The following is a 72,089-nucleotide window of genomic DNA, read 5'->3' on the forward strand; positions in this document are numbered from 1 at the left end:
AGCGTGTGACCTATTTTTTAATGTTTTCCAGTTATTGGAAATAATTTCTCACCTTTATCACATGTTTATAGTAATTTTATAATTTAATATGCGTTCCAGGCATTTCAGATAATTGTTGCCCTTTTAAAGATTGGAAATATTTTTACATGTTTTTTAGAATTTTTATGTTATCGGGATTTAATATAATTTTTTATTTTATTCTAGGGATCCTAACTGACTTCGAAGAAAGTAAAATTGTCTAAAACAACCTCTTGGTCCTTCGAGCCGGAGTCATGCGTATTCATTGTTGGACAATAAATCATTTTGTTTGTAGTAGACTGTATGCCTAATTAAATTATAAAGATCTCTTAATTTCTAGATAAAACAATATTCTGGATTGGAAAATATTGCATCTTATATTTATAGATATTATGTATTTTCAATAAAGATATTAAGTAGATTAGTTTCTGATATTGTAATACTGTCCCTTTGAAGAAGTTAGCACCCTTTATACATACCCTTTATACCTAATTAAATTATAAAAAACTCTTAATTTCTAGATAAAACAATATTCGGGATTGGAAAATATTGTATCTCATATTTATAGATATTATGTATTTTTAATAAAGATATTAAGTAGATTAGTTTCTGATATTGTAATACTGTCCCTTTGAAGAAGTTAGCTCCCTTTATACAGGATGTCCGGAAGCTAGATGCAATCCTTTAAGGGGGTGATAGCTGACTTGTAGCTGTGTAGGTCGAAATTTGTTTATAAATTTTTTATGGCAATTTTTGCATTTTTCTCAAGAAATACCAAATTTTCACACTTAAACGGTAATAGAGCGCAAGTTACCGTTAGTATCGGAGTATCAAAGTTTATTTTGTTTTGTCTAATGTGTATTAATAAAAATACGATCAATTCCAAGCTTCTGTGTAAACTTATAGAAAAAATAGAGATATTGAAACGCCCTTTATTTATGGCCCCCGAATTATGGCCTCTTTTGTGCGGCAGGTCATGTAAACAAAAATTATTAGACTGAGACCTCTCATAAGCCTACTAAGCATTAGAGCCCCGACTGTGGGGTTATTTTAGGTTTTAATGTTAAATAAAACACAATTTTGTTTAAACTATTTATTGTTCATGTTCAAAATGCAATCCATTATTTCTAATATAGGCACGAGCCCTTTTTGTTCCTTCGGTGGTGGTTAGTCTTATGGTCATATCTTCTTTCATCCTGTCAAATGCTTCATTTATTTTGCGAATCAACTCTTCTCTTGTTTTTATTTCGGTGGTGTATACAAGCTCCTTTGCCCGGCCCCATATGAAAAAATCCAACGGAGTTAGGTCAGGCGATCGAGGAGGCCAAGGAAAGGTTCCGCCTCTACCGATCCAACCCTCCGGAAAACAGTCGTCTAAGTAATTCCTGACAGCCAGGGCCAATGCGCTGGACAACCATCTTGCTTTTTCGTTCCAATAATCCAGCTTCGTCTAGAAGAACAGGGATATCATTTTGTACAAAATCTAAATAGTTGGCACCATTTAAATTCTCTGGTAGAAAATGTGGCCCAATAATAGTCCTGCCTATTACTCCGGCCCACACATTGACCGAAAATCTGTTCTGAAATGATTATTGTTTTTTCCAGTGCGGATTTGCATCTTTGGAGAATAACGGGTCCTCGATGTCCATGTTCAATAAAAAGCGGCAGAACTGAATTCGTCTTGCAGGGTCTTCTTCTTGTAAGCCCTGCACCTCCGTAGCATGAAAGGGATACTGTCCATCTTTCTTCATGGTCGTCTACACCTTCCATCTAGAAAGGCCAAGGTCTTCAGCTACTTTTCTGACGCTTGCAGTAGGGTCTGCGGTAAAAGCTTCCAGCATTTGCTCCTCAATCTCTACATTATTATGGCCAGGGTTGACTCCACGTGCCGGATTATTCCCAATGCCAACTTCAGTAAGACGACAAAAGGTGTTTTGAAACACCCTGAAGTTTGGGTCAAAGGTCCATTACCGTTAGCGCGTCCATATGTGAAGACAATGTCAGCGTACTCTTGCTTGGTAAATTCCATTTTACAATACTGTTTAATAAAACGGGCAGAAACTCGATTTAAAAAACAGTGGATGCAGTCAGTACGAAGTTGATAACCTTACAAAATTAGAGGCGAGAGTGAAACTAAACAACAAGAGGCTAAAATCACACGTTTTTATTTATTAAGCGAGTACCTAACTTGTAACCCCCACCCCAAAGTACCTACTAGGTACCCCTTACCTTACAGTATCTACTATTAGGTACTTCTGCTTAATTTTGTTTTTATTACTTTTTATTTACCTAAATATTTACCTGAACTGTCCCATAATAGAAAACCAATCCAGTAAGTTTTGTTTACATGACCTGCCGCACAAAAGAGGCCATAATTCTGAGAATTGGCCAGGCATCGGCATGAGTGATATCTTAAAATAAAGGGCAGAAGCTAGGCATATTTTTAGAGAGGTTTGAACGACGAAAGCATTTTCATAACAATTATTTAAACATAAAACAAAGCATTTTTATTTTAACTCCATATTTATTTTCAATATCTCTATTTTTTCTAATAAGTTTACACAAAAGCTTGAAATTGATCGTATTTTTATTAATACACATTAGACAAAACAAAATAAACTTTGATACTCCGATACTAACGGTAACTTGCGCTCTATTACCGTTTAAGTGTGAAAATTTGGTATTTCTTGAGAAAAATGCAAAAATTGCCATAAAAAATTTATAAACAAATTTCGACCTACACATATTTAGCTTAAAATGTTTGAAATTAAGTCAGCTATCACCCCCTTAAAGGATTGCATCTAGCTTCCGGACACCCTGTATATTATCTGATGTGATATAAAATAAGTGATGCAAAACTGATATTTGTTTAATAGAATAAAATTATGCAATATGTTAAATATTTGTATCTTAAAACATGAAATATTAAGAAGTCTATAAAACATTAGGAAGTGCCTTTACTCTAATGAAGCGTGTTAAAAAAAAACACATAAAATGGTTCAAGAACGGTTATATCACTTATATTTAAAGCATACTCTCTTATTTATAAATATTTATCATAGAAATAATTTTTAACGACGTCACTGGTAATGATTTCTTCTGTTTGTGGCATCAACACATTATGTACATTCAGTTACCGTTAAATATCGACTTCTCGTCTCTTATCACAGTTTATTTAAGAAAATGTTTATTATTTTATTAGGACGGAACAGTAGTATTGTTTTGTGTCTGTCAAATTAAGTGACAAATTTTTATGATATTATAAAGTGTTTTCTTTGCAAATTCTACAATATAGCATCAGAGATGTTGCAAGCAAACAAACTGTCCATAGTTTCACGGCATGCTACTTCTAGCCTTTCAATGTTCTAAGGTCAGAATATTTTATTTTGAGGTAGTTCCTTTAGGTCTTCCAAGCACTTACCAGAGTTTTTAATATCTTTAATAATGTCAGTTTGATTTTATCCATTTATTTAATTATTTCATTTACAACCAAATTTTTCAATAATTCCTAGGAATCGTAAATAACTTTTAAGCTTTTTCAGACACAGAGGAAATATTTTGCTTTTGAAGTTCGGTATTTCAGGTTAATTCCTAAATTATTTTTTTGTTTTATTCCAGGCTTTTAATAGTGCTTTAAAAAAAACAGTTTTATTTCGTCTTTTTTCTTCAGGTGATTCGGACTCATTTTTGATGCAGTTGACGTAATTTTTTTTAAATTTATTTGGCATTTTTCACGTAATCAATGACTTAAAACTTCATTACTACGATATCCGAAAGAATTTTTATAAAAAAAGTAAAAAAAAAAACTCGTTCCAGACAGATCTGCTAAAAAAGTGTCCTCATCATTTTACTTTAATGAAAGCAAGATGTTCACAAAAATTTATCCTAGATAGAGTTACCATGGTAAGACCTAGATTAAAGAATATTTTAATATAGTTCCATCTTTATCTGGCTCTTGGACTATAATAAGAGAGACCGTGATAGCTTGGCCGCGCGGCCGCGACTTTAACCCAGGTCAGTAACTGCAACGTTGATTCTTCTTGATATAAAAGCTTGATCGGTTGTTTTGCTGGGTCACCCACGCCGTATTTCTGGTTTGATACTATATGCTTAGCGTCAGGTCCGGACTAGAACATTTAACATCCTAACATCACTCTTACGTAAACCTCTTTTACATATAAATCATACATTAAAATTATTTAATCCGGCAAAAAAGGTTCTACTGAACAAACATAATAACACGATTCCGCACACACACACACATACATACAGATGCACATCAGAAATAGAGTGAACGAGCAAATAAAACAGACAGTTTAATTAAAGATAAAAATCACGTTATATTATGGTTATTCAAATAGACGCATTTTAATGGAAAAACAATGTTCAAATACGAACGGGAACAGTTATATTTAATTAAAACTTCTTAGCGCGTAATAAAAAAGCTTCATTGTACTAAAGAGGGGTATTCGTTGAAAAGTATTGGAAATTCTAGAAAATGGTGCTTTGATTTATTTTTTGCCCTAGGGCATCATTGTTCAATCAACCCTCATTCGTAAAATATTAATCAAAGGAGTCATCCAATCAAGCCCAATATCATGCAAAATTTTTAATATTTTCAGACTTTCGACTACTCACATGCATACATAAGTCATTACTCAAAGGGAATTATTATTAAAATAAGTCAAACCTGGATTAGACTATTTTCCTTTTTTTGGTGATTATCTAAAGATGTAAAATCTGGATAAATTAGAGGTCTTGAAACCTCGCTTATGTACTTACTTCTTCTTTTTTTATCATGCCAATGATTTAAAAATTAAATTTAACAATTATATTGGTCTGTATAAGAGTAGCCTTACTTATTGACTTAAAGTAGCGTAGATGGAGTTCGCAGGTTTAGGACTAAGAAATCAAAAACTTCATTTTTTTTCAAGGTGCTGAAGTTTTGACGTTCATTTACGTCTTTCTTAAGGCTGTAATTAAGAAACAATTAAAAAACTTTTTTTTTTTAACTGAATATTTATTTTGAAACATCAAAATTATCAACATATTTTTTTTTAATATTATTTTTTAGGCGCTTTAAAAAATCTACAGGTGATGTTATTTCAAAGAAATTTTTTTTGATTTCTACAACTCTAGTATTTCGAGAGATATTGGCTGTACACTTCTAGGGCGACACTCCTAGCTCTAACAGACGCTAACCAAGTTTTGAATGATTATAACTCCTGCACTCCTAACTCTTTCAAAGATGTTTTGATATGCTTGGGTAGCAAATTATTTGGCCTATAACTTTTGTTAATAAACAATCTTCGTAAAGTAAATATTAAGAAAGGTACAAGGGATTTTCATATAAGATCGGGTCACTTAAAAGGTTCACGGCATCCAGGTGAGATATCTCAACTATTATTACGTTTAAAGAATTAAACATATGTACAGAAACTGTAGCGAAAGTAATTTTATTTAAAAAAAATTTGTTTGATAATCACAGCTTTAGAAGAGCAAGGGATATCGGCCGTAGACTCTCATGGCGACGCTCCTAGCTCCAACTGACGTCAATCAAACTTTAAATCGTTATATCTCTGGAACTCTCAATTCTTTAAAAAATGTTTCAATATGCTTGGGTAGCAGATCATTTGATCTACAACTTTTGTTAATAAAAAATCTTCGTAAAGTAGTTATTAAGAAAGATACAAAGGATTTTCGTAAAAGATCGGGTCACTAAAAAGGACCACGTTTTTAAAGTCAGATATCGGAATTAGTATTAACTTAGGAGATTCAAAGATATCTACAAGGACTATAGAGCAAGTTATTTTTCATCAAATGAGCCTCATTTGGTTATTATAGCTTTAGTAGATTAAGAAATATTGGCTGTATACTGCCAAGACGACGCTCCTAACTCCAACTGACGTCAACCAAATTTTGAATGATTATAACTGCTAAATTTTAAACTTTTTAGACAATGTTTTAATATGCTTGGGAAGCAGATCATTTGACCTACAACTCTTGTCAATAAACAAACTTCGTAAAGTAACTATTTAGAAAGATTCAAAGGACTTTCGTATAAAATCGAGTCACCTAAAATGTCCATGTCTTCAAGGTCAGATAATTCAATCATTTTTAGGTTTAAGTACCTCAAGATGTCTATAGAAACTGTAGACCAAGAGATTTAATTTCAAAAAAACTTTATACGATTACGACAGCTTGAATAGATCAAGAGATGTTGGTTGTAGACTCCCAGGGCGATGCTCCTAGCATCAATCAAACTTTCGATGGTGATAACTCGTCAACACTGTATTCTTTTAAAGTATTTTGATATTTTTCAGCATCAGATCATTTGATCTGTAACTTTTTTTTTAAATATGTTCTTCGTAAAGTAAATATTAAGAGAGATATCAAGAATGAATTGCTAAAAATAGTATTTATATTTTCCTTTTCTTAATTTTTTTTCCTTTACCAATTCTCGATTTCTGACCCAAAATATAATTTTTTTTAAATCCGAGATTTGCTAAAAAGATCTTTAAGAGGTTATTTTCTATTTAGTTACTATATTATACTCTATATAAGACAGACTGAAATAGTGATATTTAATAAAGTTAATCGATACTTTCATGTAGGTATATCTTCTTTGATAACTTTGCTTCTACGGTTAATAGTCAGAAGATTACTGCTAAGAAAAATATCAGAGATTTTTGTGGAATATCTTCTATCAGGGGTTCAGAGCCTCTGGATTTAGACTTTTAGTAAATATTTAATATACATTTGAAAAGGTCATTGATAGAGCAGATTAAATTATTCCAAGTAAAGTTAATTTAATAAGAACCCCACCAAATGAACAGATATTTACTATAGACACTGAATTCAGTCTTCCAAGATTAATGTGACATTAGCCAAAACATAAATAGTGACATCTAATCAACGGATGATTTGATCAAAAAAAAATTTAATACCTTTGTGGACTTATAACGTTTCTCAATAATTCAACTTCATAAATAAAAGTGAAAAAATTATTACTGAGGAAGATATAGGAGATTTTTGTCATTAGGGAAGTTCAGAGCTTCCAGATCTAATATCTCATTAAATATTTATATATGCAGATATCACTATTAAGATCACAAGTTTCCATGTTTATTTGACGAGAATAGCTTTAGATAAATAATAGTCTATTAGTATACTATATAGACTTTTAGGTCAATTATCCAATGTATCATTAATCAACGTTTTATCCCAACCCAACCAAACTTCACGTCTATGATCACTAAAAAAAAAGGAGATTCTTCTGGCAATATGTTGGCAAAAATTTGTCATGAAGGAGGTCCACAGTTTCTGCTCTATTCTATTAATATGAGGTTTACAGTACACAATTTTCCACTTGACACTTGTATCCTAAAATCCTGATGCCATTACTTTGGAGAATGACCCAGTAGATCTCTCACAGGCTTCAATTTGCGCTGTATGACTATTAATTTAAATATGAAAATTTGTAATGCACAATGGTCTGTTGTTCGGGAGTGCATTTTGCATTCATTTTGTTCTCCCATGCGTACGAATTACGGATTTTTTTTATTTGCTGAAATGTAGGCGTAAATTAACAGTAGCATGCCATGTGATAATGCACTTTTCCGTGTGTACTTGATACGGTTATTAAAACCAAAATGGCTTTTCATTCCTCCCTCCCCTCCCCCGGCGTTGAGGATCTTAATGTACTTTATAAAAGTAAACTTACACAAGCTTTATTGGTTGTTTAGATTAAAACATTTTCTATACCGCGTTACATTGATTTCCTCGTAATTTAATCAGTTATCATGAAATATTTGTTTAAAAAAAAAAATGGGTCAAGTTTGCGTAAGCCGAAAGGATTTACTGTGCATTAATTGCAGCAAAAGCTTTTTTTAAACAAGGCTGTGCCGGTTTTAAAAATTATCACTTTTTATGCAATAAAATTTATGATTGCCGGCCTATGTCTGCAACGTGGTGCGTCTGCGACAATATTTGCGAAAGCAACGGTTTGTTTCTGGGTTAGTTTTACGGAAGGTTAGACGTTGCAAATAAGTTAAATGCGTCTCAATAAATTGCAAGCAAGATTTTTAAGAAACAATGTAAATGAGTCCTTCAAGGTACTCTTAAAGAAGTTTGTTTTTATCATTACATTCCAAAGAATAACGCATGAATATATGCCTTTAGTGTATCTTTAACATTAAAAAATTTGCACTTAGCATTAACTGCTATATTTTATATATTTGATGTTCTAGTCTAAGCTGATTAAATTTTCCTTAAGATAATCTCAATGAGAGAAGCTCCTTTGCCATCCTGACCACTAACGTTCTTTCCAATTATAGGAGTTTTGTTCTTTAACCTGTTAGAGAGCAATAGAAATGTTCGATAATAATACTTGTCTCTAGAATAGTCTTTGGAAATAATATAACTTGAAGAAGAAGTCACATGTAAGATACCTTCATATTTAATTGAATATTATAGGTTTTATTATAGTTACAATAATTAACATTTTAAATGTAGTATGTTAGCGGTATACTTTTAAGTCATATTTAATTATAACATGGTTATTATTTATGACTTTATTTACAAGAGGGTTCCAAGTAGGATAAACTGCGGGTGTAAGCACTTAACGTGAGAAAGGCGAATGAATGTGTGTTTATTTTAGGTAAAGATTTTGAAGAAGGTTGATTTTTATGAGAAGGGAAATGGTATAAAGTTTAGTTTTAGTCTGGCTTTCGAAGCAAATAAATGTTAAAAATATAGACAGAGTTTTCTTACAAATCAGAAGTGGGATAACGCGCCTACATAAAGGTTTTCTTTGTTTGTCGGTTGTTGTTTGTCATATTCTATTCGGCCGGTTCTTTTGAGATTCTGATTAGTTAACGGTTGTGAAGTTGGCATCAAATCGCCTAAGAGGGATGGCTCGAAAATGGTTTGATGCCCAGGATGTTGCATGTGTGAAGTGGAAAGTGCTGAAAAAACAGTTTAAATTAAAAAACCATTACCGTTTGGTAAATTGTTAAAAAAGGCTGCGAACTTTGAGGCTAAAATAGGACCATTGTGAATATGCTTTCGACCACAACTTCTAAAAATGGTACTAGAGGTTGGGATACTCACTTAAAGAAAATTCAAAGTGCCCTTAATACATCATTTAATAAGGGGATAGCTACTACCCCAGCAAAAGCTTTGTTGGGTTATCAGCCGAGAACCATGGCAAAGGGTATATTGCGAAATTCGATTGGTAGTGAGGTGGAGAAATTAGACATTAAAGATTTAAGAACGAAAATAAAGCATCACATCCAAGATGACCAGAAGAGGCAAAAGGAGCGTTTTGATCGATTGCGCAAGGAGGCAAGGAAATTTGCAGTGTCGGATTTGGTGTTGGTGATGATTACAAGTGAACCTAGCTCTGGTGTGAGTAAAAAGTTTAATCCGAAGTTCAAGGGACTGTTTAAGGTATCCAAGGTACTACCAAATGACAGATATGAAGTTGAAGATCTCAGAGAAGGCAGCAAATGCTACAAAAGTGTTGTAGCAGTGGACAAGATGAAGCCTTGGATCGCTGTAACAAGACCAGATAATGAGTAGTAATGGGTTGCCGCCCTTCTACTGTTTAGGTTGTCGCCTAATGATGGTGGGTTGTAGCCCATTAGCTGTGGGTTGTTGCCCATGTATTAGAGGTTGTCGCCCAACATTAGGGTTGTTGCCCAAAATGAAAGGTTTGTTGCCCGAACAAAGGGGCTGTTATCCAGTATTTTATTATGTAATAATTAAAGATCATTTATTAAAATATATGTGTTCATGTTAGTTGTAAGTTTATTTTGGTTTATGTAGTTTTTTTTAGTCGAGTTTGTTAAGAAGATATTTAAATTAATTGAGGACATCCAGTTGTGCAGGATGACCGAATGTAAGATACCTTTATATTTAATTGAATATTATAGGTTTTATTATAATTACAATAATTAACATTTTAAATGTAGTATGTTAGCGGTATACTTTTAAGTCATATTTAATTATAACATGGTTATTATTTATGACTTTATTTACAAGAGGGTTCCAAGTAGGATAAACTGAGGGTGTAAGCACTTAACGTGAGAAAGGCGAATGAATGTGTGTTTGTTTTAAAAAAAGTGTTTAGGTAAAGATTTTGAAGAAGGTTGATTTTTATGAGAAGGTAAATGGTATAAAGTTTAGTTTTAGTCTGGCTTTCCAAGCAAATAAATGTTAAAAATATAGACCGAGTTTTCTTAGAAATCAGAAGTGGGATAACGCGCCTACATAGAGGTTTTCTTTGTTTGTCGGTTGTTGTTTGTCATATTCTATTCGGCTGGTTGTTTTGAGATTTTGATTAGTTAATGGTTGTGAAGTTGGCATCAAATCGCTTAAGAGGGATGGCTCGAAAATGGTTTGATGCCCAGGATGTTACATGTGTGAAGTGGAAAGTGCTGAAAAAACAGTTTAAATTAAAAAACCATTACCGTTTGGTAAATTGTTAAAAAAGGCTGCGAACTTTGAGGCTAAAATAGGACCATTGTGAATATGCTTTCGACCACAACTTCTGAAAATGGTACTAGAGGTTGGGATACTCACTTAAAGATAATTCAAAGTGCCCTTAATACATGATTTAATAAGGGGATAGCTACTACCCCAGCAAAAGCTTTGTTGGGTTATCAGCCGAGAACCATGGCAAAAGGTATATTGCGAAATTCGATTGGTAGTGAGGTGGAGAAATTAGACATTAAAGATTTAAGAACGAAAATAAAGCATCACATCCAAGATGACCAGAAGAGGCAAAAGGAGCGTTTTGATCGATTGCGCAAGGAGGCAAGGAAATTTGCAGTGTCGGATTTGGTGTTGGTGATGATTACAAGTGAACCTAGCTCTGGTGTGAGTAAAAAGTTTAATCCGAAGTTCAAGGGACCGTTTAGGGTATCCAAGGTACTACCAAATGACAGATATGAAGTTGAAGATCTCAAAGAAGGCAGCAAATGCTACAAAAGTGTTGTAGCAGTGGACAAGATGAAGCCTTGGAAGCAAATAAATGTTAAAAATATAGACCGAGTTTTCTTACGCCTAGATCAGGAAGACTAGATATGAACTCTATCGTAGTCATACCCTATTAACTCAATCTCTATCGTGAACCTCGCCGAGATAAGAAGAACTTATTATGCCTAGAAGCTCATACAGTTAATTTATCGTTCAAAATAATAAAGCTTCCTACAGAGGAACTGAAATAAAACCACAAAAAAAAATTAGGGCAGCAACGATTCAGTCTCTGATATATTTCATAATACCGGGTCCGTAATACTCAAAGCATAAAAAAAATAAGTAGATTTCACTTAAATTGCCAAAACTACTCAGGAGAAAAGTGGAAACTATACAAAAGGCGACCATAAATCTTAGTTCCGTTAAAGCATAAACGACAGCCCGCCGAAAGTGTATTTTATTTTTGTAGCTCAATAGAAACTGGTCATCTTAATAGCTACTTTATTTCCGGAGAATTTTTATGGCGCTTTAAGTGACCTTTAAATTCACAGAGACTAAGAATTACCGATAAATTTTAGACGGCTATTATTTTACGAAGGTTCGAGTGGCAGTTGTAGTGTACCGGCTTTTAGTTTTAACCGGTTTTTATTGTTACAGTTTCTATAAACCGTCTATTATTAAGATGGTCTTAAACATTTTTAAGTCGTACATGGTTTTAGGTAAAAAATAAACAGTTCGTTTATTTGCTCTCTGGATAATATTTCTAATGGGCTACTTTAGCGAAGTGATCACTCAGTATCTTCTTTTTCCTTTTCTTTCTTGTAATAAACATGGAATTCTTTCGTATTTGAATTAAAAATTTGAACTTTATCATTGGTTATTTTAAAGCATGTATTTGAGAACTGAATTAAAAAAAAGCTTTATTTAAAGAAGAAGGAAAAAGGAGTTAAGGACAAGAAAAGAAAAAGACGACGACGCCTTCATATAGTTGCTTGATTTTTAACCCTATAATCTGTTGAAAAATGGTCTTAAAAGAGAGACACATTGACATTTTTGAGAAAAAAAAGAGGGCAATCACAGTTTCAGAAATATCACCTATACAATTTAAATGTAAACCGCATTGACCTTTTGGAATAAATATAGATAATTTTTAATTAGGAATTCGAAAATCAGATTACTGACGACATACTAACTGATAATGAAGGAGATGTAATTTATCACGCACAAAGGCAGATGCTGATTAATTATTCTCTTGTGAAAAGTGTGATTGTAGGTTCATAAACGTTTAATATTTCAAGTTCTGTTTATATTTTTTAATGAATTTTAACAAATTTTCCTTTTTTCTTAAGACAGATGAAAGAATATAGCAAGATTAAAAGATGTACAAAAAATTCTAATTAATTTTCTTTGAGATGCCTTATGGAGGATAACCTAAGCTATTTACGATTAATAAAGCAATACACATAAACTTCTTAAGAGATAGATTTTTAAGGCACTAGAGTAGCACTGTACAAAGTATTTTAGTTTATACAGAGTATTGCTACACCTGACTAAATTTAAAAACTCGGCTTATTTTCAGTTGGTTTGTTTGTACATTCCAATCCTCAGAACATTATATTGACTATTTAGTACACAAACGTAGGTTATATTTATTTTACTTCATTATTAAATTATATCCGTTTAAAACAAAAAATTCCACCTTTCAAATACGCATTTTACATGCAATTGCTATATAGACGTGATCGAAAGCTTTTCTAAACCCACCTTCAATAAAATTTAAAATAATTTATTTAAAAAGGCGAAGGAGCCGGGCATATTTTAACTCAAAAAAATCCAAGAAACTTTAATATCTTTATAGTATTGGTTGAAAGTCAATATAAAAATAAAGTACTTAATGACTGTGTCAACTTAAGAGCAATTTTAATTTTATTTTATCAATTTATTTATTTTTGGATAGTTCTTCTACTTTTATTTTATTTATATTGCTATTATTGTAGAATGTATAATTTATTTTTTTAAGTATTTGTATTGTTAAGTCAAGTGGGTCATGCGCTAGGTAGGTCTAAATTTTTGTTTGTTTTTTTGTATATTAAGTTAGTTAAATATTTTCTGTATGTTTTATTTGCTTTTTTAAAAGTAGTTATAATAATATTGTACTCGGTTAAGTTAACAGCATTCGCTGCCCTTCGCCGAGCATAAAATAAAGGCATAATTTATTTATTTATATTTATTTATTAATTTAAAATAAATATTATAAATTGGCGAACGCGCCGGGCATATTTCAAATCTGCTTATTTGCATATTTCAACGTACGTCATTAGTTCGAGTATTGTCAGTGTGACTGTATAAGTTTAAGAAATGTGCCCTAAAATAAATACATATTACTAAAAATTTTCGAGACAAAAATCTCAGTTCAATGTGCCACTAAAAATTCTAGATAAATTAAATGTCTGCTTTCTTTTTTAAATATTTTTGAGCTCTTTAATAAACATATAGAAATTTTTCTTCATAGAGTATTTTAGTTTACATTACTACAGCCCATTAGGTTTAAAAACACACTCGAATTTCCCAAAAAAAAAGACAGTTAAAACTAGAATTTTCCACTGAATTATAAGTTAAACCTTTAAGTACATAATTTTCCCATTTCTGCGAAATTCCCGTTAAAACTCCCGAAAATCCTCCAATTATTTAATAGGCATTTATCATCGAAATTATAACAGTGTGACTAACATTAGCAAAATGCAACGCAGTTTTTGATTTAATAGTTGGATTAGGCTGTAGCATTAGTCAAATTATCAAATATTTTTAAACAATCGTTAAAATAATTGAACGGGGGCCAATTTCGCCATTAAATAAATATATGTATATAACGTTATATATATTTGTTTTATGGCTTTAAATCCCACAATTTAACTAATGTGAAAAATAAAATGCGACTTTAACCGACTCTATCTCCTAAAGCGGGGCGCATGCATTCAAAATAATTGGATACAATAAAAGGCCAATTTAAACACATCTAAATGCATTCTCTATCCGGCCAAACATAAATATATCCCTAAACAATTAAATCCCGAATAAAATAAGAATTAAATAATCCTCCCCCGAATATCCCTCCGTATTCTCCCCGTGCAACCCTTTTTGTTTCAGACAGAACAATATCCCGAAAATTTCTAGAGACCCAGGCCACATGTATTATTAAAAGGCTTTTAGAAGGCAGTTTGTAGTCGATTTGGCAAAGTAGATATGAAGCTATAAAATCTAAAATGGGAAAGATAAAAAGAAACGGAGCCCGTTATACGGTTTAAAACAGTTCCAGGGTAAAATCGAAACAGTTTGCCCGGTCCGGACCGTTCTTTTTGGCTAATGAGGCCGTAAAGATGCATTAGAGCTATTTTTGTAAATTTTTAGGGCACTTCGGTTACCGTAAAAAGTCTCTGGAAAACAAGGCAGTTGTAAAAACCGACAGACCGCTCCAGGAGAGAGAAAGAGAGCAAGAGAAAGAGCATGGTCGAAGGGTTTTAAAAATACAATACTCGCTCCCGCTCTTCGTTTATGCCCTTAGTGGCAAATGGGATTTATTGGTGGGCACTTTGATGCTTTTCCGAGCGGGTGCTAAGTAAGGTTGGCCGTTTTTGTGGCTACAGGGATGTTTTATTTTTGATGAGATTTTTATTTTATATGAGCTTAGGTGAGCACTTGAAACTTTAGGGTAGAAATTCATTCGAAGAAAATGTTTTATTCAAAAAACTATTATGAAAAAACTAGACTAGAGCTATAAGACTTTGTTGCAAAGAATGTTAGAAAACGATTTCAGCGTGAAAGAAAATACAGAGATGCTTTTTTGTATTGGGTTGAAGTAGTCAAGAGACTTTAAGTTAGGAACCAACCTGTAGAGGAAACTATTTTCGCTTTCTGAGGTACTTTTAGGCTACATTATATTTCTGTGTGAATATTATGTACCTATTTAAGGTGTATTTTAAAAACCATTTATTACAGGAATATTTTCAATATATCAAATATCTTGGATCTGAAGATAGTGAGGTTAAACTGTGAAACTTGATTCATACAAGTCGTTCCAATTACACAACTGGTTACATCATCTGGAATTTCCACTGGCGTATCTAACAACTTAAGTATGCCACATTATAGGTTAACTGAAAGCATTAAAAATAGTTTAAATATTAATCTTTATAATAAATTGCCTAATGAGAAAATACTAATAAAAAACCGTATCTTTAAAATTATTATTAAACGAATTTTAACTGCTAACTCATTTTATTCAACTGAGGAATTAATAGTTTTCAATAAGCCTATCAATATATTTATTGTGTCATCTGTTTGAATATTGTTTGTCATAATATAATGTTTTATAATTGTTTAAATGTTTTTTTTTTGTTGTTTACTTATTTTGTTATTTTTGACTTGCTACTTTAAATACCGTCGTTGAATAAAAAAACCTAAACCGATAAATTTAAGAAATAAATTCAAAAATTAATTGCCTAGAAATTAGAAAAAAATAGCGTAACATCAGAGAATTCTCATTTTTGTAATTATTATCATTACTATTATTTATTTTGATATAAGTTTAATAAATAGTTCTATTTTAAAATCAAAAAAATATGCGAACTTTAAAAAGCGTTAAAATTAATTTTAAAAAGTCTTAAAAATGAATTACCTAAAAAATCAAAAAGAAATACTATAACATTTTGTTATTTAAATTTAATGACCAAATTTTAATGGTAATTAATTAAATAAAGGATTCAAAAAACATAAATAATAAATTTATAATAATAATAAAGAGGCTTTATTTATCATAAAATGCTAAAATTACAATAACTTTATACACCCAATACATTATTATTTTTTTTAAATATAAAAAAATTTTGGTTATGTTAACGAATAAATCCTTTCAAACCATTAATAAATATAAACATAGAACCTCGATTTTCTAAGATTTTCTAAAAATTTTTTTAAATTTTTGGCAAGAAAAAGTCAAAATTAAATAGAAAATAAAAGTATAATTATTTTAGTCATAAATACATAGTTTAAAATCACAAATAATATAAATTAGTTGTGATAAGGATTAAGTGTGTATATAATTAAAAAAAATATACAGGGTGTTTCAAAAGTCATGGTCCAAACTAAAAGGGGGTGTAGGGGAGCCTATTTGGAATCAAAATAACCCCCTATGTTGTTATCCGATTTTTGATGGTTTAGAAGTTATAGCTGTTTTTCACTTTTTTGCTATAATTTACTTCTGGCTTAAAATTTCTTTTTTTTTAATGTCTGGGGATTTATTTTTTAAATATATTTTTTTAGTAAAAAATGTTAGGTCTTTTTAATAAAAGTATATCCTAAAAAAAATTGTTTTATCGCTGCAGAAAATCATGTTTAATTTTTTTGTGGTTTCTTTAAAAGCAAATTTTACCGTTTTAATGAGGCACCATAGTACAGAAAGGCGCTGCAAGAATTTAAACCAATGTTTTAAAAATTCTTACAACTTATAGCCTTTCAATAGAAACGTTTAACTTAAAGGCTTTATCTGTTTAATATAAGTTAAGTAAATTTTTAGAAAAATGGAACGTAAAAGAAATAAAAGCTAAAATAAAACTTCGAATATTTCATTGGCATTTATTTAAAAGAGATGTTCAAAATGGCCGCCGCCGGCTCTTATACACAAACGACATCGTCTTATAAAATTTCTTTTTAAGTTTCTAAATGCTCGAGCATTGTTTCGTAAACTTGTTGCTGCATCTCGCAGTTTTTGACGAAGCTGATTTTCAGTATTATTTTCCATTTGGTATACAAGTTCTTTAAAGTATCTCCATGCAAAATAGTCAAGAGGATTAATGTCAGGTGAGCGCGGCGGCCACGATACCACTCCTTCTCTGCCTATCTAACGATCTGGGTAAGCACCATTTAGATAGTCTCTGACTATTCGTGCACTATGCGCTGATGCTCTGTCGTGTTGCAGCCACATTCTTGCTCGTAATTCCAGAGGCACATCTTCCGAAAGGTCATAAAGTTGGTGTTCTAAAAAATCTAGGTAGCTCTCTCCATTTAATCTGACCGGTAACTCGAAAGGGCCAATCAGCCTACCACCGAGAATTCCTGCCCACAAATTTACACCAAATTGGTACTGGAAGCGATCTCGCCTTATTATTCTCTGATTTTCTACAGCCCAATAGTAAAGATTGTGAATATTAAATATACCAAGTCTTTGAAATGAAGACTGATCGGACCACAAAATGCAGTCAAAAAAATCCGGGTCTTGCAGACAGCGTAGAAGCATTTCTCTGCAAAATGCTACTCTAGGCGCGTAGTCACGGGGTAAGAGGGCTTGAACACGTTGCACGTGGTATGGATGCTGGCTGTTCCTTCGCAACATGCGATGTATCGTAGCTATAGCTAATCCAGTAGCTCTAGAAATTCTACGAATACTTGTAGAAGGGTCCGCCTCTATCAAAGCAAGCACCTCTTCATCATCCAATCACGGTCTGCCTATTTGTTGTACATCACCAGGTATTTCTCCCCGCAAATATGAGTTATGTACTCATATGAACAGTCTGTGATCGGGAAAGCGTTCACGATCCGGATAACGTTCACGATACTCTCTTGCAGCAAGGCGAGCGTTCCCACCACATAATCCATAAATGTAATGCATTTCAGCATATTCCCGTATGGTATACCGATCCGGCATCTCGATGCAGATTAATTATTACTTTAATGGTATAATAGGCCAGAAAACAGAAAAAAAATCGATTAACACGTTAGCTAAAGACAAACAGAAAACAATACAGAAAATGCCAACAATAGTCGGTTTGGGAATTTAAAATGGTCCATGTAAGAATACCATTTTTGTTTGTGGCTCTTGATAGCATTCTGAATTCCCATTTGAAGGTCAAGCGCACTTAAATAGTACATTTTTGTTTTAGTTTAATTTTTTTAAAAATGTTCTTAACATACATTGGTCAAATAATAAACACTATAAAATAAAAAAAAATAAATAAAAAAAAATAAATAAAAAACGACTTTATTTTATACTCGGTGAGATTCAGCACAGCTGTTGCTAGCCGAGTATTCATAGCAAAAACAAAATCGAAGATTTCAATAATTACAACAACGTCAAAACATACCGTAAGGTAAATTAAATATTCAAATAAATAGAAAATACAACTGAAAATTGTCCCTAAAAAATCAACAAAACAAAAACAAAAAGTAAATCAAAAGCAAAAAAAAAAAATAGGGCAAAATTTTCTCCAGAATCCACAAGACAAAAACAAGTGATAAATCAAAAAAAAAAATAAATAAATAAAGTGATTAGTATTTAGAAAAAAGGTAACTTTTATACTTCTTTTTAAAAGTCGAAGTTGATTGATTAAACATTTTTATGTTTCCAGGCAAATGATTTAATAAATTAACAGAAGTATAGCTAAAGCAAGATTTAAAGAAGCTTCCCTTATGCCTTGGAATTTCATAATAGTCTCTATATCTAGTATCTCGGTTATGAAGGCTTGATCTAGGTGTAATTTTTGCAAATAGATAGTTTGGCGATTCAGTTTTGAGCATCCTATGAAGAAAAGAAGCAAAATGAAGCTGCTGTCTGTCCTCAATACTTAACCACTGAAGCTCCTTTAGTCTATGGCTGACGTGATCTTTTAAGCGTAGATTAAAAATAAGTCTTATGCAGGAGTTTTGTATTTTTTGTAACTTGTACTTACTACTCATATCAAGACAAGGGCCATAGACAAAGTTGCAGTAGTTGCACTGGGACAAAACCAGCGTCTCACATAACTGCTTTTTTATACCGAAGTTGAGAAAGTGCCTGCTTTTATATAAATTACGCAATGAAAAATAGGATTTTTGTTTAACCCTTGAAATATGTCCTCTAAATCTTAATTTTTCATCGAACCAAACTCCCAAGTTCTTGTACTCTGCAACCACTGGTATATCAACACCACCCATTTGAATTTTTATATTCGATTTAGCCCACCCGGTATTTGGCCCAAAGAACATTACTGCGGATTTATTGGGATTTAACTTTAAACCGTTATTAATTGAATATGTTAATATATTCTATTTAGCGTTTCATTATGTCTGTCTTCAGCCGCCTTAAAATTATTTTTTGAGAATTCTGCTCCTATTTGGGTGTCATCAGCATACTGACTTAGGTTGCAGCCTCTAACAGATTTCCACATGTCCGCTGTAAAAATACATGTGGTAACTATAAGGTAAATGTTTTTATTGAAAGACTAGAAATAGTAGGAAGTTTTTAAACATTGGTTTAAATTCCTGTAGGTCTTTATGTACTGTGTAGTGCTTGATTAAATTGTTAAAATTCATTTTTGCAGAATCCAAAAACAAATTAAACAATATTTTCTGTAGCGAAACAAAAAAAAATTACCCTACACTTTTATTAAAAAGACTTGACATTTGTTGGAATAAAAACAAAAAAATATATTTAAAAAATAAAGTCCCAGACAGAAAAAAATAATTTTTTAAGCCAGAAGTAAATTATAGAAAAAAACTGAAAAACAGCTATAACTTCTAAACCATCAAAAATCGGATAACAACATAGGGGGTTTTTGTGATTCCAAATAGCCTCCCCTACCCTTCCTTTCAGTTTGGACCATGACTTTTGAAACACCCTGTATATACACATAAAATCCTTTCTATTCAATAACTATAATTTAATTAATTTTTAAAATTAAGCTGCGTCAATCAAAGGTTAAAAATATAAAAAATGTAGTAATATAAATTTAAAAAATAAAAATCTTTATATAAAAAAATATACACATTTAGTAAATCATCTGTACATTAAAAATAGGAAATAAATTGAACATGAAACTATTAATAAAACAACAATATTTTTGATAAAAACCAAAAGAATAAATCCTAATTTTTTAACTTAAAAAAATGTTTATAAAAGTTTGATTAAATGTTTAGTTAAATTTAGAATAAAATTATTGAGACAATTAAAGTCAAAATTAAAATAGTAATAAATTGAATATTAAAAAATTGTTTAATAAAAGGAAATTACTTTTTAACCGCGCCTATTATAGTATAATTAAATTTCAAAAGGATTTTTATAAAAACCTGACAAATTAAGAACGAATAATTTGTTATTATTACAGTATTCTTTACAAATATAAATTTTTTCAATTAAAAAGAAATCATAAATTTAACAAAGCAAATACAGTGGAACCCAATAAGATAAAATATAAATCTGGCTTATATTCAAAACCTCTAAATAAATTATTAAAAAAATTGTGATTTTAAACAAATAATTACAACTAATATTCACCTTTTAATATAACAATCCCTCTCTGGGGGAACTGTCACCTTGTCGTCGGTGAGAGGGCTCAGTAACCTACAGCCAGGGGGCAAGTGCTGAAGGTGAAGCTAAGAAAGCTCCCACGCAGCGTCTGATCCAGAGTGGACGGCTGCAAACAGCGTCTGTTCTCCATGTCAGGAGCGGCTAATATTTACATCTTCCAACCCGTTTAGCCAACGTGGAAGATTATGGCTAAACACCCCCGTAAACCATGATGGATTTTAAAAGAAACGAAATAGTACCCCGGGTGGGTAGATCATCGCATGACAAATCCCACACTAGTAACAAGGTCAGCCTCAAGGATTCTGGGGGAGGCAAAAATTCATCCCCTCCACTCTTAATACACTTACCAACACGAACAAATTTAAACTTCACCTAGCCACCTATAATATTCGAACAATGAGATCAGCCGAACATCTGAAAGAATTATAGGTGGAACTATCCCATATCAAATGGAACATCTTGGGCCTATGCGAAACCAGATTACCGGACGAAAAAAGCATCACACTGAAATCAGGCCACCTTTTGTATCGAAACAACAGAGAGGAAAATACACACATTGGCGGAACAGCGATAATGATTGATAAGAGTATAAAGCGGCTAGTTATTAAGATGAAATCCATATCGAGTAGAGTAATTTACATAGTATTGAAGATATCGAAAAGATAATAACGTCCAAATAATTCAAGTATATGCCCCCACAAGCTCTGCACCCGATGATGAGATAGAAAGATTCTACAATGACATTTCACAAGCGCTGACAATAGAAACAGCACACTACAAGTACATTATTGGCGATTTCGATGCTAAACTAGGAGTACCAGCGGGAAAAGGAAATCAATATGTGGGTAAATTCGGACTGGGTTGTACCAACGAACGAGGAGAAAGACTAATCAATTATCTCCAAAAAGAAAGTATGTACTGTATGAACTCCTTCTTCAAAAGATCAGAAAAGAGACGTTAGACATGGAGAAGCCCGAAATCAAATACAAAAAACGAGATCGACTACGTACTAACCAATAAAAAGCTTACTATAAAAGACTTTTCGGCCCTAAATCGCTTTGATACTGGTAGCGATCACAGGTTGGTGAGAGCTAAAATAGAAATAAACGTGAAGAATGAACGAAATAAGCTAATCAAAATACAACCGCCAAAAATTCCAAGCTGAACTCAACAAGAAATTGTCTAATAAAGAAGCACTGAACAGCTTGAATATAAACGACCTAGAAAACAGAATAAGTACTGATATTAGAACGACAGCCAAAAAGATATGTGCCACTACCAAGAAAAATAATTCAAAAATAAAAAAGGAAACTAGAGAACTCATGGCGAAGAGAAGAAACTTGGATAAAGGAACTCATGAATACAACAAAATTAACAGATTGATAAAAAAGAAAACAAAGGAAGATTTAAGGCAATACAACACAGAAATGATAACAACGACCATCGAAAACAACAAAAACATGAAAGTACTTAAAACACGTAACAATGATGGACGCCTCCAAATACATCAACTAAGGGACGCAAACAGAAACATCAAAGAGGACAGTAAAAATTTAATGGATATCGTGGAAAATTTCTACAGCGCACTGTACACAGGAGACAACCCAGAACAAGTGATCGGAGTTGATGAAACGATTCTCAATGTAGGCTCCGAAGATCTTCGTGACATCACCGGAGAAGAAGTAGAACTAGCATTGTCTCAAATGAAAAACGGTAAAGCACCAGGGGAAGATGGAATTACAGCTAAAATGATAAAACTTGGGGGAAGAACTACTGTAGAAGCATCGACAATTTTTCTTAATAAATGTATGACAGAAGGCCCAGGTGATTTTACAGTACAAAAAAGGAGATAGGTTGAGAATCGACAACTATCGACCTATTAGCTTACTCCCCCACCCGTACAAACTTCTGACAAAGATAGTAACAAATAGGCTTACAGCTAAACTAGATGCCTATCAGCCCCCGGAACAAGCTGGCTTCCGAAAAGGTCATAGCACAATAGAACACATACAATCCGTTCGCACTATAATAGAAAAATGCAACGAGTACAATGAACCACTACACCTCGCATTTATTGACTATAACAAAGCTTTTGACTCCGTAGAGTTGTCGGCTATTTTTAAGGCCATGAACAATGCAAGAATCGACTCTCGATACAAGCAGCTTCTCAAACACATATACGAAAATGCGACAATCACCGTTAAAATCTCGGAAGAGATAGAAACAAACAAAATTCAAATAAAAAGAGGAGGAACTGGAACACTGGAACGAGAGATGCATCAAAATCGACGGCTAACATCTGAGCCATTTACGCTTTGCGGATGATATAGTACTCTTCAGCCAGAATATAATAGAATTACAGAAGATGTTGGCAGAACTTCAAAGAGAATCGAAAAGAATAGGTTTAACCATGAATTTAAATAAAACAAAAGTCATGTCACCTGACAATATTCAAGTACATATAGAAGACCGAATTATTGACAACGTCGAAGAATATATATATTTGGGACATTGCATCAAATTGGGCAAAGAAAATCAAACTGCCGAAATAAACAGACGTATTCGTTTGACATGGGCAGCCACGGGTAAACTGTCACACGTCTTGAGAAATGAAACTATTCCAATTAATTTGAAAAGAAAGGTCTTCAATGCCTGCTTACTGCCTGTGATGATTTACGGAATGGAAACCATGACACTCCAGAGGACCACCCAACGAGCCATAGAACGGATGATGCTAGGATTAAGCCTGAGAGACCATATCACAAATGAGAGTATTAGACAAAGAACTAAAGTTGAAGACGTCATAATACGCATAGCCCACCTGAAATGGGGCTGGGTAGGACACGCGACGACTTGAGATGGTCAAGACACATCGTTCAATGGAGACCTCGCATACATAAACGCAGCGTTGGCAGACCACAGTTACGCTGGCTCGATGATGTCAAAAACAAAGTGGGCAACAGATGGCACCAACTGGCACAGAACAAAGAAACATGGAAGAATATAGGGGAGACCTATGTCCAGGAGTGGACTGTGAAGGGTTGCTGAAAGAAGAAGAAGAAGAATATAACAATGTCGTATATTAAAAAAAAATACGATTATAATCTATTACACCTAAAAAATCTAAGCTTCTATAAAATTAAAAAAATTAAATTAAAAAAGTTTATGCAATAAAAAAAATTATCTTTTATTAATTAATTAATTAAAAACATATTGAAAATAATTTATTAAACCAAAATAGAATTTTAATAATATAATTTTAAAATAAAATAAAAGTTGAGTGATTAAAAACCTGGTTAATTGGGAACGGTTAATTAATTATTTTTACAGAATTGCAAACAATTTTTTTTTACTAGACTTGCTGACAATGTTTTTTAATTAAATGAAAATGAAAAATATATTAATTTATTTTTTGAATAACTTCATTTAATAAAATAATCTTTTTAATAAGTATTCTCTACTTATGATGCAATCCTAGAAGTTATTTGTAACATCTAGGTACAATGGATTCCAATAAGATCAATTAATATAAAGTTGGATTAAACCTCTAAATAAATTTCATAAATTAAACACGAATATTTTTTCTATACAAAACTAGAAGGTTTATAACTTTTGTGATAAAAATTATCTATGTTAAAAATAGCAAGAAAATCACAGTTATAATTAAATAAACTTAAAATAAATATCGGTTTCTAAGAACTTATGAATTAGCAAAAAAAAATTATTACAACATGAAAATTTAGTAATTAAAACCAAATTAATTTATTGTTGTAGTATTGTTGATAAAAAAAAATAACTTTGCCTGGCAGTTTCAAAATATTTAGAATCTGATATCATGATATACTAAATCATAAATATTAAATAAATTTTGTAATAAAAAATTGAGAAAAATGTTATTGTTAAAAAAAAGGAAACAATTACTATTATAATCAGTTGTACAACAAATAAACAAATAAAATCCAGAAAGAAATAATAATTTAAATGATTAAAATTTATAGGCTCACTGGACCAAAATAATATTTTAATGATTTAATTTGCAAATAAAATAAACGTAATTAAAAACCTGATTGGGAACGATTAAAATTAAATAAAATTGTATTTATTTTCAACTTTCTTATAATTATTAAAGTCATCATTTTGTATGTAAGTCACTTTTAGTTTAAAGTCCATATTCATTTTTATAGTCTATTTTATGATATTTTAATTTCTTCTAGGTTTTTCCAAGTTTAAGTTCACACACTTATTTAAAATCCATACACTTAACTATATACATTTTGCCAATTAATTAATTAATATGTGACATGCATATTTAACCTTTTTACATATATTACAACGATTTAATTAAATAAATTTTAATTATTGCCATTTTAATTGAAAATTGAATTGTTTCTCCTAATTTCTTTAATTTGAAGTAATATTTTTTATTGCTATAGCCTTATTACATCTATGCAATATACTCATATTATTTACCACACTTTTATGTGGATGGGGTGGAGATTTTAGTGGTTCCTTCTGAGGGCAATTTTTTTAATAAAAAATTGCCTAACGTTAAAAAATTTAGAGTCTATGTAGAGTAAGTTCATCTGTAGAATATATTACTCAAATTTAACGTATCATCCGCAAAGCTTTAGTTCCAAAACATCATTCATATAAAGAATAAATCATAATGGACCGAGAACTGTGCCCTAAGGGGCACCATATTTAATAATTTTAGAAAGCTTGTTGTTTCACCTATTTTCACAGCTTTTTTTTCGATAAAATAGATAAATTTTTATTAAATAGGTATAATAAGGCACATTTATTTTATATTCGACACGTGTTTCGCTAATGAGGTTAGCATCTTTGGGAGAATATTAAACTGTATAAGCCTAATAGCATTTTAATAAATAAATTTGAGAATTCCTTATTAACCTTCTTGAAACGAAGCATATAAAAAGTTATCTAATACACTAAATACAGTAATGCCGCTTTTCAGACAAACTTAGTGTTATTGCCCCCACAGGAAAAAAAAATGTGATCTCATATGAAACCATGACCTTTCTAAATATATTCCCGCCTGCGCCGCATGTTATAATAATTAACAATCTGACGATACAACAATAAAACTTGAAGTGCAATAAAACCGTTTAACAGCATAATCTAAACAATGTTTGCGAACTTATTATCGGTGCAAACATAGTAATTCTCCACCCACAAACATCGATCCCATAAAACTTAATGTATATATATATATGGTGTGGGTCAACGATATCAGTTCCTAGAACCAAAATAAAGTATAATATTGACTGTAAAGGTGTTAATTTTTATAACCTCGTCGAGATCATGACCTACGTCAACGCAGACGATCTTGTCTCAGCGCAGTTTACCGAAAAAAAAAATCTCTATACCGAACGTCCTTGACACGTAAATCTTGCGTTGCAAAATAACGCGCGAAAAGCAAACAAGTTTAAAATTTCGCCAGACAATTAAATTTAATAATATTTCGTTTTTTTTTTATTTATTGACCGACGTTGTTTATAAAAAAATAAGCGAGGTTCGAAATGCCAAAATGATAAGTTTATACGGGAAGATAAGCTCGTGACACGGTTAACCGCAAAATTGGATTTTGATATAATTTTAGGTTTGATGAATTGCTGTAGGTCATACAATGAGGTTGCACGTTTTTGGGTAACTCAATTTTCGAACAGACGCTCTCGTACCAGATATTTTATTTTTAATGTCGGCATAACCTTAAAACCCCTTTGGCAGAATATTACCGCGATAAAATTATTGTATTTATTTTTAATTGATTCTTTAACAGGTTTAGAGTTTTGTACAGCATCAAAAAAAAATCTAATCTGCCAAAAAAACGTTTTTTTTTTTTAGTTCGACAACGTTATGCAGTAGAAGGAACGAGAAGGAACTTTACAAGGACATCATACTTTAAAAGTTACTTTAGGATTACGATAAGGGATATTCTTATTTATTTCTTCAGAAGTATTTTTCTTTTTTGTCTTTTTTAAGCATTTTTTATGCTATGCTTTTATCTAGAATCCAACTAGGATTAAATAGACAACCTAAACAATTTTTCACTTTTAGCCCACTAGACATTCCAGTACTTAATACTATATCTAATTTTTTTATCTTCAGGAATTACTATAACATCATCCCATCATGCCATTGTAGAAAATAACTACAATCAAGCCATCTCAACGCTTACTTTTATTATTTTACTAAGATCTACTTAACAAATTCTTCAAAGATTGAAATATATAAAAGCCCCATCCCCAATTTTAGATAGAGATTATAGCTCAACTTTTTTTTTATACCAGCAAGCTTACATGGCTTTACATGACACATAACTATTGGGTCAACATTTTTAACAATTTGTCCTACTCGACTTACCTAAACCATTTTTTCCAAATCCATCCATGCATTCCTTTCATTTTAATTTACTGATGAGATAGATAATCTATTTATATAATATAATTAACTATATTTGACTTCTAATTAAAAAATCTATATCAAAAGTTTAAATAATTAAATTTATTTTTTTCCAAAGAATTATAATCTTAATCTCAATTTTTGTATTACCAATTATCCTAACTTAATTTCAAAGAAAATTTTTAATAACCGAGCAAAAAATAGCCCCTCTGAAAGTGGATTTGACCTTGAAAATTTAGCTGTAATTTTTGTTATTTTTGATATTTAATTAAGTAAGATTCTCTTTAACCCTAAACTTATCAAGGCTCTTTAAACTGAGTAAAATAGGATAATTTTGTTATTAAATTTACGACGCTTAAGTTGCATTTAAAAATCATTGGACCCAATTTATGTTGCAAAACAGAAAGCAAAATTTGCATTTAGTTTCCGCCTAAATTTTTAATTTTTATTAATCCTTGTTTTTAATTGATACCTAGATGGCAGTAAATCACTGTTCATGATTAAATTGAGTTTTTTACTCCAATTCAAAAGCTCAGATTAATCAAGAAGGAGTAGTAAGTACCTAATTCTAATAATTCTAGTGCTATTACTACAGGGTCCTGTAAAGTTATTGTGAATGCATGGCTTCCGAAGTATCGGCATTAGATTTTTAATTTAGGAATATTTAAAATATTATTAGGAAATTTAACAAAAAAACTGTTAAAGCCTTCTGGGGAGATTGAAGACAATGCTTTATTATTATTTTTATTTTGAGAGGCATTAATAATATCCCAAATTGCTTTTGATTTGTTAGTATTATTAAATATAGTCACAAAATCTTAGAACATTAAATGCCTAGAATGAGCCTAGCTGCACACCATAGGCGAGGTGTTTGAGTTCACCATCTCTCAGCCAGTGATGTCAAATCGATTTTCCAATCACCAAATAATTTTTTAATGTGTTGTATTTTGTCAGTAACAGCCAAAAAATGTAATTTTCTTTTATTTTCTAACTAATAACATATAATTTGAGACTGATTAAAAATCTTTTCCCAATAAAAAATATTCGAAAAATAACGAAGAAGTTAATGAAAAAAAACAACTTGGCAAGGTAGAATAGAAATAAAAGTCCAATGTTGCCACTTTGTAATTTTTCATAGATATTTGTGCATGTGTATGAAGCTAGCGTCCGACGATCCAAATCGAGAACGCAGCATATGTTGTTTGTCAGCAAGTTATCTATAGTCCGCGTCCGCTATTATTTAACCGTTATAATAATTAATTCGATTTATGGTGATTACAAACATCTACAAACTAAGTTTTTTTTGTGAAAATTAATTGTAAATAGTCAAGAACTAATGAAATGAAAAAGGCTCTTTTTTCTATATTTATTTGACCATTAGATTACGTTAGACCATTTGACCTACCAAAGTTTAAGTGTAAATACATATAGTGAATTTGTTAGTGTTCTTTTTATTTTTAGATGCATCTGTAAGAAGTTCAGACACTTGAAAATTTAAAGCATCTTAACCAGGTTTTTTTTGATATAGTCCTGAACTTGTATTAATGTAACTGTTCTTTGATCGTAGTATAAGTAAATCCATAGTCTTTTTTCAATCCCTTGAAACCCATTGGATCTGCTGTTTCTAGTATTTTCGGAGTGCCACTCTGACCTCTGGGATATCTGGAACGCGGGCTGTCATTGAATTTGCCAATCAAACTTAGCATCGTTGTCAGCATTTGACGGTTTTGCAAATTCTAATGTCTTTTTAACTGCAGCAGAAGTTATAATTTGTAATTAACACTATATAAGACTCCGAAGTTGTGTTGCTATTACCAACATTTTGTTCCTTCGTTTGTTTATGTTTAATATTATTCCAGTTTGAAGTTATGTTGGTAGAGGCTGTAAGGCTCAGTCATTAGGGACTGTTTTTTTTTACATATTTATAACTTGACTTTTAAGGTTTATTTCGAGAGAAGCGATTTTTCCCTTGAGAAGCTCGTAATTCTATATCAGCAGTCTGTTCTTATCTTCTATCTCAAAGGTTTTTTTTTCTAGTAAAGCTTCACGGCTGCTAAGCCTGGGTTCTTTCGAATTCGAGGTCTTTATACGCAATTTCGGCAACTTTCTCGTAACGACATGGTGAGCTCTTTTTTTCTTATGTCCTCTTTAAGCATGAGGGATGGAAAGTTTGTTTGCACTTTTTGCTCATTGTTTATGATATTTTTTAAGCAATAAGCACAATTTATGGCATTGAAACCATTTGCTTTTGATGAGCGGTCAAAAGACGTAGCGAGTCCGTCCACCATCTTGCAAAGTCTTAAGTTCAAGGTAAAATGTTCATCATATGACGACTTTTGGAGAAGATATCATCACTGGCTTCATAGTGACTTCTAGCTGCTTCTTTTCTAAGCCTTGATAAGTCATTTTCTATAAATAAGCTAACTGCAACTGCTCTCAACATGGAAAATAATAAATTAAACGTGTGGAAGTATACTGGTCGATTGAGAGTGTTGTCAGCATATGTTGTTTGTCAGAGCCCGTTGTTATTTAACGGTTATAATAATTAATTCGATTTATGGTGCTTACAAACATCTACAAACTAAGTTTTTTTTTGTGAAAATTAATTGTAAAAAGTCAAGCGCTGACGAAATGAAAATTGGGCTTTTTTCGATGTTTGCCATTTAAAATAATATGTGTAGTATGAGGCAACTATTTGACCTACCAAAGTCTAAGTGCCAATACATGTAGTGAATTTATTGGTGTTTCATCTGTAGGAAGTCCAGACACTTGAAAATTTAAAGCATCTTAACCAGGTTTTTTTTTATATAGTCCTGGACTTCTGTTAATGTAACTGTTCTTTGATCGTAGTATAAGTAAATCCATAGTCTTTTTTCAACCTCTAGAAACCCACTGGACTTATCTGCTGTTCCTAGTATTTTCGGAGTGCCACTCTGACCTCTGGGATATCTGGAACGCGGGCTGTCATTGAATTTGCCAATCAAACTTAGCATCGTTGTCAGCATTTGACGGTTTTGCAAATTCTAATGTCTTTTTAACTGCAGCAGAAGTTATAATTTGTAATTAACACTATATAAGACTCCGAAGTTGTGTTGCTATTACCAACATTTTGTTCCTTCGTTTGTTTATGTTTAATATTATTCCAGTTTGAAGTTATGTTGGTAGAGGCTGTAAGGCTCAGTCATTAGGGACTGTTTTGCTTACATATTTATAACTTGACTTTTAAGGTTTATTTCGAGAGAAGCGATTTTTCCCTTGAGAAGCTTGTAATTCTATATCAGCAGTCTGTTCTTATCTTCTATCTCAAAGGTTTTTTTTTCTAGTAAAGCTTCACGGCTGCTAAGCCTGGGTTTTTTCGAATTCGAGGTCTTTATACGCAATTTCGGCAACTTTCTCGTAACGACATGGTGAGCTCTTTTTTTCTTATGTCCTCTTTAAGCATGAGGGATGGAAAGTTTCTTTGCACTTTTTGCTCATTGTTTATGATATTTTTTAAGCAATAAGCACAATTTATGGCATTGAAACCATTTGCTTTTGATGAGCGGTCAAAAGACGTAGCGAGTCCGTCCACCATCTTGCAAAGTCTTAAGTTCAAGGTAAAATGTTCATCATATGACGACTTTTGGAGAAGATATCATCACTGGCTTTATAGTGACTTCTAGCTGCTTCTGTTCTAAGCCTTGATAAGTGATTTTCTATAAATAAGCTGACTGCAACTGCTCTCAACATGTAAAATAATAAATTAAACGTGTGGAAGTATACTGGTCGATTGAGAGTGTTATATATTCTTTCATATTGCGTTTCGATGGTTCTTGCATATGATTGACTTCATTAAGGTTTAGGGAACTAAGTTTGAGCTTACTTAAGCAGATGTCTGTTGTTGAATCATCATGTGGCTGTAAGTCTATTTAAGGCAAATTTATCTGCTTAAGATATTGTTTTGGATCGTTGTGCCTTTCTAGTATATCAGTTTATAAGTGAGTTTCACATGAAGGCTTAAGTTCCAAAATGTCAATTCCACTTATATATTGGGGAATATATTGAAGCCACGAAGTTTAACGGCAGTTACGGACTAAAGAATGATTACCATCCACTGGTCATCTTCCAACTGTTAAAATTTAACTATTTTTAACTCTACTTTGATTTGCTGATACTGGGAGATGTGTTGGCTAAACTTCCATAGTGAAATCCTAGCTAATACTTCTTTATTCAGAGAACTATATAATAAAAACAAAGAAACTACTAGTTTTGAAGGTGTGCCATCCTATATGTTGCGTGATTGTGCCTCTATATTTGCGAAGCCTCTCTGTACTATCTTTAACTTATTTATTTAACGGTGCAAGCACCCTTCTCAAAGACTGGAAAGTTGCCAAAATTTATCCCGTCGTTAAATCCAGAGAAAAATATGTGGTGGAAAACTATCGTCCAATTTCCATCTTACATGATAGCCGCTTTCACCAAGTAAGAGATTTAGTTTTACCATGGTTTCTTCGAGTAAACAGTAACTAACTTTATTTCTTCAGACTGCATATAAGCAAATGGGAAGCTAGAGAGGTAAGGTCTGAGGGGTACTTGTTTATTTTTGCAAATTATGGATAATTGCGCCTTGTCTTAGATTACCTTTCATTCAAACACACATTTATCTTCTCAATACATTTTATCACGAAAATAACTGCCTTAGGTGCCCTAAAACCTATAAAACTTCGCGACGACTTTTAATTCGTTTCCTGCGCAGAACACAAATATAGAGAAATGCGTGTTGCCTAATGAACAGACAGAAATTTTGTTGATAGTCCGCCCCGCCACATTCTACCTTCATACCGGTGGTTTCCTGCTTAACATGTATAGTTCTTTCTTCCTTTTTTTAACCTAACCTTTTTCTACACCATCTTAATCACTCTGTCAACTTCAATTGTCACTTGTTCTTACATATGTTTAGCAACTGTCAAGCGCACCTCACGCTTATTAAGCTTGGTTTACACTAATGTCGCATAGACTCACTGTTTTCCCGCACTACCTTAACCTAAAGAACAACTAGCTATATAAGATTTTAGTGATATTTAACATTTATGTCTTTTACTTGAGGAATAGATTGCAAACAGTGTGTTTACGGAGGAATGATGTTGGTAATTTTTATTGTGTAGTGCAAATGGAACAGGGAGTGTCTTAAGACTCCATATTTGGGTCGATTCTGCTATATGTGAATGACCTTCCCAGGTGGATGATGTTTGTCAGTATGCCGATGACACCTCGGTTATTGTGGTTGCACCAGAGTCTTCGGTGGTACTCTCGAAGGGTTGTTTAATGACATTCGGCAGAACGGTTTTGGGGTCAGTGTCACCACTGATTTCCATATCTATATATAAAAATAATTTATACTAATAATCTTGCTAGTATACATATAAAAAAAAACAAATTTCAGTGTCTGGCAATTCTCTTGCCGCAATATGACCTGTCAACTCCTATTCGTATATTTTTAACTGTAAAATAATATTTTCATTTTTTTTCCTCGCAGTTTTTAACCATCAGACACAGAAAAATATCACGTTTATCAAATATTTACCGGGCAAGATCAAACGCAAGAGCGACATTTCGCGGTGATTTATGGCGTTAAGTATGGGATCGATTCCGATGGTGCGGCGCGGTCAAAGAGTGAGGAGGGGTGAGGAAGTTCATTAAAACACATTGACCTTTCCGGCCGCGAAACAAATAAACATCAACCTTAAAGATGTGCCAGTAACTCCTTAACCTTGCGATATTATTTTCAGACATAATTTTTAACACGCCCGATAATGAAGAGCGTGTGTGTGCGTTTATGTGCCGCTTTAATCTCATGCAGATGTCATTTTTAAAATGGTCCTTTAGATGTATCATTTGTTTTCTTGCTAAGAAATGTTGACTGCTTAAAGGATTATATCAAAAATATTGAAGATTAGTTGTGTGGCCTATAACGGCTACGTTGCATATACTATTTCGCTAACATAAAAATGTATTAGCCTTAGTTTTTTTATAAATACATAAAACACATTTTTAATAATTATTATAAGGTAAGTTAGAAGTGGTTGGCATACAAGACTTTTATCTCATTCTAAACATTTTTTTTAATAAAAGTTAATTTATACAGATACATGGCAACCTTGCTTGTATTTTCATCAGTGTCACTTGTATGTAATTTTAATATAACTTGTTTAATCTATGAAGTATTTTTTTTTAGGAATTATTCAGTTTTGAATTATTAATCAAAGGTAGTAAAGTGAGACTAGTCAAAATCTTTGAAAATCCCGCCTTAAAAGGCGCTCTATCTAGAATTAAAAGATGTAAGCCATTATTTTAGACCGATAGATGGTGCGACAAAACAATCCTGATATGTGCATTAACAAGGAAGAGTCTATTCTATTTATGTCTTATGTAAAGCAAGAAATATAGCACGATCTTTTTCTTCTTTAAAAGTACTGCTGCAATTTTTTTTACGTCACGTCGCGCTATAGTAATCTTCATTTAACTAGATAGAGATGAAAGACAAGGATGCTGGCTCGGGCATCCTGTGCCTGGTGCACCTCATCCGCCATTTTTAAAATTAAAACACAAAAAAAACAACAACAATAAATTTTGCCAGCTTGATGATTGGTCGTTCATTATTAATAAAGGATAAACAAAACAACGCATCTTACGTCAGCTCATTTCTTTGGCTTTTATTAAAAAAGGATGAATAAACCAGGGACGTGAAGCAAGAAACATGGCATGATCTTCTTCTCCTTCTTTAAAAGTATTGTTGCTATGTAGCACCAGCCATCATGATTCAGAGTATTTTTTACTTTACGTCGCACTATGTTTATCTTTGTTTAATTAGAAAGGGGTGAGGTAGAAGGAGATACAAGCATTTATCTTTTCTTGTCTAGTGTGGTTAATATCATTTTAACTACACATCATCCATTGGCTTCGTTTACATCGGAAACTCTTATTTTGCCAATTCCAAACTATTTAACAGGGTCAGAGAAAATTTATTTTTTTAGGAAATTTACGACTTTCCTAATAAATATTATCTATAAGCACTTATAGAAAAGAAAAGCGAGTTTAATTTGGATAATTTAATTTTTCATACACATCATTATTTAGTATGTTAGTTTATGTTGGATGCTCTTCGTTTGTCAAATGCTAAATTGTCAATGGAGTCAGAATACATATTAGAAAGAGATGAATAACAAGGAGTAGGTGTCTGCTTTTTTCTTTTCTAATGTTATTTTTATTACACGTCATTCTATGACTTCGGATTATGTTCCAAAATCTTCAAATTCAAAATTTGTTAACTTATATGACTTTATAAAACACAGGGAGAAAGTGCATATCTTTCCCTGTCTAATGTAAACATCCATTCACATACCATTTTTCCAAGTTTGTATATTGTTTTCTCTCTAATAAAAAAAAAACCGATGATGAGAAATAAAGAGAGAGCATCTGTCTAATAGGGGTAATGTAATTTTCACTACACGTCATCAATTGCGTTGGCGTACATCGGAAATATTTATCTTTCAAATTCTAAATAATGTTACCTCAGCCTTATGATTAATTGTCCTTTATTAAAATAGTATAAATTTAAAAAAAACAAACCTTATAAAAAATTATATTTCTTGTTATTCATTATCTTTTATTAAAAAGGATGAATGAACCAAGGACGTGAAGCAAGAAACATGGCATGATCTTCTTCTTCTTCTTTAAAAGTATTGTTGCTATGTAGCAATAGCCATCATAATTCAGAGTATTTTTTTACTTCACGTTGCACTATGTTCATCTTGGTTTAACTAGAAAGGGATGAGGTAGAAGGAGATACAAGCATTTATCTTTTCTTGTCTAGTGTGGTTAATATCAGCGATATATGTGGTCTCTACTCCTTATACCATAAATAAGCCTTAGACACGAGCTTTGAAGCTTCTGAATTCTGGCGGCATTAGAATAACCAGGCCAGGATCCGTAGATGGCTTCGCAAAAGCTTAACGCTGATAAAATCAACGAATCACACAGCAATTTTTTAATTTTAGGGCTTAAAAAGTGTCTAGCAGTAGTAAGTAGCGCTAAGAAGCATTAACTTTCTCAGAACTTATGAACGAAGAATAAAGCTGCGTGCAATGATGTTTGAAGTGTGCTAGATCATTAGTATTACTAAGATACTCCCAATGTGACAGCAAGTATGTACATCAGATACTCTGGCATCAAGCTTACGGTTAGACAAAAAAGATGCGACCAATGCCAAAGCCCAATTACAAAATCCGATATATTCTAATATAACCAATAATATCTTATGGTTTACCATATTAAAAGCCTTTGTGAAGTCCAGGAGTCTTATAACTGTAGTCTAATTATTGTCAAGGGACTTAAATATATCGTTAGTTATTTGTGACGAAGCAGTGGAACAACTATATCCTCTACGGAATCCATATTGATGCTCGCGCAACAGATTGCTTTTGTTTAAATCTTGCAATATTTGGTTTTTCATAATCTTCTCTAGTACCTTTGAGAATACTGAAAGAATGGATATAGAACGTATTTGATTAATGTTATGTTAATTTGGGGATCTTACACCTCTCGCGCGATATACTTTTAATTTAGCATAGACAGATCCCGGAGTACCGAATGCCGACAATTGCGCTGACAAAGCGCTCTAGAAGTTATATTAAAGGTGTATGGCTATGAATGTAGTAATGTGATATTAGACCAAAATAATATATGACATATAACAGTATGTTACGAATAGGCAACAACGTAATTCTGTCATGTTATATTAAGAGATACTGTTAATAAAATGAATCGCTTAAAGAATTAGTATTATTCATTGCATTTATTTTAACTATTAGGACATTAAAGAAGAGAAAGTGAAATTCTTCCTTTCTGAAAAACATATATACTCAATTTAACGAAATAATACAGCTCAAAGATTTTACATAAAAATCCACTTTATTATTGAGAAAGTTAATATTAAAGGTTAATATTTATATCACCCGTTCATACGAAGTTGCTTGGCGTGTTTCTGCCACTGTGCTACTATGGTCTCCACTAACATCTACCCGGGAGCGCTTAGTTTTCCGGTGCACTACACCTAAAATATAAAATTATATATTTTTAATCTAAGCTGAAACTTAAACTAAAAGCTATGCGCTATAAAGAAAAATAAATATCGTGCTTACTTGCTCTGTTATAAAATGATACTTTCAAAGCAAATGATAACAAAAGTTTGTTTTATTTATTTATAGTCAAGGCTCTCTTACAGGTAGACGACCTGTCCAATAATAAAAAAGCACGTTATATCACAAGTACAAATTAGTAAACAAATTCTACATAATAGTACTTATAACTACGAAGAATTCATTCTAAAAATTACATCGCAATATAGGAAAAAACAAAAGAAATACCCATGTAGTTTAATCAGGAAGCCGTCTTAGGTGTCGTTTTAAGGCATCAAAGCTCAGAAAAAAATCAATATTAGGATTCCTTTAACTCTAAACTATTATACATACGGGTACATCTAATAATTGAAGAATTTGATAAGTAACTGAAAAAATACGTAGATACTATAAAAGTTCGTCTATTTCGAATGATGTACGGATTAATGTTAAAACTGAGTTGTTCTAATACAAAATTCCGTTGGAGTTTTTGTATTAGGAGAAGGTATAATAGTGGCTTCTTTCCATTGATCAGGGAAATAGCTTTTTTCCAAACTTTTCATTTATAATATAGTAAGTGTATCGAGAATGGCAGGGCAACATAGCATAAGTAAGACTTAGATGGTCAGCCCCAAATGCTTTACCTTTTATGCTGTTTAGGATACTCATAACGGTCTTTTGTGTTATTAACTTAAATTGAACTTCGTTTAAAGTAATTCTCTGTTAAGCCTGATAAGCTCCTTTTCTGGGCTATTTGCATTTAGTTCATCCACATTTTGTAATGCTACAGGCAATTTTTTTTGCTGAGATGTTTTTTTCAGTTCTTTCTATGCTTCCTTGTTAGTACAATTCTCGAATCTATAGGTCCTTATAATCTATAGGCTTTTTTTCTGCTGTAATCGTACTGGTAGTAAGATTCCGGTACTGCTTATAACTACTCCAGTCTGCTTGTTTTTTCGAAAATTATTTAAAGCCTTGTTACGAAGCATCGGCATAACTCTAGTATAGGTCTAATGGAGTAATTCAAGAACTACAAAGTTCTTCCATGTCGATCTGAAATTATTGTCGAGTTCATTTAAATTTCTGCAAATGAAATAATATTTCATTCGCTTGGGTGCCTCTAACCTAAAAAAACAGTATGATCCGATATATTTATATCTCGTATTCCACTATCATCTATCAAGGCATTATTAGAAAAGATTAAATCAATTAAGGACAATGTTGTATTTGATACCCTCGTGGAGTCAGTTATTAGATTTCATATTAAAATGCTAGATTTTTCTATTTTTTAATTTCATATTAAAATCTAAAAAGCTCATATTAATAAATTTGAATCGTGTAAAGAGAAATAATTGGTCATACATTTTCAAGGTTAGAGTAAAATAAGTCCCCTCTAGAAGGTCGATATAAAATACCAATCAAAATTCTTCCTCTCCCTACTTTAGGTTCAACCCAAATATGCTCTATAAAATTTGTTTCTTTGATTTTAGGTAATATGATCCTGCCTAACAAGATTATAGTTTTGCAATTCAATAATTTCATCAGCAATATAATTGTGTAGCCAGGTCTCAGAAACTCCAATTAAATCATACCGAAAATCGGCAACATGATCATGAAAAATATCAAAATTTTTACTACACGTCATCTATTCGCTTGGTTTACATCGGAAACTTTTATTTTGCTAATTACAAATTATTTAAAAGGGTCAGAGAAAATCTAATTTTTTTGGAAATTTACGACTTTTTTAATAAATATTATCTATAGGCACTTATAGAAAAAAAACGAGGAGGCTTATTACTAGGCAGTTTAAATAAATAAAGATAAAAATAGTTTTGCCTAATTTGGTTAATTTAATTTTTCATACACATTATTTAGTATGTTAATTTATGTTGGATGCTCTTCGTTTGTCAAATGCTAAATTGTCAATGGAGTCAGAATACATATTAGAAAGAGATGAATAACAACGAGTAGGCGTCTGTTTTTTTCCTTTCTAATGTTATTTTTATTACACGTCATTCACTGACGTCTTATGTTCCAAAATCTTCAAATTCAAAATTTGTTATAACTTATAACTTATATTACTTTATAAAACACAGGAAGAGAGTGAATATCTTTCTCTGTCTAATGTAAATATCCATTCACATACCATTTTTCCAAGTTTGTATATTGTTTTCTCTCTAATAAAAAAAAAACCGATGATGAGAAATAAAGAGAGAGCATCTGTCTAATAGGGGTAATGTAATTTTCACTACACGTCATCAATTGCGTTGGCGTACATCGGAAATATTTATCTTTCAAATTCTAAATAATGTTACCTCAGCCTTATGATTAATTGTCCTTTATTAAAATAGTATAAATTTAAAAAAAACAAACCTTATAAAAAATTATATTTCTTGTTATTCATTATCTTTTATTAAAAAGGATGAATGAACCAAGGACGTGAAGCAAGAAACATGGCATGATCTTCTTCTTCTTCTTTAAAAGTATTGTTGCTATGTAGCAATAGCCATCATAATTCAGAGTATTTTTTTACTTCACGTTGCACTATGTTCATCTTGGTTTAACTAGAAAGGGATGAGGTAGAAGGAGATACAAGCATTTATCTTTTCTTGTCTAGTGTGGTTAATATCAGCGATATATGTGGTCTCTACTCCTTATACCATAAATAAGCCTTAGACACGAGCTTTGAAGCTTCTGAATTCTGGCGGCATTAGAATAACCAGGCCAGGATCCGTAGATGGCTTCGCAAAAGCTTAACGCTGATAAAATCAACGAATCACACAGCAATTTTTTAATTTTAGGGCTTAAAAAGTGTCTAGCAGTAGTAAGTAGCGCTAAGAAGCATTAACTTTCTCAGAACTTATGAACGAAGAATAAAGCTGCGTGCAATGATGTTTGAAGTGTGCTAGATCATTAGTATTACTAAGATACTCCCAATGTGACAGCAAGTATGTACATCAGATACTCTGGCATCAAGCTTACGGTTAGACAAAAAAGATGCGACCAATGCCAAAGCCCAATTACAAAATCCGATATATTCTAATATAACCAATAATATCTTATGGTTTACCATATTAAAAGCCTTTGTGAAGTCCAGGAGTCTTATAACTGTAGTCTAATTATTGTCAAGGGACTTAAATATATCGTTAGTTATTTGTGACGAAGCAGTGGAACAACTATATCCTCTACGGAATCCATATTGATGCTCGCGCAACAGATTGCTTTTGTTTAAATCTTGCAATATTTGGTTTTTCATAATCTTCTCTAGTACCTTTGAGAATACTGAAAGAATGGATATAGAACGTATTTGATTAATGTTATGTTAATTTGGGGATCTTACACCTCTCGCGCGATATACTTTTAATTTAGCATAGACAGATCCCGGAGTACCGAATGCCGACAATTGCGCTGACAAAGCGCTCTAGAAGTTATATTAAAGGTGTATGGCTATGAATGTAGTAATGTGATATTAGACCAAAATAATATATGACATATAACAGTATGTTACGAATAGGCAACAACGTAATTCTGTCATGTTATATTAAGAGATACTGTTAATAAAATGAATCGCTTAAAGAATTAGTATTATTCATTGCATTTATTTTAACTATTAGGACATTAAAGAAGAGAAAGTGAAATTCTTCCTTTCTGAAAAACATATATACTCAATTTAACGAAATAATACAGCTCAAAGATTTTACATAAAAATCCACTTTATTATTGAGAAAGTTAATATTAAAGGTTAATATTTATATCACCCGTTCATACGAAGTTGCTTGGCGTGTTTCTGCCACTGTGCTACTATGGTCTCCACTAACATCTACCCGGGAGCGCTTAGTTTTCCGGTGCACTACACCTAAAATATAAAATTATATATTTTTAATCTAAGCTGAAACTTAAACTAAAAGCTATGCGCTATAAAGAAAAATAAATATCGTGCTTACTTGCTCTGTTATAAAATGATACTTTCAAAGCAAATGATAACAAAAGTTTGTTTTATTTATTTATAGTCAAGGCTCTCTTACAGGTAGACGACCTGTCCAATAATAAAAAAGCACGTTATATCACAAGTACAAATTAGTAAACAAATTCTACATAATAGTACTTATAACTACGAAGAATTCATTCTAAAAATTACATCGCAATATAGGAAAAAACAAAAGAAATACCCATGTAGTTTAATCAGGAAGCCGTCTTAGGTGTCGTTTTAAGGCATCAAAGCTCAGAAAAAAATCAATATTAGGATTCCTTTAACTCTAAACTATTATACATACGGGTACATCTAATAATTGAAGAATTTGATAAGTAACTGAAAAAATACGTAGATACTATAAAAGTTCGTCTATTTCGAATGATGTACGGATTAATGTTAAAACTGAGTTGTTCTAATACAAAATTCCGTTGGAGTTTTTGTATTAGGAGAAGGTATAATAGTGGCTTCTTTCCATTGATCAGGGAAATAGCTTTTTTCCAAACTTTTCATTTATAATATAGTAAGTGTATCGAGAATGGCAGGGCAACATAGCATAAGTAAGACTTAGATGGTCAGCCCCAAATGCTTTACCTTTTATGCTGTTTAGGATACTCATAACGGTCTTTTGTGTTATTAACTTAAATTGAACTTCGTTTAAAGTAATTCTCTGTTAAGCCTGATAAGCTCCTTTTCTGGGCTATTTGCATTTAGTTCATCCACATTTTGTAATGCTACAGGCAATTTTTTTTGCTGAGATGTTTTTTTCAGTTCTTTCTATGCTTCCTTGTTAGTACAATTCTCGAATCTATAGGTCCTTATAATCTATAGGCTTTTTTTCTGCTGTAATCGTACTGGTAGTAAGATTCCGGTACTGCTTATAACTACTCCAGTCTGCTTGTTTTTTCGAAAATTATTTAAAGCCTTGTTACGAAGCATCGGCATAACTCTAGTATAGGTCTAATGGAGTAATTCAAGAACTACAAAGTTCTTCCATGTCGATCTGAAATTATTGTCGAGTTCATTTAAATTTCTGCAAATGAAATAATATTTCATTCGCTTGGGTGCCTCTAACCTAAAAAAACAGTATGATCCGATATATTTATATCTCGTATTCCACTATCATCTATCAAGGCATTATTAGAAAAGATTAAATCAATTAAGGACAATGTTGTATTTGATACCCTCGTGGAGTCAGTTATTAGATTTCATATTAAAATGCTAGATTTTTCTATTTTTTAATTTCATATTAAAATCTAAAAAGCTCATATTAATAAATTTGAATCGTGTAAAGAGAAATAATTGGTCATACATTTTCAAGGTTAGAGTAAAATAAGTCCCCTCTAGAAGGTCGATATAAAATACCAATCAAAATTCTTCCTCTCCCTACTTTAGGTTCAACCCAAATATGCTCTATAAAATTTGTTTCTTTGATTTTAGGTAATATGATCCTGCCTAACAAGATTATAGTTTTGCAATTCAATAATTTCATCAGCAATATAATTGTGTAGCCAGGTCTCAGAAACTCCAATTAAATCATACCGAAAATCGGCAACATGATCATGAAAAATATCAAAATTTTTACTACACGTCATCTATTCGCTTGGTTTACATCGGAAACTTTTATTTTGCTAATTACAAATTATTTAAAAGGGTCAGAGAAAATCTAATTTTTTTGGAAATTTACGACTTTTTTAATAAATATTATCTATAGGCACTTATAGAAAAAAAACGAGGAGGCTTATTACTAGGCAGTTTAAATAAATAAAGATAAAAATAGTTTTGCCTAATTTGGTTAATTTAATTTTTCATACACATTATTTAGTATGTTAATTTATGTTGGATGCTCTTCGTTTGTCAAATGCTAAATTGTCAATGGAGTCAGAATACATATTAGAAAGAGATGAATAACAACGAGTAGGCGTCTGTTTTTTTCCTTTCTAATGTTATTTTTATTACACGTCATTCACTGACGTCTTATGTTCCAAAATCTTCAAATTCAAAATTTGTTATAACTTATAACTTATATTACTTTATAAAACACAGGAAGAGAGTGAATATCTTTCTCTGTCTAATGTAAATATCCATTCACATACTATTTTTCCAAGTTTGTATATTGTTTTCTCTTTAATAAAAAAAAAACGATGATGAGAAATAAAGAGAGAGCATCTGCCTAATATGGGTAATGTAATTTTTACTACACGTCATCAATTGCGTTGGCGTACATCGGAAATTTTTATCCTCCAAATTCTAAATAATATATCCTCAGTTTGATGATTGGTTGCCCTTTGATAAAATAGTATAAATTAAAAAAAAAACCTAACGGCAGTTTCTTGTTATTCATTATCTTTTTTTAAAAAGGACGAATGAACCAAGGACGTCAAGCAAGAAACATGACACGATCTTCTTCTCCTTTAAAAGTACTGTTGAAATGTCTTTTGCTTTACGTCGCACTATAGACTTCTTTGTTTAAGCGGAAAGGGATGAGAGGCAAGGAGAGAGTATCTGTCTTTTCTTGTCTAATGTGGTTACTGGAATTCTCACTGCACGTCATCTATCGGGTTGATTTACATCGGTAACTTTTATCTTCCCAATTTTAAATTATTTGAACGAGTTAGGGAAAATTTTAGTTTTTTTTTTCCAAGCATATTCGTCTTCTTTTAAACCATATTTCATTTTTGTGTCTTAGTTTCTCTTTAATTTAATAAAGAACCACAGGAACACTGAAGAAGCTACTATTTCCTGACACATAGATGGCGGTAAGAAAGCGAAATTACCGCCTCGAGGCTACACGGACTGTCAAGCATCTTGAGATTTCATATAAAATAGACCTAATATGTTTAATACATGTATGTTTAGATTTTAAAGCCTAGAAACAATGAAAATCTCAGTAATAAACAATTCTATTTAAAATTCTATACTTCTGATTCATGTAAACTCAATTAAAGGAGGCACCTTAAACTAGATACCATACCTTCAGTTAACCTCCCAGCATTAATATCATTAGATTTAAATTAGAAGCTTTTTGTGGCAATTTATTTTTCCATTTCCCTTAAATTTCTTTTATTTTTTTTGTTTTTATAGAAGTGTAAAGATGTTTTTTATTTATTGGAGAAATGTTAAAATTTATAGATATAAAAACACTCCCAAGTTAAGAGAAATTCAAAAAACTTAACCATAGTTATGGAATTCAAATAAATTAAAAAATATATTTTTTATTTTTTTTTATATATAATATAAAATATTTTATTAATTATTTTAATTTTTATTAATTTTAATTATTATTATATTTTTTATTAATTATAATATAAAATAAATTTTTTAATTTTTTGAAATTTTGTATATAATTATGTAACAAGTTATTAATATTTTCGAGAAAGAAAAAAAATAATTCAAAGAAATTTAATGTTCTTTATTCTCAATTTGGAAAAATAATTTCTAATTATCTTACTGAACTTAGTCGAAACAAATTTAGAAAAAAGATGGATTAAAAAAACACTGATATTTAAAGAAATATAAAATGAATAAATATAAGTTAAAACAAGAATGTTTAAAGACTTAGGGCAAACGTGAAAAAGGAAACGTCTTGATTGGTTTTTACAAGTAGGTTCCTCATATCGTTCTGAAATTCCGGTTTATTTTATTGAGCTGACTTAAATTTTCTAATTTTTCTAAAATGGTAATAAAAAGCAAAAAAAAGAAAATCAGTCAATTTAAAACAATTACCTAGAAGCAATCCATCTGAACCTATTCAGAAAAAAGCAAATTTTTTACTTTTGTTTGAGATTTTCTTAGTAGAGCGTATTTAAACTGAAATCTACCAAAAATAATAATGGACCAGTTAATCCAGTCGACCAGTACGATTACTAGCAAATCGTCGACTAATATATACAAGACGACCAAAAATTTTATTACATTCGGTAATAATAATACCTTAAACTTAGTGTTTTTAAATTTAATATTACTATAAAAATGTGTAAAGAAAATGCAGCATATTAAAAATATATTACTTTATGATAAATTATTCCGTTGTTGTAATAAATATGTTGTTGTAATAAATGACAAACAAACAAAATGCCAATAAATTCACAATGACACAATTATGATTTTTCTTTTCTATGTTTTTTTTTTAACATAAACTTTCAACAAGCCCTACCTCTGGTATAAAATATACTAAATTTAAAATGGAGTAACAAGAAGAAATTTTCTTTAAAAAAAAATTATATTCCCTCGTAAAATCCATCTAAGCAAGGTTCAGGATTTTATGGGTGACCCCTTATCAAGAGTCGTATAAACCAACGAAGCCATTTTTACGACAACAACCCCGAATTACAAACAATTAAATAATATCCCCTATAATTTACCCGCACGACGCGGCGACCCGGCGACAACGACGCAAAAAAAAAAAATGATGAAGGTTCACTAAAAGCGTGATTTTTAATTTCCAACCGCGACCATAAAACGGGTTTATCTTCACAATAATTTTCTAGATGCGTTAAAATCTGGTTTATGGGAGTTTGTGTTCAAACATTAGGGAGTTTTTGTCATTTGGCCCGTTTATAAATAAATAAATAAATAATATTGTGTAAAAGGTATCGTTTTACTTTAATACGCATTAACCATTTAATTTAGGTATTTTAAGCTTGGTACTTTTGTCCTTTGATTTTTTTTTTAATTTTCTTTAAATAAAAGATCAGCTCTCTAATTCCAGTTCAAGTTCCTCTCCTGTTTAAACACAGCTATAAGAAACTCATTGAAAGCCACGAAAACTCAATAAGACCCAAGTAGGTCTACAGAGGTGTTTTCGTATTCTAGCAATATAGTAAGCTTATTTATATTCAAGTAGTTTGAAGTTTCAAAAAGCACCAATAAACCCACCATAAATTCAAGCAAGAAATTTTATTCCATTCTCTCAATAATTTCATTTAATTTTTTTAATAACTTAGAACCCCCTAGTTCTTTTTTTCCCACCTTATAACCAAAAATTAGCACCAAAAATTTTACACCTCAAGTATACATTAATAAAATTTCTTTAGATAATTTAGTGATTTGCTCTTATAATAACTGTAATAGCATCATTTAAAAACGCTTTTTTACAAAATCAAAGTCAAAACTATTGGTGCCCAACGACATTTTTAAGCAATTACTGGAACGACAAGAGACATAAATCCTTTTCCTATAATAACTCAGTGTTGATAAGATATATAAACGCCAGAAAAATATTTTCACTCTAGTATTTCACCAGCTGACTTACAGATGTTCCCGCATGACAAGAAACAGTTTTTCTAGCACTCTAGGGAGTTACGAGGAAATTAATGGTATGCAATAAACATTATAAATAACCATTAGGAAAATTATTGCTGTTATTTTGAATTAAATAATCTCGTCGGAATGTAGTAGGATTCTGTATATTTTTAAAAACCGATCGGTGGAAAACGCCGTAATTTATTACGTGTTTTTTTTTTCTCTTTTTGATGATCGCACTTCACCTTTTAACACTCGAACAATCGTGCGCGTCAAAAGTTGATGCTGTTTAATTATTAAATCAGGTTAAACCAATACGGAAGAGACTTAAATTATCCGCGAATTATCGCCGTCCTAAATAAACTGACCATAATTTATCGCTGTACAAATATTTGGGAAATTATTGACAAACATTCGGTTTTTTTTTTGGGTTAAATTTATTTTTGTATATGTTGAAATACATACAGTATATTTATTTTATAAACAATTTATTATTGTCATTACACGAATCCTTTTAATACCTCAAACGAGATTCTAAATTTTAAAGCAGCATTTTATTTTTTGACGAACATTCTTGCAAGTTTATAAAAATGTTAACATAATTATTCGTTTCTGAACTAATATCAAGTAACAAATTATATTTAAAGTCGACCTAGAAAGAAATTGAAAAAATCGATATATTTACGCCTTTAAGTAGGATCGACATAAAGAACTCGAAATTCTGGACCTTTTGGGCTAGCAAGATTAATTTAGTTGAAACAGAATCAGAATTTTGAATATTTTTGAGCTTGCAAGATCGACTTCGCCTTGAATTACTCAGAATTTTATATTTCTTATGACTAGCAAGATTGATGTTGCCCTAAAATACTCAGAATTGGTTTAGCTTTGAAAATGTCTGGAATTTGTCTTATATTTCTGAGTTAACAATATTGATTTAGACTTCGGAGACTCAGAACTTTTTATGTTTTTGGGCTAATAAGATCATTGTTGTCTTAAAATACTCGTCTTAAGATACAAAATTCTGTGTATATTCCTTAATTGGAGAAACATACTGAGCCTTGAAAGACTTGACACATTGAATGTTTCTGTCTTAAATTCCTAATATGTAAAAACCCTAAATAAAAAATGGTTGCCATATAAAGGCATAACCACTTGAGATAAAAAAAATTATAGGTACTTTGAGAAGTGATTTAAACATAAAATAAGATAGAAACTTGAAATCTTACAAAAAATTTATTATTTTATAAAATTAAAAGTGGTATGAATAAAAAAAAAACATATTTCTATTTTTAACTAGGGTGAAGTGGGGTAAGTGTAATCAAAAAAATTATAATGGCACTTTAAAATTTCATAACAAAAAAACCAAAAAAGAAATCGTGTTCATTTTTAGTAGGCACAGAGCTTATTTCTTTGTTAAATCAATGTCATATTTATTTATTTTTTGTCTGCTTTTGTTTTTTTTATAAACCAAAATAAAAAAACATGTCAGCTGATTACACTTGCCCCATTCTCTAGGGCAAGTGTACTCACGGCTCCTAACTGCCATATGCTTACTCTGCCGATGGATCTGGGACAAGTGTACTATAGTATGAAAAATTCTGGGTTAAAAAAAATAGCTTGATACCTATCTTAATTTATAAGGAAGTTATGAACTTTTTTCGTGGAGCAATGATAGGGAATAAAACTCAAAGATTTGCTGAAAAGTATATTACGTAGGTAAGTTGAGCAAAACAGGCCGTGACATGTTTTTTTTTAAATTTATTTAACATTATATGAAGTAAAGGATACTGGAAAAGTTAGTTCTCCTCTTCACCCTAAAGTGGGTTCTGGTAGAACTCGCTCTATATCTGATGCAGCCACTAAGTGATGGTCCTCTTGTTCAGTGAAACACTGAACTATGCGCGTTTCGGTTTGATTTTTTTTAAAACTTAATGGTAGGTTGCGATTCTTCATCAAGCATTGTTATTTGACCAGCATAGAAAAGTATACTTTTCTTTCCTTTAAATGAGAGCAAAACCCAGTTTCCAATATTAAGGTTTTCTACCCCTTTGAGAAACAATTCGTCTTGTTTTAATGCTTCTTCATCTTCCTCTAACCTTTTTGTATAAGTCTCAAAGGTGACGTCGTCGGATTCACTGTCACTTAAAATTTGCGGTTCGTCTTCATCTGAAGAGCTCTCATTAATATGTTTTGCTGTTATTTTTTTTGATTCCTTGTTTGTTTTCTTTGCTAATTCTTTCGCTTTCTTTGCTTTATCTTTCGCTATTCTTTCATCTTCTTTTTCTTGCTCAGCCTTTTTCTTTTTTTCTATGTTTTCTTTTGCTGTTATAATTTTAGCTCCCGGAGCTATCCTTTTTCTTCTTTCTTTTTCGTTAGGGCGGGGCGATTGCCTCACTGTTTCCAGCAACAATTCTTCAAATGATACAGAACCGGTACTTGGTGCTGCTATTGGTATTGGTCTACTTGGCCCTGCTATTAGTTCTGGTCGCAGTTCTGATGCTAGCTGCTGCATGGTTGATTTCTCTCTCGATGGCTCTTCATGGCTGCTTGTGCTGGGTTCATTAAGAGGTTGTGGCAGGTTGGGGATTTCCCAAACGTTCTTCATATCTTCGTAGAGCTTCTGGATCATATTTAGAGCGGTCGATAACAGATCTATTATATGAGCATATTCCTCCTCTATGAAAGCCCGATGTCAGTAAAGCTGGATCTGTCTCTTTCCAAATTGTGCTCACAAGTACCGAAAAATCTTTCTTTGGTATTTTAACACCCACATGTTTTCTTTGGTACTCCGCTTATTTGGAATCCCACCGTGACTTAAGGCTTTTAAAGACCGCTAGGTCCATGGGTTGCCATAGGTGGCTGGAGTGTGGAGGTAATTTAGGTATAATTATATCATTTTCGACAGCCGCCTCGATAAGTTTTGGGTCTAAGTGCCTTGCATGTCCATCATAGAAAAGCAGGATTAGTCTTTCAGGTACAACGTTGCGAATAAAAGTTTTTGTAAAATAGTTTACAAAGATTTCGGTTTCCATCCAACCATTTGGTGACGCAGCATAAGAAGTACCTGGAAAGGTAGATTCCTTGGGAGCCAGCCAGGTACTCCATAGATTTTTTCCCCTAAAAACAATTAATGGAGGCAGTTTATACCCATTGGCGTTGCCACCCATGAGAACTGTCGTACTCTCTCTTCCAGGCTCGGTGGTTATTCTTGAAGCAGGAGCATTTTTCTGACCCACAATTTTAGTTTTACTTGGATCGAGCGTAAAACTAGTTTCGTCGATGTTATAAATCTGAGAAGGCTTATTTTGCAGATCGTTATTTTCTAAGGTTGCTTTTAACATGTTAAAATATTGTTCAATCACAAATGGATCATTGGCTTTTTTTCTGGCATACTCCACTCCTTGTGGTTTTTTTAAAGATAGCCTGTGCTTTTTTTATTCCATCTTTAAATGGCTTTTTTATATTATTTTTCGTGATATACTTTCCCACCAATTCTAAGATATCATTTCTGCTGAACCCCCAACCCCACTTCTCCATGATTTTTATGGCATTCACTAATTTTTCTTTATCAGCTGCAGGTATTGCGGTGGGTCTTCCTTTGGACGTGCTTTTTGATCCTCGGGTTCCTCGTAGGTGTTTTGGAAGAGTGGAACATGGGATTTGATACCTCTGGGCAGCACCACGAATACTGATACGATTTTCTTGGATGTTTCTGATCGCATCTCTTAAAAGTTCAGCACTGTAAGAAGAGTCTTGTTTCTTTTTTTTTTACACTCTCGCCATTTTGAAACAACTCACTAGGAACTGTGAACTAGAACTGAACTTATTTTAAAGATTTCCATACTATCTTTACAATGAATTAAAGTCTATGTTAAGTATCTACACTATTTCTTCGATATTAGTCTTAGCCTGTGACAATAGAGAAAATGATAGATTATAGCCTAAAAACTCAAGAAGGAGGAGGCTGCGGCAAATGTAGTCAGTGATTGCATTTACCCCAGTCTCAGTGATTATGCTTACCCCATATGCGTATTTCGATGGGGTAAATATAATCGCTGGCATAGATTTTTTATTAACTATCGAAAATCAAATCTGATAGCAGAACCAACATCCTTGTCGAAAATTACCTAAGGGAGCAAAATATTACAACTAAATACTAATATTAGCAGTAGTAATAGGGAATTAAAATTCCTAAAAGGCACTCACAAAATTATTATAAATGTCAAAGTATAAAAAAGAAAAAGGGAAATCTTTGAAACTGGAACTTAGAGGTTAATAAAAAGTAATATGGGTATAAAAAGGGTCATATTTTCGAATTTCGAAGAAAATATGTTCCAAAATGTTATAAAAAAAATCATAGGGCTAGATTACATTTACCCCACTTCACCCTAATTAAGGAATTCAATAATGTCCAAGAAAGGTTAAAATATATGGGTCAATGAAAGATAATAAAAAGACAAACAAATATTAAAAGACTATTATAATACTATAAATTATAAGCATACTTAGTTCCTTATTTATAAGTAAGACTTACAATATAAAATTATACATGTTAACTTAAAAGTTAAAAGGCAACAATAAAACTTAAAATATATAATTTAAGAACTAAAAATTTTAATTTAACTATGAACTTTTCTGATTTAAAATTCCATACGAGATTTATAAAAAAGAATTGTTAAAAATTAAAAATATATAGTTTTAACAAGAAAATTCAGAATAACTAAAGCAAAATATAATTTAATAAAAAAAATCAATAAACGAAATTTATATCAATAATTTGGGTTTTATTTGATTCTGCAGATGACTAAAATTATTAAATTGGGACTAAATAGTAAAAATTACATTATTTGCAAAAATAGAATATTAATTATAATTTTTACTTTAATTTTAAATTTTTTAAAATAGGATATTTTCGAAAAGGTTTAAAAATTAAAAATAACAAAAAATAAATAAAAGAGATATAATTTTAAGTATCATTTTTATTCAAGCATGATTATTTAAGTTATAATTAAAATTTTATTAGGACAGAATTTTCTCATCAAATTGACAAATTTTTAAGTTAAATTTGGCATAAATATATTAGGTTTCCTAATTTTATTTAAATGATTAAATTGTAAGTATGCAAAATTAATTAATTATTAATTAAATATTTTTTTTATATTTTAAAATTTTCTTGATTTTCTTTATTGGCAATTTTTTGGTTTCCTTAAAACCTTTAAATTGTCCTAAAACCTTTTTATTAAGTTAAATTTATTTGTTTAAATGATGAATGTCAAGTTTTTTTCTAATGATATGAGTTAATAAATTTATTAAGAAATTCAATAATATCTTACGGAAGAATCAAATGTTAAGCACCAGTGTTTATTTTCAGTATAAAAAGACAAACCAATAAAAAATTATGAATTTATTAAAAAATTAATTATTATATTAGGAACTAAACAAAAAATAAAATTTAAAAATCTAAGAAGACATTTAAATAAGGTGTTTAGAAAAACAGAAAATACCCTTGAGTTTATACATGTAATTATTATAAATGAAAATAAAATAATTCTTATTATAACTTTTTTTACTTTAAAATTATTTTTTTTTAATTAAAAATTATACATAAATTAAGCTTTAGCTAAAATCTTTATCAAGACAAAATTTGTCTATGATCAAAATAAACGCATTTAATACATGAAATGTGGTATAAATCCTAAAGCTTTTTAAGGCTCTATTAATTTTTTTTAATTTTTTTCGGAAATAAAGTGGCCATAGATTTTGAATTTTCATTTCAAAGATTAAATTGTAATTATGACAAAAAACTTTTTAATTAATTGATTTTTTTTCTTTTCAATTTTTCCTGAAGTTTATTAATATTTTTAATTTTTTGTTAATTCCTGGAAGCATTTTGATTTGTCTTTAGTTTTTTTTGCATTTTTTTCTTAAAATTTACTGTTCGTTGTCAACCTATTTTTTGTTTATTTTTTTTATTAATTTTATGCAGTTAATTAATTAAGGAATGCAATACCGTCCCAGAAAGGTGAAAATGTTAAGCTCAAGTATTTATTTTACATATTTTTTATGTAAGCCAATAAAAAAGGAAACAAATAATAAAATATATTCAATTTATTAAACAAATTTAGTGTAAAAAAAGAGTATATGGATTTTAATTTTTTAACGTAAAATATACAAGAATTAAAAGACATCTCGAGATTATTTAAATATAAAATATATAAACAGAAAGGATTTAAAATATAAAAACTAAAAATCCTAAAGTAGGATTTAAATAGAAACAATAATCCTTAAAATATGTGATATAAGAAATAAACATTTTAATTCTACTATAAATTGTTATGCTTGTGTTTTTTAAATAATTTGCAAGAGACTAATAAACCAAAAATTGAAATACGAAAGTATAGAATTTTATTAAAAAAATCAAGATTTCAAAAATGAATTATCGGAAAAAAAATTACTTATTCTTCAATCAATAAATATATTATCTTAGGATTAATTACTTAAATTAAAAATACTAATAATAAAAATTAAATAATAATTATCACAACTAAATTTTTAATTTTGAAGTCTTTGAAATAAAATTTTATGAAAATATAATTAAATAAGATTAAAAGTTATAAAAAAATAAGCGTTTTTAATTAAATAAATTTATAAAGTGATAATTTTATTTTTGTTAAAGCATTTGTATTTAATTTTCATTAAAAACATCCTTAAGACTTATTTATTATAATTTATTTTTAATTCAATATTTAAATTGTAATAATGACAAAATGATTATTTTTAAACTATTTGAGCTAATTGACTGTTTATTTTAAAATTTTCTTGAAGGTTATTTAATTAAAAAAAAACAAAACTTTGATGTTCCTTGAACCTTTTTGATTTCTCTTCAGTTTAGTCTTTTTAGCCTTAATATTTGTTTAAATTCACATTTTGATATTAAGATTATTTTTTTAATTGATTAATTAATTTTAAGGCATGACTGTAAGCACGCATTAGTCAAAGGTCTTCCTGTATAGATTATTTGATATATTACTCTTGAAGATGTCCATGCCAAGGTAATTCTTCTTTGCAGTTAGGTTAAATGGGTTGAATAGGTTCTATTCTAGTTTCCTAGCAGGAAACTGAGTAAAGTCGGTACCTTGCTAGTGAAGTTGTTATCGGTCCTTCTCCCAATTTTAGCGTTAAAGTCCCCAAATGGTAAAATGTGTTACTGTGTTATTTAAGGCTTATGTGATGTGATCGTAAATTTATTTTATTTATATTAAAAACCTCATTAATACAGGATTTTCTTAAGGTCTAAAGTATATATTTCTTAATAAAAAATAGCTTAATAAAAAATCGAGTTATATTCCAATTTTAACCCACACCACGCAGACATATCTGAGCACCCAGAATTCAATCCGATAATTTAGCCGAGCTGTCCTATAAATTTCGTGGGCCTAAAAATTCGCGGCCATTATCGCGGCATGTTTAAAAACCGATTTGAAATTAAATGAGCGGCCAGTGACAGATTTTGAGGTAAAGCACTCATAAACCATGGTAACGATCTTTTATCTTTTAATGGAAATTTTTTTTTTATTTTCTTTTTTTTTTTTTTTGGTTCGTCTGTTGTGTCGTCGATATTGCGTTCCGTGCCGGTGGCGAATAATTTTTCAGCCTGACAAACAAATCATACATTAAAAGTGATTAAAACCGATGTTTAATTTTCGGGAGTGAGTAATTAAGCCTATTTTAAGTAATGTAAAAAATGGCCTATAAAAAAGAATAATAGCCAAAATAAGACTTTTAAACCAGGCCCATTTATACTATAGGTCTCTAAAACGATTTTACGTAAACATTAACTTTTTAGTAATGACAAATACTAATGTACTTGAACCGATTAGAGACACAAATTAGTCTCGTAATGTTCAAACAAACGAAAACCTCCACTTTTAAACCTTTTAAAACCCTAATTGAAGCCGAACGTGTTTTACTTTTTAATCTATTTTTACTTTCTTACATATTACATTAAAACCGCTGAATGAAGTCACGTCAACCTAATAACACGCTAATTCTTAAAATAGACGTATTGGTTGCTACAAGATAAATTTTTAAACTGCCACAAATATGTCACATGCTTCTATACATATACAAAATAGATATCGACCAAGATTCCCATTTTATATTATAACCGATAAGTTTATCCTAAGATATATGAGGATATGTAGCGAGGATGTAAAAACGAAGAGAGAAATAAGTTAAACGATTGGAGAATTGTTGGACTTTTGGCTAAACGTTGCATTTAATATTGTATAATATTATTTTTATTAATAAATTTAAAAACAGGAACGACATTCACATTCCTATTAATCATTTTTTAATATTAAAACCTGAATAAAAATGCATCTGTTTTAATTGAAGCTCAAAATAAACAAAAACCATGAAAATTATTTTTTTCTATTTGTTTAATTCGTAAAAATTGTTTCACCAAAAATAAAAATTCATCGTGTATAATTGAATTGTGCTCAACCATAAATTACGTCAATCAATATTTATTTTTATTCAATTTCAATATTATCAGAAATTACTCACTTTACTATTCTAGCGCTGTGTTATTATCTTACTAGAGACACATTTTATGGCCCTTAACGATTTTTATGATTTTGTCAAATAACGTTAAGGTTTATATTTCATGTACAATTAAATAATAAATCACAAAAATAGCTAGAAGAATGGCTATCAGGTTATAGGAAAAAAATTGTTTTGAAAAAAGATTTATCAATGAAAATTTTAATCGTGTCCAATTAAATTATGCACATAAGATCTTAACAATGCAACATAAAGCAACAGAAAATTTTAACAAATTATGCATTTAAATATTATTTTATAAATAGCAGATTTAGCCTTACTCTCATTATTCATTACAGTGATAGCTCTTTTCTGAGTTTATCGTCTATCTGAAATTTAAATATTATTTAAATAATTTATTCATTATTTAATTTAAAGTATTTAATCAATTTTTTTCTTCATTTTGTACTAATATAATAGTAATATTAGAAATAATTTTATTCTCCTAATTTTAAACTATTTAAGCCACTGCTGTAGTCTTTATATAATTTTCGTCTAAGTTCACTCAATTGACCTATGATGTACTTTATTTTTAAGATTTATTTAACTTATATGTTTGCTTTTTTATCTCGACTTTTTTGCTGTTAGATTTTTAGTGCTTTTTCCATTGCATGGTTGCTAAAGGATACAAAATTAGGTTTTTTTAAAAGCAGCCAAATTTTATTGATTATTATATACATGATTGTCCAAAATAGCAATTTTTAATCTTATACGTAAAAAAGTAAAGATTTTGTAGATAAATTGTTGTATTTAAAAGATACATTTTTATTAAAATTGGTGCTCTATAATAACACGAATTTAACTGAAACTCACAAATGTCCCAAAAGTATGAAAAAAAAATCATATAATATACAGTGCCCATGTTTAAAAAAAAATATAATTTTTTCTAAAATGTTCATAAAAATTGGATGCTAGGGAGTTGCAAATATATTAAACAGTACATGAAATAAGATAAAAAATTTATATTTTTTTATTTAAAAAAATGCTTATAAATCACAAAAATTTATTGTTTGGTAATTATATTATATTTTTATTAAACTATTGATTGTTCCAAAAACTATGTAGAACAAAGAAAATGTTTCACCAAAAAAAAAAAAATTATTATGTATGTTTAATATATTCTTAACCTAGATAATATCTTTTATAATTTATTTTTTATTTTTGAGTAATTTTATTATTTGAAATTATTTATTATTCTGTTTTAGTTCTGCATTATTAATTTACTGTCTCTTTCTGTCCTTTCATTGTCCTGTTTCGATTTTCTCTAGTTTTGAAATTTAGTTAAATAATGTATCATGTACAATTAAATCATATACAAAAATAATTAAGGGTTTCGCAATCAGGTTATAAGAAAAAACTACGATTCTTTTAAACATTCCCTTAAAAAATCACTTTACTAGTTCTGCGTCACTTATCGTGAATTTTTCACTTAATTTATTCATTGTTTTATTTATAGTATTTAACTAATTTATTATAATAAATACTGGTGTTTTATAAATACAGTATTTTATTTCTTATATAACTTAATTTTAAGCATTTACTTTTCACTTCCAAAATATTACAAAAAAGTTGTTCAAGTGTTGATTTATAAAATTATAAGACAAATTAGGTAAACTTTCAAATATCAGCCTGAGAAGTGGATTAATTATTAAAGAATTAAACGATTCATTAACGAAATGTTCATCAAAAATTATACATAAAATGTGTTGTAATTTACTTAAATTATATATTAAGTACTTCATAAAATTTTAATTAAAAATTGATATTTGAGAGTTAAAAATCAATTTAACGGTACATTAAAGAGATATTAAACTTGAATTTAAAAAAAAAAATCTGTCTATAAATCCCAAAATTTCATTCAATAATGGGTTGTTTCAAAAACTACAAGGAACCAAGGAAATAAAGCTAAAATTTAAAAAAAAAACGCCTTAAAAAAATTTGGTAAAGCTGTGTACCATTTCCGCATCACGGCAACTATAATTTTACAAAAAGGTAATATGCATGGCCTGGTAAACTAAAACCATAATTAGTTTGCTTTGATTGGATTAATTTTAATAAAAAAAATTATTAGACCTCAGTATAAAATAAAAATTACGTTGGGTTTAAATAAAGCGAAGTAAATATGAATTTTGTACTCTAACTTCAAAAATAACCACTGATGTCTAATATTTTTACTAATTTAGTGTGTGTATTCCATATACATAATAATAATAATATAATAATCTATTAATTCAAATATGTCCCATATTTTGTTATTTTGTATTGCAATGTATACTTTCTTTTAAAAACATATTTTAATTTGATAATAAAAAAAGCAAATTAAAAATCAAGGAAACCCAATATAACCACCGTTCGACCTTTCGCATAAATCAAACAATACATCATATGCAAAACAACGTTTTAACAATGCAAACAATAAAATATTTTATGATCCCACCGAAAAAAAAAATAAAATAAATAAGTGGACGCCATAATCCTTGAAAATCTTTATTCGCCGAGTGAAACTTTCGTATCTATATAGACTTTCGAGTTCTCCGGTCCGTTGTTTTCAATTTTCCTAATTAACGCAGAAAAGACAATGAAGCCATAAAATTAGGCCGCGAGCCTTGAGAGGATGTACGCCTTTGACACTTGAGGCTACCGCGGTACTTAATTAATTGCGACAATGAATAATCCGCGAATTAAAATAATTTTTTGGTTTTCGTTTTCATTAATTTTTTTTTAATTAACAGCATTTGCATTCTTGCCGAATTTAAAAATAAATTATAGTTTAGATTAAATAAGGAGTTTCTTACATTTGCCATCTTATTCAGATGTCCTTTCCTACATCTTCAATAAGATTTGTCACCATATTCTACTAAATTGTGATAAAGACTTTTATATCTTTCTATCCCTTTTAGTCACTCTCTTCTTTTTTATTGAGAAGCTTCTAATGTACTTCTATACTCGCTATCTTACTTCAGCGTATTTCAGCTCTCAATATGGTTTAATGTTCTAGTTCTTCTTCTACTAAAGATATTCTTATTAATTTAGGTAATGGTTGAAGATAAGCAACGCATATGTTTCTATATATCATGATCATTCTATAACAGAAATGCTATATGCAAGATGTCATTTGCTTCAGAAAAATTTTATAGTGATTGTATCATCTTTTCTTCACTTATAATTAGGTAAAATTAAATCAGTGAAATAAAATAAAAATAGTGAATCTGAGCTTTTCTAATAATTTTTTCAGCATCTTTGATTTGGACATATAGGTCTGCTGATAGGTCATCTCTATTAATATTTAACTGGAAATGCTGGATTTGCCCGTTTTTTTAAATGAACACCATTATAAAGAGCTTAATAAATATAGTCGCAAACAAAATAATTAATTTTTAAAACAAATTAATTATTTTTATCAAAAACCATCGGCTCCTTGGTATTTATTTTCGAACCATTTGAAGAGATGTAAAAAGTTTCATATATCTACACAGATGCACTAATATGAGTTCGTATAGGTCTAATTAGATAATAGCACCACATACATCATTTACATCTTTAAAAATCTGATCATTCCGATCATATGTAATAAACGTATTAATATAAATCATAAATTTTATTAAAAAATTCTCTGGAAAACTATACCGCATGTAGTGGAGTCCTAATCAAACTTTCTCCAATAAAAGATTCAATATTTAGGATTTCAATAAAAGATTTCTTGTTGTTTCATAGAATATTTGGCTAAAGTTATTAAAGTCTAATAAAGCAGTGTTCACTCTTCAATTGGTGAGTGTTTTAAATGCCTTTTTTGCATAATGATTATATAAATTACTATCCCATTGCTTATTTCCGTTCTAGATTTTTCATAACATGGGTTTTCACTTAATTTCTGAATAATATCTAATGTATAAGATAGATTTCTCTAGAAGGTCTTTCCTAGTTCACCGTTTCTTGATAAAGATGAATCATGAATTTCTCCAATTCCAGACACTTATGTAAATAGAGTGAAAGAGCTTCTATTTGCAGATTGAGTTCATCAGTTATTTATTTCTTCTTCTATTACGGATCTTCTTATTAATTCAGGTAATGGTTAAAGATCGGCAAGGTAAATAGATTAATTCTCAACCTTCTCTATACCATGCTAATTCTTCGTAACAGAAAAATTATTTAGAAGATCTAATTTCGTTATGGAAATTTTATAGTGATCATAAGTGCATATCTATAATTCTTTGTAGCTCGCTCATAATCAAGGGAATCAAAGTTTAGCTAATTATTTCTAAATTTCTATAGCTTTCATTGGGGCTTTTCGTTATTTTCTGAAATCTTTAGCTGATCTCTACTAATCTTGGTCTACTTGGAGATCCTCAACTAACCAGTTTTACTAAATCATCATTATTGTTCTATAACAGAAAAGAACTTAAGTTAATACAAACTTTTCCTAACTGTCGAAAGTTCTTTCAATAAATTCCATCTCAAACTGAAATGTTTCATATATCTAACCGAATGCATTGATTTAAGTAAGTATGAATCTAATTAGACAGTAGCACCACATACATCATTTAAGTCTTTGAAAATATAAGCATTGCGATTATGTTTAGTAATATGTCATCAAAAATTTATTATCTGAAAGGTCTATGCTATATATAGTGGGATATAATTATCACTTTAATGCTGTAGTATATAAATTAAGTACATATCCGGATTTAAATAAAAGTTTAGATTTCCTTAAATATTTGGCTCGTAATCAGCTCAGTGATAAGTCCAGGCATACACTCAATTATAAGTTTTTATACTATTAGAAGAATTAAAATGAAGTTTAGTTAAGTCATGGTGATCATTCTTTAATTGATATCATTATACCATTGCTTATTTACTTTCTAGATTAACATGGATTTGTGCTATAATTCCTAATATATACGACGGATTTATCTGAAAACTCTTTTCTACTTCACCGTATCTTGATAAAGATGAATCATATTAGACATTTTTTAATTATTCCTAGAACATGATTCTTTTCAGATTCAATTCAAGAATTTTATATTTATAAGTTATTATATTCATTAATGCTCTTACTTGTAAATTGAATTTATCAGTTTTCTTAATCCAATTTCTTATTGACAATCACTCTTCTCTAACAGGGTACAGTTTTCCTAAAATTCAGATACAGCCTTCTGTATGAAAAGATAAGAGAGAAAAAGGGAGAGACTTTATGAAACAAACTCTTAAAAGTGCTTCTTTCTTTGTCATCAGACATCTTTATGGAACCTGAAGCATCTAAATCTATGCCAATAAAGAATATGTCATTTGTTTTTCGAGAATATTGATCCAAATGATTTAGATAGATCAACACTTAAATAACTCTATCAAATACTAATTCAGATCTTCCCAGAGTTTCCTCAGTATCTGCTTTTCCACTTGTTCAACAAGATCTACCATCATATTCGATCAAACTATGACATTGACTTGCATATGTGTCCATCTCTTTTGATAACTCTCTTCGCCTTATAGTTTCTAAGATTTTTTAAATTGTTTTATTTTCTTCTGCATTAAAAAGCTTTTCTTCTTCTATTAAGAGTCTTCCTATTAATTCAGAAAATAGTAAAAGATATATCAAAATATTCTTTATGTCACGATTTTTCTTCTGTGACAGGGAAACTATCTGTCTATTATCTTTTGCTTATAATCAAATAAAACTAAGATTTAACTTAGTTTCAGTTTCTCTAAATTACGTTTCGTCTCTCCTGAAAACTTTAGCTAATTGGCCGACTCTAATAGTATCTACTTGGAGACCTTAGAATTAACATCTTTCTTAAATTACCATAATTTTTCTATAAGAAAAAAGACCTTAAAATCCTCTTCTAAAAATAATATTTCATTAAAGAATTCTCTAAAAGGTTTCTACCACATGTAATAGAGTCTTTTGGGATAAAAATAGATTTTCATCAGAATGTTCTTTTAAATATGTGACAAAGCTCCAACGCTTGGACTATAGTGAAAGATTTCTAGTTGCCACATTATTATACAACGTGGTGTAGTACAATTTAGGAAAAATTAACAAATTCTTTATTTAGTGATTTAGCTCATAACCAGTTCAGTGAAAAGTTCAGGCATATAATCCATTCATGGTTTTCATACCTTCTACAGTATACTATTAGTTAAATATAAGTTTGGTTAAGTGGTGGTTTTGACTGCGCTTTATGCATGATAAATCTATAAATTGCAGCCAATTATCCCATTCGAGATTTTTAACAACATGTATTTGTATTCATGTTAAGTTCTAAATAATTTCTAATGTATAACAGATTTCTCTAGAGAAGGTCTTTTTTACTTGTGAATATATTTAAGTGATAAAGCTTTTACTGGTAGATTAGGTTCATCAGTTTGATTTATCCAGTTTGATTATCCATTATTTATATCCAGTTTCATATTGATAATCCTATAGTTAACCTCATAAATTACATCTTAAAACTGGAATAATCCAAGAAGGTCTCTAAAGAATCTTTTCTATGAAATGTGATCAAATTTTTTATTATGATCTGAGCTTTGATTTCAATAAGTCTAATAACTAATTAATTTAATTTATATCTATTATCTGGAATTTAGTTAGTAAGTTTTCCGTATTTAGTTAAGGGAACAGACAGAGACATATATGAATCGTATATCACATCATCATCACGTTTCTTTCATCCTCCCAACAGTTTTTCTAAAAGTTGGTCATCACTCTTATGTAGGAAAAAGCAAAAGAGAGTTTTCTTAAAAGAAACTTTTGAAACTCTTTTAAGACCCAAATGATCTAAAACATGTCATATATCATTGACAGATTAAACCTCCAACATCATTCGGTTCTTCCCAGATGCTTTGAAATTGCACTTTATGTTCATTGTCCATCTTATAGATGATAACCATGGAAATTTATATTAAAAAAAAAGAGATGAATGATAGTGCAGTAATGATAAATAAAGCCGATGTAAACCCATCTTTTAACTTAACTCTATATCTTTAATTGGAGGTTCGAAAAGAGAGACCCACAGTAGATGATGGTTCTCGTTATAAACGATGAAGTTTTTCTCGTTTTGAGATGGAATTTATTGATCGGGGTTTCATCTCTCAGGTGGACCGTGATTAAAACGATGATGTTGCAGACGATATTATTAATGACTCAGTTATAAATTATAGACGTTTGTTTTTTTTTCTCTCTCTCTCTTTGACTCTCACGCCAGAAACAAATAACTTTTTGTTTTTAAAACATTTAACGTATTAGTTAATTAAAATTTAATTAAAGTCACGCCATATAATAATCATTAAAAAAATTACCTAATATAGATAGTTATTTTGCAGGGGACGTAATTGCCCAGGCCCGAGGATTTATTGAAAAATAATAAATAACACGAAATCCTAATTTATATTCACGTGTAATATTATATGTGGGTATTAAATTATATAATAATAAGTACCATATACCATAATAAATTATAGGCAAAGTTATGCTAATTTAATAATGGGCAAATTATTGTGCATCTCGATGTAATTATGATTAGATGAAAGCAATTTATTTATGCTCGCTCACATGTTGGGAAATAGTATTAAGGGACTAAAAAAAAAATGAATTTATGTGGTTTAGAATGAAAGTTCACTCACATCGCGTTGACCTTCAAAGATCTCACGAAGAAAACGGATCGGCATACGCGATCGGTTCGTTGTCTATATTAGGAAGTGACAGAACATTTTAATGACTTCACTCGCGCAAACAGGAAATTAACGAGGAATTGCCTCAAATTGCTTCTTTTAATTTCATTAATGAGATTACCGAATTGGGAACTCAGTCTAGGGTGTACGTTTTATTTTCAAAATAATTTAGAAAATATACCTTTGGACGCTTTAAGATAGTTTTTTGATACATTTCATAGTTTAAATTGACGATTTAGTCTTCTCGAAACTGCCCAAAAACATCTTTTAGAAGATAATATAATGTAGGCTATTCAGAATCCTCTTTTTTTCTCTTCCTCTAACACGATCTTTCTCCTTCTTATAGGCTCACCAACGTGGTAATTTTTTCTCTCATTTTATAAAATATGTGGGATTTCACACATCTGTGCAATACCTAGTAGCATACTATCAAAAAAAAATGATAAAGTAACCATTTTAGATAATTTTGGAACTGTCTCTTATGTACTCATTCTTTCTTATTTTTTATCTCTAAATGAAGAGTTTCTTTTTTACTTTAATATTTTAATATTGTTAACTTACTAATTATTTTTAATTTATGTCTTTATACTGGATAAAGTAAGCACCTATCTTTTTCTTTTTACTAAGGGTTTCATTTCAAAACTCGCCTTATCCTTTTTTTGAAAAAGTAAGAAAATGATGGTACGTTAAACGTATTAAAATATGCCAAAACTTCCCCAATATATATGCTCCATCATTTCAAAAGTTGCCTTGTATATGCGACCAATAGGAACACAGAATTTTACATACATGCTCATTAGGGCATGATTTATTATTTTAATTTCAAAGAGTGAGTGCTAACTGTTACATTAAAATGTCGTCATTCAATATTATTTATTCAATGCTGACAATGCAAGATATTAAGAAGTTTCATTACTTATTTTACTCCTTAAAAACAAAAACTGAACAAGACAATTTTCTCCTGAAATTCATATCTGTTAGGGTTCCTTCAAGAATAAGAGGTCGATTCTTCCAGAAAGTCATTGGTGATCTAATAATAGAATAGTAATCTAGGAAAATCAAAGTCAATTTAATTGTGGAAAATAATTTAAGCAAATTGAGATGGATTAAATTAACCAAGGAGTGGCTGTTATTTAAAAGACTCTTCGTTTTCCTGAAAGTAAGATAGAATGATTTTTTAACTGTTCAGAAAAGATATAGAATTACGTTTTGACAAACTTGAAGAAACACAGAAAAAAAAAGACAAAATTCAACCTTTTATTTCGGCAACGCCTAGGAAGAGAGAAATGACTTGGGATGTATTGGGAGAATAGATGAGAGTGAAGTCAATGAGTTTTGGGAAGGAGGAATCGATGGAAATATATCATCATGTAATTTTTTTCATACTTCACTTATTCGTTTTTCTTTACTAAATGTTGTCGAAATGGAATTATAGGGATTTAGGTAAAATTAGGAACTACTGTAATTATTATCACAATTTTATGGATATAACAATTGCTTGCATTCATATTCGTAGCTCTTATAAAACGTTTTTTTTCCAGACTTATCCATGACAAAGTCCTCTGCTCTGATCAATTTTGCTCTTTATTTAATTTTAAACTTTTATCATTTTGAACTTATATATGCTTCTGCAATACGTTCTGACTAACAACTGACTCTTCAATGCTCTCATTCTTTGTCACTTTTTATCTCTAGGTTACTCTTCTACTTCTTATGTTTAAACTGCCCAGGATTTCTCAAACATGTTTGCAAATTTACGAGCTCATATTTACTAATTGTGCTATTTATCTTCGTCTTTTTACAGTTCTCATCTTCTTCTTCTTCCTTCCTTATCACTAGACTTATCTAAAACAAAGTTCTCTGCTTTGATCAATTTTGCTTCTTCGTTTTTGAAATTATTTTTTTTAAATCACTATTCCCTTTTAATTGTCATCTCTTCTGAAGTCCACTCACGAAATACAGTATAGACACTTTGGACCTACTTGTCGAAAAAAATCATTTATTAAAAAGAATCACTGCTTAACTTTAAATCAGTCCAGTCTCACATCACAATCATAGTTGACATATTTTTAACCTCAAAAAAAAAACAATGCAAATTTTTTTAGAATTGGCACCACTGAGGATTTTCAGATGTTGACATTCACGTTTCTTTATTTAATATTATAACCTCAATTTAAAAAAAAATACTTTCAAGGGCTTTTATGTTATTTATTAATAATATTAAGTCAATTTGTACAAAAAATTAATCTATTTTAACTATATTAAAGATATTTTATTGGTTTTTTGCGTTGGGCAGGTATAGGTTTAATAAATTAATAAATGATGGACAAGTTCCTCCTTATATTACTAACTACAGGTCAGTATTCTAATTTATCATTAAAGATATTCAAAAAATATTAAAATAGAAAATTAGGTTATATTTGGTAGGTTACATGTTTGGAACGACGAGTAACTGATCAAATTAGCGCTCTTAATTAACTATTTCATTCTGCGACTACAATACCCGATAATCTTATTGTTGTTCTAGTAGTGATTCAAGACACATTTGATAGCTGATGAACATTTATTTTAAATGTCGTTTTATTCTTGCAAGTCGCTACTTTCCCTACATTATTTCAAAGATGAATGCAGTCATAAATCAAATTTACCTATCATCTTAGTAATCAAGAGCTCTTAGAATTATTTGCTGAATATGCTGATATGCTTTATTATGCATAGCCTTCATCATACCTATCCGTTTTTCATTTAGCGTTTCATGAGATCTGATGCTTATCTGAAGAGATCTTGGTCTTTTTTGAGTATAATGGTTTTTTTTAAATATCTTTTAATAGGTTCATTTTCTGGAAAATTTTATAGTTAGCAATATTGTTGCGAATTTAATTTTCTTAAAAAAAGGTATCTATGAACTTTTACGTTTGACAATTAGATTAGGAGATACAGTAAAAAATTATTACAGACACCCCTAGTTTTTTTTAAGTATATGAAGGGTTTTTCTCAAATATCTTTGCATACGTTAATTTTTTGGAAAAGTTTGTATTCATTAAAATTGTTAAAAATTTAATTACCTTTAAAATTCCTCCCTATATAATTTCACCTAGGACCCACAGTTTTCGAGATATGGTAAAAAATTTTCCTAAGCACCCCTTTTCTGATTAAAAAAACTCATTTTCTTAAATATCTTTTTAAGGGTTAATTTTCTGGAAAATTTCGTTCAATTACAAATACTTAGTTTATTTTTAGTATTATCATATTGGACTTATATATGTCTTTGCAATATGTTCCAACTGACAACTGACTATATGCTGAGACTAACTGTAGTATTCTAGCAATGATTCAAGACTCATTTGACCACTTGGATAGCTGATCAGCCATTCAAATCTCAGAATCCAAATTATTCCTCAGCTAGATGAGCATTTATTGTAATTTCTGTTTTAGTCTTCTAATGAACTATTTTTTCTATATTAAGACAGCTTAGTAATTGAAGGTCAAAGAAATTATATATTTCAACTTCAAGATGCTGATATAAAATTTTACAAATAGAATTTTTAAAAAATCTCAAAATCTACAGCACTAAAGTTTATTTTTCTGGTAACATAATATATTTTGCCCTAATTGGGCATCATATATATATGTAGATCCATTGTTTGTATCTGTTTAGTCATTGTGGTCTGATGGTGCCCAATTAGGGCGATACATAATATATCACCAGAAAATTTAACTTTGGTGCTGTACATTTTTAGTTTTGTTGAATTTTTTTCTTTTTAACTTAACTACTAAAGGTACTGCTGCTGGACTTGGTGTTATGCTTTAACAATGATCAACATAAAGAGCAGATGGATTCTAGATTGAATAAACCCTCCACACAACCTCTTAGTAGTCACATATATTCCTTTCTCCATTTGTAGTTCCATGATATCTCAGGCTTATCGTATTAGGATAATAAAGATCTTAGTCATGTCTGTCATGTCATGTCTTCACTTTCTCTTCTTTGAAAAAGGTTGATATGCTAGAACATATCTTCTGAATGCAGCTGGAAATAGTTGGTTTTTTGGGAGACATAGAATGCTCCAATATCCATTTATGAAGAGAAAAGTTGATGAAAACTCTAGGCAAGCTGCGGCATCTCCTAAAGATTATTTGGAAAAAAACATTTCACAAGAACTAGGCTGTTAAAGATCTTTTTATTCCATCTCTTTTCAATATTTTGGTTTTTTAGTTTACTGTGAATGCTTAAAAGGTGCAGCTTGTTGTTCTCCTTGGAACATTTCCTCGTTGCAGCAAAATCTTTCTTGTACTTCTTGTACATTCAAATTACTGTCAGATTCTTCACAATTCTTATGTCAGGTAATCTTCTACACATAACAGAATTTTTATGAAAGTCAATACTGACAAAAAGGTGGATTTTGAACCTTTGCAAGTAAACTGTAACAGTTTTTTCTTATATTTTGTTGACCATAAGATGTAGAGGTTCCAATGATCGGTACGATATATTAAGTTTAAAATGATGCAGATCTTAATATTGATCTTAAAATAAATACTAGAAAGAACCAAGGATTAATCAGTTTATTAAAATTATGATATGCGAAAATACAAGAAAAACTTTATTTGCCATTAGCATCTTACAATATAAAACTTTATTTTCTACATTTGCCAGCGAGGAGCATAGAATATCTGAATTTGGATTAAGCAAAGAAATTAGCTTTATCCAAATAAAACTTTTAAAGAGAATTGCAGATAGGCCAATGAAAGAAGATTGAAACAACACGAAAATATTAACTGATTAGAATTAATTGATCTTTTAAGAGGTAATAGGGCTTCGCAACTTTAAATGAAAAAGGGAAAACTCGTAGAAACTTTAAAACATTTAGTAGAACTATTGATTCTTTTACAAACATTTCAGAAACATAAGATTTTTAATGAAGCATATTGAGAATTTACTTGTGAGGTGATACTGAAAATTGAAAAAATTGCATATCTCTGTACTCTGGATGCAGAATACTGGCAACTAGGTCTGCATCAAGAAGAACAGCTTTGTAATCATTATGAAAAAAGTACATTATATATTAATGAATGAAAATTCTGACTCATCGATACTTTCCCGTATCTTCTTCCGCTCGATCTATTTTTCACCGAAGAAACCCACCAATAAACCGCAAGCGTTCAGTTTCATATAAAATTTATCGACGCCTCAATGCCATATTTACCATTGCGAAAACTGCATCGGTTCAGTGACTGCATATTAACGAACCCAAACACATAAACATTATGCGCACCTTTGGATCGAGACGGACAAAGATGAACCGATAAGATCCCACGGGTACGAGAGAGATAGGCCGAAGTATCGGCTTTGAAATAATCTGCGATCGCAAGTCAAAACACTCTGAAATAGCCGCATCGAATGCTCCATCGGCCATGAGATTGTTCTACGTTTTATGTATGGTATGATACGATAACGATGTAAATTTACTATGAGTTTTATGACTCTTGACTATGGAGGTTTTTTTTTAATGACACGAACTCAGGAAAGTCAGTTTTTTTAGGAAATCTTACGTTCTTTATAAATTTGTAAAACACTGCACTTAAGGGCCTAATAACTCTATATTGATTTTAAATTTAATTCGTTAATCATTTAACAAATATCAAAGCAAATAACTTTATCGACCGTCATTTTGTTAATAAAAAATTGAACAAAGCGCTCAATTCTTACTGATTGACGATAATATCATAATTATTGGGCATTATTGCCGAGTGAATTTTTTCCAGTAAAAATACCTGAATATTTCCAGTAGTTTTACGGAATCCGTTCTAATAATACGCTTCTGGAAAGACATAAACGTAAATATAAACTGTCTAAAGGTTTAATTTTGCTCCTTGTAGTATTACCAGCTTTTCCATAAGCAAATAAACGATTTTATTATGTCCTGGTATAAAAATATACACAACAAGGTGCGGGTTATGGTAGGTCGTCGGTTAAAACAATAAAAACGCATGTTTAACCGCTAAACATTAAAGTTTTGTATTGCGTGGTGAACGAGGCTTTAAAACTGGCTATTTTCGGATTTCAAGGTTACGACAAATATGTCGGATTTTTTAATTTTACGGGTTATTTTTGGGGTTACTCGTATATAAGAATCTCGTAGTTATACACAAGGAAATTGATTTTTAACCAGAGAATTGAGAAAACGAGAAACCAAGTGACTTGCATTAAATAGTAGTAAGGTTTTAATTTGATTTGACCACAACAAATTTCGAAAATCTAAAAGCTACCCATAAAAAAAATTATCGTAAAACATAAAAAACGGGGTCACATACTTCATGTGGTCTATTTAGGCGACTTTATTTGACAAGCAAAGGATACAACATATAAGGATAACAAGAAAATATAACTTTCATCATCATAACTTCATCATCAACTCTACCATTACAAACAAACACACGTGTTGTCTGCTGAAAGTCCCATTTTTTTGAGGATGTACTTAAGACTACCATGTCCAGTTATCATTCGAAAAAAGATTATATAGGAAATGAAGTCCTTAAAAATGGATAGACCCCAAGCAACCACATTATATATTATTATCGTTAAATATATATTTATTAAACGATTTCTTAGTAAATTGTTGGTTTTGGTATATTTATCAACCGTCTATAGTCAAAAAACTAAAGCATATACGTATATCATATACAATTCTGTTTGCAAAAGGGCGAAAATTTCGGCATTAAAAAAAATTGACAGGGGATTTGCATATTTAGTGGTTATTCTTCTGAAAAACCATTATCTTTCATCGATATTATCCAATGTAATAACACTCTTTTTATACTAAATATCTATATATCACATTTATATAAACAGTGTTATTAAATTAAATATTGAATATATATTTTCTGCAAAAACATTGTTTTTCATCAATAAAACCTTTTTCTCCCGACTTACCCCAAACAGTTACCCAGTAAACATTTTTTTTGAAAAATCACCACAATATTCAATCTAATAGCACTGTTTTTGTTACCTAAATATTTTTTATTATACCTATATATAATTATATCAATTTTAAATAAACAAACTGTGTTATTAGATTAGATATTAACGACGAAACCAGCTGTTATTCATGCGTATTATTTTGGAAAATAATGATTTTTGAAAACAATTTCTTACTGGTAAGTTATGTGGGGTGGGTGGGGGGCTAAGGATAGTATTAATGAAAAAGAGTTTTTATGCAGAAAATAAGTGCCTAAGAAAAAATGCTTTTTGAGAAAATTATAGGTGATAAGAAAATCTATAGTTTTTGGATATATATTTTTCTCACATAACCACAAGATTTTTAAGCAAAACGTGAAAAAACCCTATTTTATTTCTTAAGTAGTTGTGCCAATTTTTATCATAAATAAGTGAAAAAAAAAACATTGAATTATGTAAAGTTTTGTCGTGTAACTCAAACTTTAATTTTTTATTTTCTTTTTTTTTTATTCTGATTATCATTCTTAATATGATTTAATAGAGTATTAATAAGTAGGAATAAGTTAAACATGATTTAAGGGATAACAGGCATATGAAACGCAATTGAGATGAAAGATGAATATTTCGTGAAACGTCCAAATATAAATGAGAAATATTCTTTGCATTAAAAAAAACTCAAAAAAACGAGCATTTCCTTATAATATAAAACGAATCTTTTACACAATAATGAAAAAAAAAATTAATGAATTCATAACAAAACACAATATCTAATACATCACCCTCTTCCACCTTATAATAATAATAACGAAACATCTACAAGCGAGTCCCGCGATGCATATCATATTTCATAAGCAGCAAATTAATTATTTCACTAAAACACTTTATGGCGTATAAATTTTATTATCATATATTTGATTACATGCACCTTGCCTGGCTCTATGCAAAACACACAGGAAAACAATAATAAAGTTTCTCGGAATAAAATAATTTTATCGGACGGCCACATCTGTGGTTCAGTGACTTTTAGAAAAACGGAACGAGTCGGTCACCAGAATTATTACGATTGTTATTTATATAAATAATTTGGTTTAATGGATGTGTGTCTGGACTACTTAGTCATGGCGTTAATGTGAAGAGATTTGCATAATCATGCATGTGGGGACGTCAAATTGTATTAATTACTTGTGGGTTACCGCAAAAAAGTACGTTTTTAGGATTGCATTTTAAGTAACTTGTTATCTGCCCATTGGATGTCGAATACTATTTATTAACTTTTACCTATATAAAAATACCATAACATTACCGCCTAAAACTTATATATGTAACGTATTTGTTTAAGAGAGCAGAAGTGTATATCACATAAAAAACAAAATGTAGTAAAAGTTCATCGTCCTCAAATAAATAGGAGATTTTTGATCAATATTAAATCGAATTTTCTGACAATAAAAAGTAATCGTATAATCGTGAATTGCTACACGAGATATTCAAAAATTTATCATTAACTAAAGGAAATCAATAAGATTATGAACAATTTTATACAAGCCATTTAGCGAGATAATGATTCTTTCAAATTTTAGTAATTGAATACAAAATTATGAACGCAAAAGACCATTATTAAATCTACCTTCTGGATAGACACAACTGAACCTGATAGATAGTATACAAAATTAAACAACAATATTCAACCTTTGAATGAATTTAAGGATAATACAGTATCTTTAGGGTTGTAATTAGACTAAATATTAAGGAAATTCTACTAAGGTCGATAGTTTCAGTTTTTAAAACATTACCTCTAAACAAATCCACCATGTCATATCTTCTATCACACCTGCATAAGTTGTCACAGCTGGGAAATAATTCAGAGTAATTAATATCTTCTGACAAGCATGTCACGAATAAACATTTTACAAGTAACGGGTAATAGTATTAAGATTATCACTAGTATTGTTGAGCAAGACTGGTTTAGAAGAAACCTTTTATATACTCGTATTTAATACCAAGACCTTTTTCTCAACTTCTTCTGTCTTTTATTAAGTTGTTTTATAAGAGATTTACCTTGGGGTTCTATTCAGGGTTATTTTTATATTTCTGGTGAAAGTCTTTACACAGTTACCTTAAACAGAATACTTTTTCCTGGTCGTAGGCCGTCTTAGCAGAAGCATTTTTAGTATTTAAGAACCATATATGAAGATGATACGCCTATTCTGCTCCTGAAACTTTTAAGTAATTTTTTTAAAAAATTCCATTATTTGCAGTGTCTAATATTGCATCTGATAGGATTGTCTTAATTTAATTTTGCAAGAGTTAATTTTTTAGGTGAACTATAGCAGTCTTAAGTTCAATCAGATCCGAGCCTACTTGCATGCATGATATTTTCAGAGATAGGAAAACAATGGAACGTTTTAAATAATAATGGATTTTGGATAGATAACTCATATTGGATTACTAATTTAAATTTGGAATTTAGAAACGTACTCTACAAGTTTCTACTTGTATAAAGTTATCCTAAGGGAACTTTATTGAAAAATACAGAATTTGACAGAAGTATTTTACAAAACATGAGCAATAGTGTGCTAAGACTTAAATAAGATGACAACATTTTTGATCAAGAAGGCTTGAAAATGTTTATGTTCATCAAGTAGATTTAAAAAAAAAATTAAAATTGAAAGAGAAAAAAAGGTCAACAAATTTATAACTTGAAAAATATCCAAAAAAAAAAGATGAAACGGTACATAAATAAAGAAGAAATGAAATGAATGATTTTTAAAATGGCACATTCTATGGAAAAAAAATGTCAAAACATCAATAATTAAAAAACGGTCAAAATTTGAATTATTTCAAATTTTTCAATTGTAATTTTTGAAAAAATTATCAAAACCTCTGTAACTGAAAAACTAATACAGCTCGAATTTTGAAAATTTCTTCGTACATTTTAGCGGTTCTTGGAGAACCTTTAAAATAAAAAAGGAGCCTTTTGGAAAGGCACGTTCTCTAAAAGAAAATGTCAAATTATCCAAAGGTTTAAAATATAAGAAATAAAAATATAAATTGTAAAAAATCCTAAATTAAATTATCAAAACGTTTATAAGTTAAAAACTAAGACAGCTAGAATTTTGAAAATTTCTACGTACATTTCAGCGATTTCTGAAAAAACATTGGAAATAAAAACCGACTTTTTGGAAAGGCATAGTTTGAAAAAAAAAATGAAAAATGTTCAAAATAACAAAAAATATGTTACAAAAAATTATCTAAACATGTATTACTCAAAAATTACGACAGTTAAAACTTTGAAAATTTCTATGTTCATTTCTGCGATTTTTTGAAAACTGTCAGAGTAAAAAAGCACTTTTTGAAATGCGCATATTGCTTTTTAAAAATGTCAAAATATCCATATCTTAAAAAAAGTTGAGAAAAAATAATCAAAATTCAAATGTCCTCAAATAAAAAGAATCGAATAGTTGATCGTCAAAACAACTATCAAATCGTCTGTAAGTCAAAAAGTAGGACAGCTATAAATTTAAAATATATTTCTATGTACAATTCAGCAATTTGTGGAAAACCTTTAAATAAAAAAGGGCTTGAAATTGCACATTCTTTTAAAAAAATTTCAACACATCCATAATTAAAAAGATTTAAAAAAAAATAAATTTAAGAAATATCCAAAATTAAAAAGAAAATGGAATTCTCTGTGGGTGGGTGGTGAATGGTGATTCTCCAAAAAAATATTAATACGTG

General features: G+C 30.3%; 2 protein-coding genes across 2 annotated transcripts; both read left to right on the forward strand.

The window, feature by feature from the left end:
- Window positions 1-17,384: 17,384 nt before the first annotated feature.
- On the forward strand, window positions 17,385-22,660 carry LOC126743295 (uncharacterized). Its single transcript, XM_050450325.1, has 5 exons — window positions 17,385-17,520; window positions 17,564-17,653; window positions 21,022-21,246; window positions 21,497-22,159; window positions 22,275-22,660. The coding sequence occupies exons 1-5, from the start codon at window positions 17,385-17,387 to the stop codon at window positions 22,658-22,660; spliced, it is 1,500 nt and encodes a 499-aa protein (XP_050306282.1).
- A 40-nt stretch (window positions 22,661-22,700) lies between these two features.
- Window positions 22,701-23,192, forward strand: LOC126743296 (uncharacterized). Its single transcript, XM_050450326.1, has one exon. The coding sequence runs from the start codon at window positions 22,701-22,703 to the stop codon at window positions 23,190-23,192; it is 492 nt and encodes a 163-aa protein (XP_050306283.1).
- The last annotated feature ends 48,897 nt before the right edge of the window (window positions 23,193-72,089 follow it).

The sequence above is a fragment of the Anthonomus grandis genome, chromosome 12, assembly GCF_022605725.1.
Source record: "Anthonomus grandis grandis chromosome 12, icAntGran1.3, whole genome shotgun sequence".
NCBI classification, from domain to species: domain Eukaryota; kingdom Metazoa; phylum Arthropoda; class Insecta; order Coleoptera; family Curculionidae; genus Anthonomus; species Anthonomus grandis.

What these genes read in the sequence shown, in the direction of transcription:
- LOC126743295 (XM_050450325.1), top strand. Translation starts at nt 17,385, where the DNA reads ATGCGATGTATCGTAGCTATAGCTAATCCAGTAGCTCTAGAAATTCTA. An exon ending in TATTTGTTGTACATCACCAG is followed by an intron (nt 17,521 to 17,563) that starts GTATTTCTCCCC and finishes TCATATGAACAG; the next exon opens with TCTGTGATCGGGAAAGCGTT. An exon ending in CAATTATCTCCAAAAAGAAA is followed by an intron (nt 21,247 to 21,496) that starts GTATGTACTGTA and finishes AAAAATTCCAAG; the next exon opens with CTGAACTCAACAAGAAATTG.
- LOC126743296 (XM_050450326.1), top strand. Translation starts at nt 22,701, where the DNA reads ATGTTGGCAGAACTTCAAAGAGAATCGAAAAGAATAGGTTTAACCATG.